Source organism: Carettochelys insculpta, chromosome 9 (assembly GCF_033958435.1).
Source record: "Carettochelys insculpta isolate YL-2023 chromosome 9, ASM3395843v1, whole genome shotgun sequence".
Classification (NCBI taxonomy): domain Eukaryota; kingdom Metazoa; phylum Chordata; order Testudines; family Carettochelyidae; genus Carettochelys; species Carettochelys insculpta.
This window is the reverse complement of record NC_134145.1, coordinates 63,099,476-63,169,346: the sequence shown is the minus strand read 5'-3', so window position 1 is coordinate 63,169,346 and position 69,871 is coordinate 63,099,476. Positions and strand designations below refer to the sequence as shown.

Genomic DNA, 69,871 nt, shown 5'->3' with positions numbered 1-69,871 from the left:
CCCAGCTTGCTCCTGCGTCCTCCCTCCTGGCTGGAACCCACACACCCACCACCAGCCCATAGGGGAGGGGAAGAGAAACCAGGTTCTCCAGGGCTCGCGGTGGGGACTCTGAGGGGTGGGGGGAACTCCGGCTCCAGCCCTGTCCTCCAGCCCCCTCCTGTGCTGAATGGTGGGAGGAGGGGTGGGGCTGAGCTCCCACCGTGTGCCAATTAAAATCAGCTCACATCCCCCTGTTGGCATGTGGGCCGGTGGGTTGCCGACCCCTGCCCTAAAGGACGTGAAATGCTTTAAATGTTTGTACAAGCAAAGAATGGATGAATTCATTCCACTAATGGATTCTTGCTGATTCTCTTTCTCAATGACTGCTGCACCAGAAAAGTTATTTGACTTAATGGGTAGCAGGTTTAAAACAAATAGAAGGAGTTTTTCTTTGCGTACTGCACAGTCAACCCGTGGAACTCCTCGCCAGAGGATGGTGTGAAGACCAGGACTTTAACAAAGTTCAGAAAAGAGCTGGATAAATTCATGGAGGTTTGGTCCATCAATGACTCTTAGCCAGGCTGGGTAGGAACGGTGTCCCTGGCCGCTGTTTGTCAGGAGAGGAATCACTTGATGATTACCTGTTCTATTCACTCCTTCTGGGGCATCAGGGATTGGCCACTGTTGGCAGACGGGAGACTGGGCTGGATGGACCTTTGGTTGGACTCAGTGTGTCCGTTCTTACGACGTGTACAGCACGAGGGAAAAGGCTCTTGAAAGACAAACAATGAATCAGGGTAAAGCTTTGAAATAATAAATGAAACTGCATGACACGCAGGGAGTGGGGGATTCCAGTTAATAGCCAGTATCAGTGAGGTAGCTGTGTTAGTCTGGATCTTCAAAAACAACAAGAAGTCCTGTGGCACCTTATAGACTAACAGATATTTTGGAGCATCAGCGTTCGTGGGTGAAGACCAAGTGGGTCTCTGCCCACGAAAGCTTATTTGCCAGTTAATAGCAGGCATCAGTAGAAAAATGCAGGTATGAAAAGCATTGCAGGCATTCCTTGTGCACCATTATCGGCAAAAGGCACCGAGCGCTGAAATCTGAACAATGCAAACAAGAGGATTGTCCCTCCCCAATGGATGGCACACAGGGCACGTAAACAGAGGTCACTGTGGTGTGGGCCACCGATGGTCTCTTGTCCCATCCAGGGCTCAGAATGCTTTGCTGAAGCCACAAAAGCTGCAGAACTTGGAAATGCCACCATTGGTTGGCAAAAGTTATGGTGGGCCTGAATGTCCAGAGCCTGTACTTCAACCCTCCTCTCCCTGCCCACCTGCCAAAGGCTCTGGAAGAGCATTCAGGGGCGGAGGGGGAGCTTGGTTGCCGGGTGCAGACTCTGGGATGGGGCAGGCGGTTGGGGTGCAGGCTCTGGGTGGGAGTTGGAGTGCAGGAGGGGGGCTGGGGCAGGGGACTGCAGTGCAAGGAGGGAGTGCAGGCTCTGGGAGGGATTTGGCGTACAGGAGGGTGTAAAAATATCCCGGCTAAGAGTTTAAAAATGGGTGCTTGATTTTCAGTTCTGGAATCCATAGTAAGCTACTGAACCAGCTGGGCCGATTATTCATTAAAATCAAGTTATAATTCAAGCTTATGGTGCTCGTAGTAGCTATCAGTTAAGCATCTACGTTATATAATATTTTTGCCTCAGCGGAATCCTGCTCGTCATCGAAATCAACAAAGCTATTCCGGATTTACGTGGGTACACGCCTGCTGCATTTGCACAGAGCTCTAATCGCTGTCCTGTTTATTTTCTGCTTGTTTACTCTGCTGGCTTAGTATTTACACAAAGGGATCTTTACATTTTTAACCTTTCATCCAGTAGGCAGTGTCCTCTGTTGCTTCCATGGCGTGAGCGTGCTCTGTAGGTGCACAAGCAGCTTGGTAGTCTCTCTCTGACGTATTTCAGAAAATCAAAAGGAGGGGCACAAAATCTCAAGTACTCCAGGACTGTGGAACTACGGCGATAGTTTGGATAGCGTCAGGCTTTGGAAAGTCACAGGAGCACAGCATCTCCTTGGCAGCATCACAGGTTGGTAGATATTGGCCATGCTGTCCTCCAAGCGGTCCTGTAGAACACAGTCAAAGCAGAATTCCTTATAACGTCATCAATTTCAAGGCCAGAAGAGGCCACAGTGCTCATGTAATCTGGCTTGTCTAACTCAGCACCTAAATTTCCCACCCAATAGCTCCTTTTGGACTAAAATCTCTCTTACAAAATCCTGTTGTGATTTCCAGTTGGGAATCCACCCGGCCCTTGGCACAGCCTTCCAATAGTTAATCACTTGCCAGGTTCATAACTTACACCTGATTTCCAGTCTGAATGTCTTTCGGTTCAGCTTCTGGGAGCTGCATCGTGCTGTGCCTTTGTCTGCTAGACAGACAGGCCCATTCTCAAACATTTGTGCCCACGTAGGTACCTACAGACCGAGCCAATCTTTGTTCAGTGAAACACCCTGTGCTCCATGAGCCTATTGCTAGGGCTGTGTCTCCATTCTGATTGCGAGTCCCCCGCTTGTGTCCACGTGTGTGAGAGCATTCACCAGGCTCGGGCGAGGGTCAAAAGCAGAGCAGCCGTGGCAGCGGGGGTATGGCTGAGCCATGTGGTGTACCCACCAGCCCACCCGTTTCAGGCATACAGCAGCAACATGGTGTTTAGACCACTACAACAAGGGCTAGAGGGGTATATGAGCTAAACCTCTACGTTATCCTGTAGCAATTTGGTCCCCAGAGCAGAAATTAGTGGGCTGCCAGCTCCCCATTATTGTAATAGGGAGTATATATATAATAATAATAATAGGACTCCTAGTGACTTTAAAAAGCTCAGCTCTGGGCCAGCTCACCCCCCACCTGCCCAGTGGAGCCCCAGGGCACCTCCCTTCCCTTCCCAGGCTCCAACCTGCCTGCTCTGGGGAGAGCCACAGCAACATCTCTCAACTCAGAGGCTTTTGATATGTCACATGCAGGTTCCGGGGCCAACTAACTCCACCCTGGAACCTGCACGGAGAATATCGAAAGCATCTTTGGCTCAAGAGACAATTTCCCCAGAGCAGGCAGAGTGATGCAGTGGCAGCTGGGGCCCCTGGGGCCCGTTACACTGCCCTGGCCCCTGGGCACCTGCCCCACTGGCACGCCTGCTTTAGGCTGTCAGACATGTCCCCGAACTTTTTAATCATTTTCTTGACTTGTCTCTGAGCCCTCCCCAGAACTGGAGGCAGATTCTCAGCATGGTCGCACCAGTGCCCTGTACAGAAGTAACAGAGCCTCCCGCCGCCTCCTGAAGACTCCCCTGGGGATGGAGCCCAGGATCATGGCCCTTTCAGCCTCAGCATCACACGGGTAGATCCTGTCCTGTTGATCTTTCACCAGGGCTCCCAAATCTGTGCCCGAGCTGCTGCTTCCCAGGACCGAGTCCCCCGTCAGGTAAGACAGGCCCGCATTTTTCACCCTAGGTGCACGAATTTCCACATTGCAGTGCTTGGCGTGTGCTTGGACCCAGTTTGCTAACAAATCCAGGTTGCTCTGTCAGTCACCTGTCCTCAGTGGGACCAACAGCCACCGCAGGCCCTGGGGCAAGGTGTGTGTGGGGCAGGGGGGGCTGGGTCCACATCCCTGGAAGGGGCAGGGCCACTTTCTGACAGGCAGTTGTTCTGTTCTTAAACATTGCATGAGACAGGGATGCCTCCACCCCCTCCCCACCCCGCCCAAGGAATCCCCTGTGCACAGCTTAACTCCTCTTAGAAGTTTTCCCAACCTCTAAGCTAAACCTCCCTTGCCAATGAAGCCAATTACTTCTTGTCCAACCCTCTGTGGACACAAAGGCCTGAGCACCACCCCCATCCACACCAGCCTCAACCATATTTGTGGACTTACCTCCCCTTTCGGCCATCTCTTCTCCCAGTTCGGAACTTTCTTGCAGGGATTCTCCCAGTAGGTCCTGGAATAGGTGCCCTCCACAGACCTGGGATAGCCCTGGAGGTCCCATGTGATCACTGAGGCACACAAGACGCCAAGGTGGGGGGCCTGGTACTTCAAGCTCATTTCTGGCCCCAGAAGGGATTTCAGGCTTTTAGGAAGGAGACAGAGGTCATCGGTGCCTGATTGCACTGCCACACTATGGCCAATCCATAGCAACCCTAGGAGAGTCGTTAGCCCAGGTCGAGGGCCATTAACGCTCAGTCGTGCGCCGCTGAAACCAGCGGGGTTCTGTACCCATTCACACTGACTGAGGCTCTGGCCCAGTGAGTTACTCTGCCAATGACTGGCCAAACACGCCCTCTAGTGCGAGGAAAGCACCACAGCTGTGAAGACAAGCCACAGAGCGGGGCCTGGATTTAATCACTGCGCTGGTTTAACCCACTGGCTGTAAACCTGAGCCATGGAGAGACCTCCTGCTCGGGTGGGGCTGGTTGCAGTCACCTAGTTTTTTAGGGTCGCGGGTCACTTTTCTTTGTGCGCGTTTCACACTGGCTGCCCTCACGCTTGCGGTGCAAGGGGAAGAGCTGGGCACGGTTAGGGTGCTAGACAGCAGCTCTGGCATAGCTACAGCGTGAGACGTTAAAGACACAAGACTGCAGATCCTCCCACGGGCAGCAAGAGGCGGCGACAGGATTGAGCAGAGGAACTGGCTCGGGTAAAAGGAGCTGACTAGGGTTGTTGCCTCCAGGGTGCTGCTGCTCCTCCACAGGGGTCTGCATAAACCTCACCTCTAACCCTTGTTTCCCCCATCCCAGAGCTCTCCCACAGCATTTCTCAAATCTTCACACTAACGTGCTTTGTCAGACTGCTCTGTTTTTACACATGGGGAAACTGAGGCACAGGCCAGCATGGCAACATGCCCAAGATCTCATACCAGGCTCTGTGGTGGAGCCAGAGACCAGGTTTCCAGAGGCCTGGGGGTGGGATCAGCAGACATGCGCAGGACCAAGACATAGCAGAACAATTAATTTCTTTGGGCTCATTTAGCAGCTGTTGCTGACACAACTGGGGAATATGGTTTGTGGCAAAGCTCCAGCCACCCACCCTGGATCCTGCATGTCTAGGCAGTAACTGTAGTTCTCAGAGGCTCACTGTGACCCTCCACACACCCTCTAGAGGCCAGGGTCACAGCTCACTGAGCCACCCTCATCATCAGCACAGTCCAAGGAGTGGGGTGAAGCACCCTCATACTCCTGCCTCCCACCACCCAGGGCAGACTTTTCATGGGGTGGGGAGGTTGGAGGAAACCCAGGCCTGCCCACTACTCCAGGTTTCCAGCCCAGGGATCCTAAGTACCTGCAACTGATGAGGTTCCCCCAGCCTTAATACAAACACCTTCTCCATGACACCTGTGGTACTTTTCCTCAGCACCACACATCTTCTTACAGTCCTCCCACTGCCTGGGCTGAGGGGGAGCCTTTTAAAATAGCCCAGCAGGCCTGCCAGGGCCTGATTAGCCTGTTGCCTCAAGCAAGATCTTAATTAGCCACAGGTGCCTGCTTGCCTTGATTACATGGTAGCAGTCATGAGCAGCTTATTCAGGGAACAGAAAACCCTTCACCCAGCTCTGGGCATGGCTGTCCTCTGTCAAACTGTTGTAGCCAGTCACCCTGGGTCTGTCAGAGCTTTGAGAGCATCAGAGAGGTGGAGATGAACTAAACCAGCACAGCTCAGCCTGCAGTACGCCAGGAGCCAAATTAGCAACCACCATTTAGCCCAAAGGGCCACAGCGGTGTGAACTCACTGGGGGCATCTACAATTCCAATTAAGCCTGTTTAGATGTTTGGACGATATGACCAGGCTATGAACAGTATTCCCACAGCAAAATGACTGACCAAGTGTTATGATTTTATCAGCTCCAACTGGTTCACAGCACAGTAAAGGCAGCCTGATTGGTTGATAATTCAATTACACAGTGGCTTAATATCATGTGCCATAAAGAGCATCGAAACGCCACTTGTGGCTCATGAACCTCATTTTGAGCATCACTGGACTAAACTAACAACTGTGGGTATGTTTATAATAAACAGAGCAGGCAGAAATACCCCCGATGGATAAGTTTGCGTTCCATAATCTGCAAAGTGATCGGTCTTTCTATGGAAGAATTATTGGTGTTAGCAATTAGGATAGGTGTCTCTCCAGTGCGTGACAGAGACTGACATTGTGGTGTCACAGAGAACCTTGCCTGCTGCCTCAGGGCGAGGCCAGCACATGCATAGAGCTGTTACCCACCTACCAAAGGAACGTAACTCCACAGGTGGAGTCAAACAATTTATTTTTTTGGAGCCAGAGGACTAGATGAAGTGTTCTCCCCCAGGCGGATGGGCTGGGCTGGGCTGGAGAGGCAAGTGGAAAGCTCTCTGAGGGAATCCCACCAACATCCTACCCCCTTTATGGGGCTCCCAGCACCAGGGCAGAACTGGTTATCAACAGAGTACTCCGCAATGCACAGGCTGGGTCTAGCAGTGGTCAAGTTAATTCCACTGCTTCCTTGGAGAATTATTACTATCCATGTAGATTCCAGCAGTGCCTATCACCATTCATCGTGCTGGGTGCTGTGCAAACCTAGGAGATACGTCTACACTACTGGGAGGGTTGACCCCGCCAGGGTCACTCTTCCGGTGTTTGATTCTGCACGCCTGGTAGAGACGTGTGAAATTGAACTCCGGGGTGGACGGACAACCCCTGTACTCGATGTCATGAGGAGGGTGGGAGACTGACAGGAGAGTTTCTCCCGTTGGCTCCCTTTGGGCTGAGGGCCAGGTAAGTTGATTGCCGATAAGTTGATTCCAGCTACACAACCTCCGTAGCTAGATGTGAGCATCTGCAATTGACTGACCTGCCTCGTGTAGGCCATGCCACAGACGACTGGGTGGTTTCGATCTGCACCAGGCCTTTGCTTTGTTTTGTAGGCGAGCCGCTGGTATGCAGAGAGAGAACCCTTGAGAGACAGGCGGGATTCAGGGGCATGGCAGGGAAGTCCCGGGCACGCTCTGACCCACTTCTAACTCATTACCGAAAAAATAGGTTAGATTTTAAATCGACCCCTTGGTTTTCGCTGAAGGAGCAGGAACAGACGGAGAGGTTCTCTTTCTCTCTGGCGCTGCCTAGGCAGAGCTGGTTACAAACAGCATTCCTCCCACTGTTTCTCATTAGAGGGCGAAGCAGAGAGAAAACCTTTTCCCAACCGGAGTGAGGCTCCTTTGCAGCAGCAGAGAGAGGGGTGGCGGCTGGCTGACAGAAAAGCAAGTGCTGAGAAATAACTCTGCCGAGCAGCTGCAAAAGCTCCGAGCAGAACGGAGCATGGCAACGTAGCCTTTCCCGGGAGGGTTACAAACCCCACACAATGGGTTAGTGCTTCATGCGCACCTCTCTGGCCGGCACTCCATGGGGCTGTTCCCCAGAGGTGCTGTTCTTGGGGAACTGTCCTGCCCGTAGCTGTAACTGGTTTGGGAGGAGGCACAGGAGTCCTTGATATAAGTCGGGAATTGGGACCGTAGAGTTGCCACTTAAATGAAATGATGTATAATGAGGAATTTTTCCCCCACAAGAAATAACGTAACTAGAGGGCGATAGGGCCTGGAAGAGCATAAATTTCAACCTAATGTGCCACTCACTTACTGTACCATGCAGCTGAAGCATTTTAAGTGACATTTAAAGAAATGATCCCAACCCCAAACTCATGTTAAACCATTGTTATCCAACGTGCAGTGTGGGACAGGAGAGCCGCTGAAGGTGCTGGGAGGGAATGCTCATTTCCCATCTGCTAAATGATGTAACAACCCAAGTGTGAGGGATTTCTACGGCACGTTCCTCAAAGTGCCAGCAGTGTAAGAGCGAAACAACAGATATCAGTGTGACGTCTACGGAGGACTGACTGTACGTGGGAGGCGGTTCAGTGATGGGGATATTTCTGAATACACTATTGATTTTTGAACGGATACTGCGGATACATCCCTGGGATGACAAAGGGAGGACTCTGCTGGCCAGGAGGAGTCAGCCTCAGGCCAACGAGCTCTGGCCTTTTTGCAGCTCGGGCCTGACAGGGACCAGTCTCTGGCTGAAGGTAGTCAAGTAGTATGTTGAGTTCACATCAATCACTTGGCCATCTTACTGCATGTGTAATCCACACACCTACAGCTGTGGCCTCCTTTAGTGGCACCTAGGCCACTTACCCAGAGAAAGAATGAGACTCCTTGCCAGCCTTAGCTGAGCGCCAGCTGGCTTTTATCTCAAATTTTAGAGGCTCCTGCGCTAAGCTCCAGAGGCCCCAGGTTCAGGTCCACGTGTGGGTGATTACACATGCACCCCTGAGGCTTTTGATACTGACATCTACAGAACACCAGCAATATACAGGCTTCATGTTCTTGCCAAGGCCTCACTTTCCCTCCTCCTCAGAGAATTTTTATCCAAGAGACTCCATAAAATCCAGCAGGAGCTCCCTTACTCATCGATTGTGCATGGAAGGTACTCAGCTCTTATGGTGATAGACAGAGAGGTGCCAAAAAGAAGGTAGCCCCACATTTAATGGCAAATATTTCATGCAACTCTCCTAACAAAGAACAACATGCTCCATGGCCACAGCAATTCATTTTATTGCTTATCTATTCAGTACATTGGAACAGACCTGGCAGCTTGCAATGGGTCAGATATGCCACCTGATGGGCATTGCTATTAACAGGAACAGTGAATAAGAGAAGCAGGTTTTCCTTTCCTAGCTAAAGCTACCTTGATGAGAAGGTGACAGGCTTTTCACTTCCACCCCCAGCTGAAATCTGTGCATGCTATTAGTGCAATCCCAATAAACTCTTGTTTAACCCGTATTTGAGTAACCAGCACTCCCCAACAACCGCCGTAACTCCTGTGCGCTCTCCATCCCCGTCCTGGCATCAATAATGTCTCATTGGTTTAGACTCTCCGTTTAGGTGGTAACTTACAAACCTCACATGTCTTGGCATCCTGTTCCTCACAGAAACTAAAAAGACAGACTTAGTCTAGCCCTTTTAATCATGTAGTTAGCTGACAATTTAAATAGATAACAGGCACTACCCATCTCCTCTGAGCCTGCTGCCAGATCTGCAGGGAGTGGCCTGTTCTTAAACGGGAAAGCTGGCAGCCAGGGGGGCATGCACTCCAAAGCTAGCTGCAGCTACCTCTGCAGTGTTACCCCTGCCGTGGGGCTCCACCTTGGAGGGCTTTGCAAAGCCCTAGAGAGCTGCAGCGTCCTGCCCAGGCCCATGGCTGTCCTACAACAGAGCAGAGAGCCAGTAAGAAAAGTACAGGGAGCTGGAGCTGGGGTTTGTGTACAGCCCTGCCCCTCTGTGCTGTGTGTGAGTGCAGCTGGCAGGTTCCTCTGCACTCCTACCCAGCCTGAGCAGTGAACTCTCCATTATCCAGAATATTTCATTTTCTGGCACCCTCCCAGTCCCATGGATGCTGGGTAGCAAACCGTTTACTGTCGTATCACATGATCATTTAATGAAACCTGCTCTACTGCATAGCTCCCAGTGGGCAAAGAGAAAGGCCTCATTTACCACAAACTGCAAAGGGCTTAATTAAACTGGTTTTGTGAAACCCTTGCCTCCCCTTATTGAGCTTTAAAAGTGCCTATCTTGGGGTAGCGTCAGCTCGTTAGCTTTTGCCAAATGCACTTAAACTGAGCTAAAATAAGCCACTGGCTCCAGTTTTACTGTCAGGTTAAATTCACAGGGTTAGTTCAAATTTGGTGTAACTTGCTGTGTGGATAAGGCCAAGGTTTCTATGGCAACTGTAGTTCTTAACTTCCTGGATTTGACAGGTTTAAAATCTCAAATGTAGCACTAGGAGTTTTCTTGTTTTTTGCTTTTTTTTTTACACTGAACTCCTCAAACGTGAAGGAAGAAAAAGTCAGTCAAATGTTTTCCTGTTTCATAAGCTCCCACAAGGGCCCAGAAGAAGATGCATAAAATTTATGCAAGTGCCAGAGACGTTATATATTTATAATGTGTTTCCCTCACAAAGGTCTCAGAATATTCTCCCTCTCTCCAAATCTAACAACTTTTCATACCTAATCTCCTTTTTTTTATCTACCTGATAAAAAAACAGCATAAAAAGTTCTGGTCAAAGTGAATGACCATTATATTCAGGATGGTGGTGCCAAGTGTATAATCACGAGGAGCAGCTGCTTGGAAATCAATGTCTTGTTTGCACTGTGAAAATGTTATTGGCAATACCATGAGTACTACAAAAATACATGTACACCGGCCATTAAATGGAGTGAGTCCATTTTAAAGACAATTGGGCCCCCTCCATAACCGCTAACCACATATCCCTTTATCTTTAAAACAAAGTGCTCTCAATTACTCCTCTCTCCAAACACAGAGTGCTACTTGACTGCTTTTTGTTTTGATCTTGAACTCAGAGGAACTTGTTTTATGTTCCTGTAATTAACAAAAGAGAGGCCAAACCGACCCGTCTCGAGCTTGCAGAAAGCATGGTTTCAGACTAAGTCGGGAGTTTGCCAAGTTTCAGCTGGAACCCAATTCATTATGAGCAACACAGACAGAAATTTGCACTGAAATAAACTCCCATCTCAATTACACCATCACTAATGTAATGCTTAAAAAAAATTGCATTTGCCACAGCTTTGGGCTAGATATTCCATTGACTTCATTCAAGCTACACTGTTTATAGCAACTGAGATTCTGACCCTGCACTAACAAGCTAGTCGAAGAGTGCCTCCAGATGCTGTTGCTTTCCTCAGTAAACAAAAAGCAAGTTACCCAGCAGGCCAAGTAGCTGGCAACATTGTGCATGAATCAGGGAAAGGGAAGAATAGATGACAAGAGTTATCCCACCCACCCTGCACTTGGCAGGGTTACTACCCTGTTGTTCTCATGTACGGTTTATCAGCACAGATGGGGCCAGCCCAGTATGTAGGTCAATGAGGTGTTTTATGATGGACAAAGCTAATGGGGGTTAAAGTGGAAGGTGAGGGTTGGTTGGCCCCCCAAAAACTCCCAGGATGTCAGCCCAGGGTTGTGAGGCCTTTGAGAAGCCAGCTGGTGCATAGTGGGAGTTTTAGCCTTGACTTCAGTGGGAAGAGAGTTAGGCGAACCCTAAGCACTGCTGAAAATTCCAGTTGGCCTCTTTTGTGTCTGGGAGTGGTATGGGGGCTGAGATTTCTTACCTGGGGTTGACTGAGGGTTCAGCTCAGGTCCAACCCTAGGAGCAAGCTAAACATGTACAGGTCGAACCTCTTTAGTCCAGCACCCTCAGGACCTGATGGGGGCTGAACCAGAGAATTTGCCGAAAGACAGGAGGTCAATATTGTCTAGCAGCATCACCAACCCTTTCAATGCTCACTGGGCTCTTAGAAGACATTTACGGGTAAATTAGAGCTAAATAACAGCACAGAACTGTGAGAGCCAGGCCTGGTGGCTGGAACCAAACTTTATGGGACCAGAGGAAACTTGGCCACACCTATAAGTGGACATCTGCTACCTAGCCCATGGATGTTACCGGAACAGAGAGTGCCAGATTAGAGATGTTCAACCTGCAGTTAGAAATTTTACAGGGTAGGCTTCACTTTTGCATGTTTGGGGGAGAGTGACACAGCACAATTTACAGCTATTGACAGGGTTGGGTCTAATCACTGGCTCACAGAAACTGTCTGGTCTGCGTTTCTGCCCCCACAGTCTTTCCAGATCTTGCTATCAAACCGGAAATAGGGAGAGTCTGGGAAAGAGAAATGGTCTCCTGGGTTTAGCAATGCAGCTTCCTGCCAGTTGTTTGACCCGAGTTTAGCCCGAGGAAGAGCATCCAACCCTGCGGTCGGACCTCTGGCATAGCCTGCTTTGAAAGAAATCTTAACCCTGAGCTTTGCTCAAGACCTCCCATCAAATGGGCTGATTATCAAAAGTGATCCTGAGCCCCCACAGGGTTCAGAAGCCGTGGGCACTCAGCACCTCTCTGGATCAGGCCCTAGTCCTGTCTATGGCAAGGAGGTTGCTGCATTGAAGGGGAAAAAAGCTCTACAGAACATCCTATCCTGCCTATGAGAACATGACCTATCACGGAGCTCAGACTATTGGGAACGAGCAAAGATTGCAACCCAGAGAACAAGGAGGCCCAGGACTGTAAGCAGATATGGAACCAGGGAGTGGTCTGAGGAACGGCGCACCACTCGTGTCTTGGTAGGTTTGGTGATCCGCGCCCTCTGGGTCAGGATGGCATTTCGGGCTCCGTCCCACTTCCCCGGGCCAGTCAAGCGGAACTGGAAGGGGCTGCAGGGGCCAAAGTAGATGGTCAGGGCCAGTTTGGGATCCTTCAGGAGCAGTGGGAGGATTCTGGGCCTGGCTCCCGCACCCTCGGCGAGCTCATCCAGGTATTCAATGTGATCGGTCTGCAAGGTCTGGCTGTGGCTGGTGCCAAACCTGAGGCCAGAGAAAAGAAAGAAAGAGATGCCCTGCTGCTGTCATAGCTGTGATCCCCATGCCTGGCCTATGATGCTCCTGGTTCATACAGACTAAAGAGGTGTCATGCAGAGTGCTGGCAAACAACACACTAAAGAGATGAGAGCTAGCCCGGGAAGCAGGCAAGACACAAGGAGAAAAAAGGGGCTTCAGAGCACCAGGAGTCATCCCAGGTAGACTTATGGACCTGTGGTCCTTCCAGAACAAGCACAGGCATGACATCTCATTGCCACCAAATACTGGAAGGCATCCCTGGCTATTTTGGAGCCATGTTCATCAGTTACTAATGCCTGCCCAGTGGGTTTGTCAGCTCCTTCATACGGGCAAAGGCAGAAAACGTTAGTTGAGAGAGGAGCTTGGTAGACACTTTTGGTTGTCAGATTACTGTAAGTTTGAATGTTGATGAACTAGTCAAAAAACGAGCAGGCTTACAGATCCTTTCCAGGGGAAGAACTGGTGATATTTGTAAGTGTTAGACTACTCAAGAGACTACACTGGTATAAATTAATGTGGTTCCATAAACCTTTTCCTGGGGGCAGTGGAACTGTGTAAACACATTTAAGGTATTCGATACACAGCCAGCTCTGGCACCCAGAAGAGAAATGCTGAGAACCCAACAACTCAAGCCATGTGTCATAGCTGCCTGCTGGGGACCTAGTCATTGAGCAGGTGGAGTATATTTTAAACACATGGGCTGTGTTTGCACTACAAAAATAACTTTGAAGTTGCTTACTTAGAAGTACAACTTTGAAGTAAGCAACTTCAAAGTTGAGCGTCTACACACGCCCTACTTCGAAGTTAAAAACTTTGAAGCAGGACACTATTCCATGCCTGGGAAAGGAGTAAGAATTTCGAAGTTGGGCTCCCTACTTTGAAGTTAACTTTGAAGTAAGGGAAAATGTGTGTAGACTCTCAGCTGGCAACTTCAAAGTAGTGCCTAACTTCAAAGTTAGTTCCTAACGTGGAGACTCGAATGCCAGCCAAAGCTTTGAGAAGACTTTGGACTGCACGTGCTGAGAGAGCAGGAGAAAGAAATACCATTTCCTCTATATGCATCAATTGTCCCTCTGACGAGTGGAGAATAGTAATACCAATTTGGTGATATTTCATACCACTTGATCCTCTTCTCTCTCCTCTTGATGAAGTCGGTCATCATGATGCTCTCTGAGGGCAGCTTGGTCAGCCCTAGAAAGTTAAATTGGCTGTTACTAATAAGTATTGAGAATTACCGGGGGACCCTAGCTTTGAAGTTCAGATCTGGATTTGAGATGCTTCCTGCCCTGGTCAGTTCTATCAAAGTAGTTTGCATGTTCCACTGCAAATGCTTACAAGTGTTGCTTTACCAAGGCCTCAGCAGCAAAGGGGACTAAATTCTCCATTGGGTTGCTTCAGTTTTGCCAGATGGGCTGTGAAAAGACAAAATTTACTTAATCAGCCCTTGTGGCACCTCACTCCAGTTCAGCCTGGGGACTCTGAGGTATGGCGGATCCTAACTTCCCCTGACTTCAGGAGAAACCCTTGGTAGATCTGGACTTCAGTGTGTTCACAAACACTCATTACCAACATTCACAACAGAGCAGTCCTGTTTGACAAGGATACATAGTGTTACACGTAGGTAGCAAATACTATCTAATGGCTGGATGAAATCCATCATGTAGCAAGATGGGCATTTTTCTAGCTTGCCACCTCAGTGAGGAGTTTAGTTTAAACTATTAAATGCTAAGGAGGGAAAGAAAAGATTTTTCTGCTCCTCTAATCCCACCTTTCCTTTACAATAACATGCCGACAAGGGATATTAAGGAGCCAGCCCCCCACTGAGCAGTAGTCAATAAATATGAAACCTTTGTCTTTAGAACCTGCTTTGGGCTCCTTTCCTGTCCTGCATTCCCATGTATCTTTCTTATCTAAATCAAACATGTTAGCATCTTCCAGCAGAAACCATAAGCCAGACTGACCCCCATGCAAAGGGCATTGCTACCAATGTTCCCACTAATCTTTTCCATCCAGGGCAGAATAAGTTTTGTTATGTGCACCGAGGCACATGCGAATGTGCACCACAATAGAAACGCAGCCTAGCTGCAGGTGCTCTCATCATCTGAGCGGTATTTGAATATCTCCTGAGCGGCCACACAGGGAACGTGGATTACTACAGATTGCAAGGGCCGTTGTGCCCACCTCAGCCTTAATCTGGTCATGTGGTGTCACATGTTCCCCCTGTTGGTGGGTAATATGCATGGACCGTAATGTGCCCATCCACTTACCCTTAAAGACTCTTGTAGCCCAGCGGGCCTGCAGTTCCGCGTTGGGCATGATGGGCCCGAGAGGCTGTATGAGGCCAATGACAGCCAGCGTTGGCTTCTCCAGCTTCGGGGGGAAGACGTGCTTGTACAACGGGGCCTCATTGTTTTCTACTCTGATGATGGATGCCTCCAGGAAGGGGAACGAGAAGCTGTAGCCGGTGGCGAAGATGACCACGTCCACGTTCTCCTCCACCGTCCCGTCTTCAAAGATGGCGTTGGTTTCAGTGAATTCCTTCACGATGGGCTTCACCGTCACACTGCCGCACAGGATGCGGCTCGGGAGGTCGTCGTTGAACACCGGCTCTTTCATCAGGGCTCTGGAAGGAAGCAAGGTGGCGGAGACTGAGGCTGTGCATAGAGCGTGTGGGGTCCGTACAGCCTAGCTCCCCTAAACGGCCTCTGGGGTGCCAGGACGGAGCGCCGAGGATCTCACAGCCACAGCTTGCAGCAGACACGACTTTTGGGGTTTCTAACAACGACCACAGGCCCCGGGGCAAAGTGGGGCCAGGAGCAGTTGCCCTTAGCGCTACCATGGTGCTGGGATCCCCACAGCGGTGCAGAGTAATGGAGCAGCACTGCCAGTGCTTCTAAGGGCCTTGAAGCAGCAGCGGTGGTGGTCAGAGCCCTCGGTGGCCTTGAAAAGCTGGGCCTTGAGGTTACTGCTCCCTTTGCCCCCCCATCAGCGGGCCTGGGGGCAGAAATAACATGTTAGCAATCGCCCTTTTACACCCTCTCATCCCTACTTTCATCGGCTGGCAGGGTCTCACTGAATCCTACCACTGGCCTTCGGGCCAGTTCTCTTCAAGAGTCTCAAGCGCCCACAGATCGGAGGCATCCTCAGCCCGAATACCGGAGTGCGGGGGCAAGCACTCACAGGTCTGAATGAAACCAGCTGGAAGGAGCTGAAGGTCTGAAGGCTGGGCCTAAGGTGGCCCAGGCTGGCCACCGAAAAACTGAGGCCAGCCAAGGGAGAGGTTTTTGACCATTTCTGCTTAAAGGGATGTATTTCCTTGTGCACCAAACGGAGACTAGTAGCATGTAGCCAAGCCTTTGGGCTCCATTCCTGTGACTGCCTCATTCTCACCCTCCTTGAAACTGTTTACTTAACTGTCTTATGAAAAAAAATCAAAGCAAATATTTCCTCTTTCCTGGCAGGACTTAGGTTCCCAAGAGCATTTTCCACATAGTTTTAGAACACAGTTGAGCCCTTGCCAAGGAAAGTGCTGGATTAGGGGAAAAAAAAATACCCCTAACTCCTCCCCCTCACCCCCTACCACTTATTTTACTGGAGGATGCACATGTCTTGACACATTGGAAGCAGAGATGGGCCCAACTCTTCACATCTGCATCAAAATTTCAAGCAATCCCAGTGGATTTTGTGGGAGATTTGGGGAGTTGATTACTGCAAGGTGAAAAAAAGAATGACACGTGTGTGGATAACGTGAACCCCAAGAAGTATAGGATCTAATATATTCAGGGTTGTCAACCCTCATGCTTCAGGGCAGGCTTGTGTTGGAGGTCAGGAAGAAACTTGCCCATGAACACTGTCTTCCATAACTGCTCACTACAGAGTTTCTGGCATCTTCCCCCAGAGCATAAGGTCCTGGCCAGTGTCAGGCAGCCTGGGGCAGAGGGACCCCAGGCCTGATCTAGTCTGGCCAATCCTACATTCAGTTAGACTATGTCTACACTTGCTCCGAACTCCGAAGGCGGCACGGTAATCAGGCTGATGGGAGATTACTAATGAAGTTTTGCGATGACGATGCAGCACTTCATTTGGCTAATTCTCCCCCGCGCCAACTTCGAAGCGTCAAACTTTGAAGTGCCGGCATGCCGTGTAGCCATGGGCACCCCCTACTTCGAGGTGCCTTTACTCCCCAAGCGCTGGCATGCCACACAGCAGCAGGCATTTCAAAGCAGCGGGTGCCCGCAGCTACGTGGCATGCCAGCACTTCGAAGTTGCCACGGGGGAGAATTAGCCTAATGAAGTGCTGCATATTCATTGCAGCACTTCATTAGTAATCTCCCATCAGCCTGATTACCATGCCCCCTTTGAAGTTCGGGGCAAGTGTAGACATAGCCTAAGAGTTTAGCCCAAGTATGGAGCATGTGATGCATGAGGAAGGACAGAGTATGGCCCCGATAATAATTACGTGATTCAGACGTATGTGATTCAGACTCCTCTCTCTTTCCAACCACCTCCCAGATCAGCCGCACAGTAAAACCACGTACCTGTTCAGAGGCACCAAGCCGTAGTTTTCATGGTTAAACCACTGGTTCATCTTCTGTTCGTACACCCGTTGCAGAATGGGCCAAGGCAGGACGCTTCTGATCAAATTGCTGAATCGGGTGTGAAATATAGTGTCCCAAGGATAGCCGTCGTCGTCCACGCGGCTCATTACCCACGAGCCGCTTCTGGTGCTGAGGATCACCTACGGGGCGATAGAGAGTGCCTCTTTAAACACTGACACCGGCGCTGTTTGTGTGGCAAATCCCAGCCTAGGTTTCTCTCCGGACATTGAACATCCTCCACTTGAGGCCAACCAGATCAAGACAGAGAAACAGTTTCTCAAAACAGGGGATCCTCCCCACCGCCCCCGAGCAGCATTTTCTCTAATTTCTTCCATTAATGGGCAGAATAAATTTTGTTCTGCGCACCCAGATATGTGTGGATGTGCACTGCCCATAGAAACATGTGCTGGAGGCTGTGGGCACACTGATAATCAGCTGGGTGGCACTTGACGCTCCCTTGGGTGGCTACCCACGTGCTCAGCTTATGGGGAACACTGCTCCCGAGACGGCGTTTCATTGGTTTGGAGGTGGATTCTAGACAGACCAGCCTCAAAGGAAGGCTCTTGTGTAGCTCAGGCGAGCTGGGTGTGGCTCTATCCTCTGTTTGTGACCATGGGCAGATCCCTTAACCTGTCCCTGCCTCAGTTTACCATTTGTACAATTTCTCTCCCCACGTATTTTGTCCATCTTGTCTTTTTAACCTGTAGACTGGTCAGAGATGCAGGCCCTTTTGGCGTGTGTATGTATTGGGAACAGCGCAATGGAACTGCAGTTGCTGGGGTGAGGTGGGGGCAATAGGGCCCTCTTGAAACACACTAAAAAAAATCATTTGTAATAATCACACCCAATTTTAGAGATTTGGGCTTTCGTGCCTGGGACTTAGCAGGTCCCTGGACCACACCAGGACACATTATGGCTGCACTACATGGACTCCTGCAACCAGACTCGCCCCAGAGCACGAGGGTAGCAGGTGGAGTCCCCTACCCGTTTGGCTCTGTGACAGAGCTCCACAGCTATATCGGCCGCAGAGTTCCCCATTCCGATCACCACCACTGTCTTCCCCTGGAATCCGTCGGGGACCTTGTACTCCCGGCTGTGGAGATACTGGCCCTTGAACTTATTGATGCCTAGGAAGAGAGGAGGAAGATGGAATCCTGTTGCTGAGAGATGGGTTTTCAGCTGCTAACATTGAGGGTATGTGATTGTACCCCAGGTCACAGGCGGTACTTTTTCCCCATTCATGTGCAGAATAATTTTTTCCATGTGCACCAAGGCATCTATGAATGTGCACCAGCAATAGAAGCAAAAAGCCAGGCTGTGGGTGCTCTGCTAACTGGCTGGGCAGCATTTGACTCTTCCCTGAGTGGTTGCACAAGCGAACAGCTTCCAGGGAAGGCTGGTCTCCCAGAGGCTCTTACGCTCATCGGGTCCAGAACTGGGGCAGTGGAAAGATGCCCCCAGCCCCACCCCCTAGCTGCCTGGAGCAGACACTCACTGCTGTAGCTGTCTGAGCCCTTTGCCTGCAGTCCTCGCTCACTCTGAGGGAGTTACTCATGTCGGAATGCCAGCGGGCCCCGGCCAAGTGTTAAGAATGGAGCAACTCTCTGAGTATGCCTGGTATGCTCGACCAGTCCACCCCAAGGTCTAGCTGCCTTCTGAGGGAGGCTTGGGCCAAGCTTTGATTGTGCCAACAATTTTTCTTCTGCGCCAGGAGAAGCCACTTGGTTAGAATAGAAGTGGAACCGACCCAAAGCAAATGGGCCCCTGAGCTGCAGTTTTACCGAACGATCTGAATATCACGGAGCGGGTGAGAATGGGGATGATGGAGGTTGTGCCAAGGCAAAAAAGAGACGGAAGATGCAAGCTAGCAGAAGAGAAGACTCAGGAGGTAAAATACAGCAATGGAGGGGCTAGCATGTATACAGCAATCCCCTGAGTTACGCAAGGGTTGTGTTCCCACACACACTCACGTAACTCGAATTTCGCACACGTCGGGGCAGGGGACAGCTTTTCCCTGGAGGAACGTGCGTTCTGCAGCCGGGGAAGCAGCAGGAGCACCCAGAGCTCCTTTGGAAAGGTAAGTCCCGGGGCTGGGCAGGGGGGCGGGTTAAGCATGGTGGTGGGGTGGGGCTGCAGGGGAGACTGGGGTTTAGAGGTGAGCTGGGGCTGTGCGGCCCTGCGGGGGGTTGAGCCTGACCCAGGGGGTGGAGGTGAGCTGGGGCTGCATGCATGGGGAGGGGTGAGCAAGGCCCACGCAGGGGGGTTTGGTCCAGGGTAGGATTTTAAGTTGTGCTTAACTCGCATTAATGTGCAACTTGAAATCACTTGTTTTATATCCAGTAATCCCCAAAATGCACAACTAGGGAGGTGAGACAAGAGCATCCCCCAGGTAACAGCTCTTTGGCTTGACCCCAGCATTGGTCAGGGCAAGGTATATGCTGGCTGAACCTACAGACTTTCACAACGCTCTTGCTTTAAATTAGTCTCCTATGAGGAAAGCGAATCAGCTTGCTGGGCCCGGTGGGCCAACAGACAGGGCTGTCCTGGAGGCACAGTGTGACCCCTATTCTGCACATGGGGCCCAGGATCCCACCCCACTCCACCTCCTCCCCGAGCAGCCTGGCTGGGGATTACTGGGGGCAGGGAGTAATCCCCCCTGCTTCCGTTCATAGGACAGCTAGGGCAACCACCGCAGGGATCCCAAAAGCACGGGGCCCAGAGCAGCTCCCCCATCTTGTCCGATGGACGGTATGGCTCTGCCGACAGCCACAGTGGACCTTGAGGGCAAGGTGTGTATGAGGCTGGCTCCATGCCCCTGGAAGGGGCGGAGCCTCAGGTAGAAGGGGTGGGGCCAAAGGCAATCCGCTCTTAGCGCCTCCCGGAGCATGGTGCTGCGCCCACCAGTCAGCCTTAGCAATGGCCGGACTGCAGCACTGCCCCCGCCTGCTTCACAGGGGCAGAGCAGCACTGCTGTGGCACTTCAGAGGGGCCACGCCACTGCCAAAGTAGCAGCATCCGGCGTTCCAGGCCCCGATGCATTTACCTCCCTTGCCCCGCCCCTTCGGTGAGCCTGGCTGGGCCCTCTCTAGCACGCCTGGAAGTGACTGGAAAGACAGCCATGGGCTCCGCAGGACATGGGGTCCCTTTGCATGCAGAAGTAATGATTTGGCTCATCCAAGAACTGGACTGCTGAAAGGGGCCAACATCTCATGAGGGGCAGGCAGGAGTAATCAGCTCCAGGGAGTCATTAACCTGGTCACACAGTGAGCCGAAAGCTCCCACTCCAATACAATTGTCACTTGCTCACCCTGTTTTTACAGCCTCTTAGCCTGGACACCCCTCCCCCCCGACTCTCTCTCTCTCTCTCTCTGCAGGAGGCCTTTGGGACCATAGCTCTTACCAGGAAAAGACTGCAGTGGGATATAGGATTCGATATGGTGACCCATGCAAACCATAACGGCATCAAACACGGTGGACTCTTGCTTCCCTTCGCTCTCGGTGACAATGATCCACTGGCCGGTGGTAGGAAAGTCCTGGCATTTTCTTACACTGATGACCGTGGTCTGAAAGTGGACCCAAAAATACACCACTGCTTTTGCGCAAGCGCTGTGTTAGGGGCTGAACAGACCTGTTGTGACTCTCACTCTGGGCGCAGCTCAGGAGCTAGGAAAGACCTAGGCTCCACATTCAGGTTTGGCTTAACACAGGAATGCCAACCATGTACTTAGCAGGCTGGAAATGGGTACATTTATCCAGCCTGCTTGACAGAGCCAAATTTTCCACAAGGCAAAGCTTTCATTGAAGCAAGACTGTAGCCCTTCCACTGCAAACAAAACCTGCCAGCTCTGCATGGAATGTAGCACTGTCCTAGCTTGAAAGAGGGGAATGAATTAATCCAGTTCATCTTAACTGGATGTTAACTCTTATGCCTAATGAGGACAATTTGCCTGTTTGTAAGAAAAAGCTGGGATGCCTGCAGGAGGGATTGAATACAGGACAGTCCCTTCGACACCTGGTCACCCTGGTGCAGAAAACAAAAAAGCAGCGGGTGCCGTCTTAACAGGCCATACCTTGAACTTGATGTATTTCAGCAGGTCGAAGCGCTTTGCATACAGTCGCAAATATTCCAGGAACCTAGTGTTGTGCAGGAAGTTTGGAAAGTGCTCCGGCATTGGAAAGTCACTGAAGCAGGACATCTCCTTGGAGGAGTTGGTGAAGACAGACTGGTAGATACTGGCCCTGCCATCCTCTACCTTTTCCTAGAAAATAAGAGACAAACCAAGGTGCATTTCAAAAGGTTGCTAGGTAGTGCCATACACCAGGTTTTCCATATTGCTGTGACACCCTCGTTGTGTCATTGTGGAGGGCTCTCGCCTCTCAAAACAGAGCCAAAACTTGTTCTTTGTGGCAGGTATTCTCCTTTGTAAAGGTGGCCTTGTAGTTAAGGGTGTGGGCTAGAACTCAGGACACGTGCTCCAGGCTCACATCTTGTGGAGGTCACATAAGCCCAGGGCTAATCAAAGTTAGGAACCTAAATACCTTTAGGTATCTGTCTGGGCCTCTATTTCCCATCTGTGAAATGGGAACAATGCCACTTCCTTTCTCCTGTGCTCATTTGATTCATCTACGTTTTTAAAAAGATTTTTTTAGCTGTTTAAGTTCGATGATGGCTCACTTGGTGTACGTACAGTACTAACCTGGAGCGTTCAGATCCTGCTATCATAAAAATAATATGTATGACAGTTCTGGGAGAATTCTGCAGTTGTTGCACGTGAAACTGCAGAATTCCCCCAGCACTGATAAGAATGGCTGCAGCCGTAGAAATTCTTGTGACTTGTGAGCTGACTGCATGCCTGATCCATTCTTTTGCAGCACTGAAGTTGGGCCAGGTCACGATTTCATGACCATCTAAGTTCATCTACAGCCCTCTCCCATGCTGCAAGACACATTTGTCTTATTCATCCTTTGGCAGATGTACAGGGAAAGTGTTAATTGCTTCAGCTCAGCGGCACAGAATTGCACGCTTCCCCTCGTGTCACTAGCACCATAGTCAGTTACATTATAGTCAGTTACATTATAACTGAGGGAACAGAAGCATGAGCTATAATTTACCATTCATGATGGCTGCCTAATGAGATTACTCTGCTAGGGCAATAATGTTTCTATGGCATTACTTGGTAGACAGTTCCCAACAAACAGCACACTCTACGTGTCATTTATGTGGAAAAAAGCCCCTACTCCACTGCTCGCACAATTTTCTCTCATTTGGGAGAGGATAACAGACCAAGGCTGTGTCTACACTAGCCAAAAACTTCAAAAGGGCCACGCAAATGGCCATTTCGAAGTTTACTAATGAAGTGCTGAAATACACATTCAGCGCCTCATTAGCATGCGGGCGGCCGCAGCACTTCGAAATTGACGCGCCTCGCCGCCGCGCGGCTCGTCCAGACGGGGCTCCTTTTCGAAAGGACCCTGCCTACTTTGAAGTCCCCTTATTCCTATGAGCAGATGGGAATAAGGGGACTTCGAAGTAGGCGGGGTCCTTTCAAAACGGAGCCCCGTCTGGACGAGCCGCATCAATTTCGAAGTGCCGCGGGCATGCTAATGAGGCGCTGAATGTGTATTTCAGCGCTTCATTAGTGAACTTCAAAATGGCCATTTGCGTGGCCATTTCGAAGTTTTTGGCTAGTGTAGACATGGCCCAAAGCACATTGACAAAGCGCAGTCAAGTCACTTAAGACATGACCATAAGGTGCTCAGATAGTTTGGTGCTCAGAATCTCCACAGAATTTGCATGAAGGGCGGATCTGATCCCTCGCGTGAAGTACGAGACGCACCTCTACTTTTGCAGATGCATAACCCTGGGCATGCCGAGGACCCCTCTCACTGGGGTGTCAGGGGAACAGCTTTATAGGTACTCTGCTGGCTAGGTGGCTTCTGGGCACCAACAGGACTGGGGCAATTTGCTCTTGGCAGGCAATTTATTTAAACATCACCAAACGCAGCTCTAATATCTGTGTTACACAGTCACTCTGACCCCGCAGAGAACAACCCAGCCAGGGAGACCCAGCTGCTGTAGAGTTGCCAGTTTTGGGCTTGGCCGTATTCCTGGAGGTTTCATCACTTGACAATCTTCAGTTAATGATGAAGGACTGATCACCCTATCAGCAAGTTCAGACTCATTTCAGAGGGGTCACTTAGCTGCCAAGGGGGCGGGGGGAAGTGGGGTGGGAACCAATCTGCCTTGGTTTGCAGAGGGCACAGCGGCACCTAAGGGTGACGGGGATACACTGGGGTCTGGTATGTAAATTAGCTTGCCCTAGCGCGGTGGTCCCCAAACGTCTCATGTTGTGAGTTCTGCCCCTGGGAGCAGGGAGCTGGTCTGTGGCGCTCAGTGGGAGTGTGTGTGTGGGGATGGGGGTAAGGAGGCCTGAGGCGGGGAGGAGCTATGCCTGGGCTGGGACCCAGGGGCTGAGGCCACGGCTGAGCGTGAGGCTAGGAGTGGAGCTGCAGCCAGGCTGTGGTTGGGGGTCGTGGCTGACTGCAGGGCTGTGGCCAGACCAGGAGCAGAGTGGGGCTCAAGGGTGCTCCCTCCCTGACACCCCCGCCCCCGTGTGCTGGCCCAGGCTCTGTGCGCCTGCCAAAAGTTCCTCTGCTCACGCACAGGATGTGCCCTAGTGATCGGGGCCACAGCCATAGGGTATTATGTAAGTTCCACCAACTGGGCGCCACGTCCCTGTGCCCTTCACGTGTAACGGCTTCTGGGACCTCCCAGACAGCAAAGGGAACCTCTCTAATCTGGCCGCCTGGGGATCTGACCGGTGCCGAATGGGAGAACTTGCTGGGCTGCAGGAGACCAGTACAGGCTCCGTTCCCACGCACCCTCGCGTAACTGGACTTTTGCCTAAGTCGGGGCCGGCTCCTTTCCCTGGAAGAACGCGTGTTGTGCAGCCAGGGAAGCAGCAGGAGCACCTGCAGCTCCTTTGGAAAGATAAGTCCTGGGGCTGGGGGTGGGGCAGCTGGGGAGGGTTAAGCCTAGCGGTGGGGTGGGGCTGCAGGAAGGGGTGGGGGTGGAGCTGAGCTGGAGCTGTGCGGGAGGGGTGGTTGAACCAGGTGGGGCAGGGGGTGGAGCTGAGTCAGAGCCATGCATGGGCGTGGTGAACCGGAGCGGGGGAGTGTTGAACCCAAGCCATGTGCGGGTGGGAGGGGGGTTGAGCCATGCTCGGGCGGTGAGCCAGGCTGCCGGGGGGAGTTGAAGGGTTGAACCGGAGCTGTGTGCACGGGGGGGACGGGGGGGAGCAGTTGAACCGGGGCCGCATGGAGCCAGGCAGGGTTGAGCCAGGGCTGGGGGGAGCAGGGTTGTGAGTTGCGCTTAACTCGTGTTAATGCGAGTTATGCACAACTCGAACTCGCGCTTTTCGAGGGTTTGCTGTATTATCCGGCACATCACCAACACTTCCACTGCTGACTGGGCTCTCAGAAGACCTCTGGGGTAAATTACAGCTAAACAAGAGTCAGAGCAGGGAGAGCCAGGACTGGGGGCTGGAAACAGACTTTATGGAGCCGTGGGAGACTTGGCCACACCCATGATGTGCTCGTCCGACTAACTACATCCTGCCAGACTATGGATATTGCCAGAGGAGAGTTCTGGATTAGAGGGGTTCAGTCTGTACCTCCCTCTTCCCCCTCCCTTCTGGATCCCTTCTTTGCTTGTGGCCAGGCCTGAGAGCACGGGGGAGCCAGGCCCTTTAGCAAGGGCAGAACAGAGGAGGCCCCATTGACAAGCAGCCAACGTGCCAACCAGCAACAAACCTGCCACTCACTTTGAACCTCCAGAGGCCCCCGATGTCGTCGCTTCTCTCGAAGCAGGTGGGCTGGAGCCCCTCGTCCAGGCAGCACTTGATGGAAGTCAGCCCGCTCACGCCGGAGCCGATCACAGCAACGCTCTTGGCCATGGCGGTGGGTATCTGGGATGCTCGCACGGGGAATCCCCTTCGCAGCTTCAGCAGAGCAGCTGGGGGAGTCGAGGCAGAGGGTCCTTGGCTCTGCTCTGCGGGAAAGGGCAGGAGGACAGAACAGAGCCTTGAGCATTCAGGCAAGCGCTGAGGATGGGCTGTGGGGCTGTGAGCTTTCTGGCAGTGCCAGGCTCCTCAGCTGCCCCAAGCATCCTTTCAGATTGCCAAAGTGCCCCTTGTGGTGGGATGATGCCGAGAATGAACTAAGCCTTGCGGGGTTAAATGTGGGGACTCTGGAGCACTCGCTCCCTGGAAGGACGGGGGCTGGGGAGGGGTAAGAGAAAGAGCCTCAGGCTGTGCCTGTAAAGGGGCAGGAGGTCGGGGAAGAGTGTGGGTGATTTGGGAGGTACTTGGAGCACAGGAGATACCGCGTGGGAGAGGCAGGCTAGGAAAGGGGGTGTCTATAACAACTCATATGTCCTCCAGGTGCATCACAAACACAAGTGACTGACCCGCCCACAAGAACAGCTTAAGGCTAGAGATGGGGAAACTGAGGCAGGCCAAATGAGTGGCCCCAGAGCTCAGTGCAAGGGGGGCACCAGAGGATTCTGCAGTTAGTGGTGAGCAGGAGAGGGACGTGAGCCAGGGCGTGAGATCTGGCACACAAGGGAAGAAAGAGGCCCACTGGGAATGGAGAAAGCAGGGAAGAGGTGGGGGAATGAAACGTGTGTAGTTTGACGTCTGTGTTGGGCCGGGGGACAGCATCAGCCGGGGAGGGAGGGAACGCATACCACGCTGACGGCGGCTTGCAGTTTGGGCCCCCCCCCAGCCTCCCTCCCCCCACAACTGCCTCCCCTTTGCTGTGAGGCAGGAAAGATGCGGGCAGGTAGATGGAACGGGAGAATGATCACAAAACCCACACAAACGCTGTTGGAGCTGTACGGTGTGTGCTTTGGCGGCCCCGGCCCCTGTTCAGGAACCCACCCGACAGCTCCCACCCCAGTGGCTTGGGCTTTTATCCCCTGCCCCACCCCACAACTTTCAGAGGTCTCCGGGCTGTACAGGAATCCCTCAAAATGTGCAATTTCGAGTTGCGCTTAACTTGCATTAATGCAAGTTAAGTACAAGTCAAAATCCTGCTCCCCCAGCCCTGGCTCAATGCCCCTGGCCCCACAGGGCCCTGGTTCAACACTCCCCCGCCCCAGTTCAACCTCCCCCACGTGGCTCCAGCTCAGCCCAGCCCCCCCACACCCACCTCAGCTCCATCCCCCTGTGCAGCTCCAGCTCACCCCCTCTTCCCCACAGGGCCACTCGGCCCTGGCATAACACCACCCCCTCTGCCCTCCCCGCAGCCCTAACCCACCCAGGCTTAACCCCCTGCCCTCCTCCCCTGGCTCCAGCCTGCTGCCAGGTTTAACCCACCCCCAACCCCAGGACTTACCTTTCCATGGAGCTCCAGGTGCTCCTGCTGCTCCCCCGGCTGCAGAACGCGCATTCCGCCGGGGAAAAGGCCCCCCCCCCCGACTTAGGTGAAATTCGAGTTATGTGAGGGAGCAGAACCCTCCCGTAACTCGAGGGACAGCTGCAGCGGGAGTCCCTCTCCCTCTCTGCTTAGGAAGCGACTCCGATGTGGAAATTGTCGCTTGTAGGTAAGCCCTGGGATTGGAATCCTGCTCCCGCCACCCCATTCCTCCTCCTCCTCTTCCCATTGCTTTCCTACCTGGCTTTTCCCCTTCCCGTCCGCAGCCAGCAAGCTGCCTCCTCCTCCCAGGCTGTCTGCTAGGCAGAGTCCCACACCCGAACCAAGCAAGGGGCTTTGTACATGGGAGGAGCATTTATCTCACTGTCTCAGACATGTGCCCTCCTGGGGAGTTTGTCCTGTAAAACCAAACTCAAAAGCAAACAAGGAGCCTGGAGGAACAGGAGCAGATAGGCTTGTCTACACCGACAGGAATAATTTCTGTCCATGGACACAAACCTTTCCAGCCCATCAGTAAGGTGCTGTCCTGACTCCTGCCAGCTCTGGGACCCGCACGCCTGCATTTTGATTAATCTGAATGGATTTAGAATTAAATTCTAGAGACAACTAAAAAGGGAGGATGTGCCACTGAGGCTGCTGTGTTGCCAACTCTTCTGAGTCTTCCAAGACCTCCCAGAATCTCCAGCTCCCGGAATCAAGGGATTATGTGAGAAAGCTCATTTTTCTGGGCCAGTGCAACATTTTCCTGCCCTTGGGGTGACAGAATTAAAGAATCATAGAATCCTGGCACTGGAAGGGACCTCAGGAGGTCATTGAGTCCTGCCCCTCACCCAAAGCAGGATCAACCCCAACTAAATCATCCCAGCCAGGACTACATCAAGCTGGGCCTTAAAAAACCTCTAAGGATGGAGATTCCACCACCTCTCTCGGTAACATACAGTGCTTCACCACTTTATGGGGCTTCAGAAAACTTGGCCACACCCATGATAATTGGTCATTCAGCTAACTAGAATCATGCTGGGTTACGTAGGTTGCTGGTATGAGAGTTCTGGATTAGAGAGGTTCAGTCTGTACCACCCTCTTCCCTTCGGTTTCCCTTCTTTGCAGTTGGAGGACACTGTGAAACGTGCCCTCCCGGCTTGCAGAACCAGGGGGTGAATACAAAGCACACACCAAAGAGCCCCCTTGGACTTTGGGGGCTGGAAGTGCTGAACTGAGAGCATTCACTCCGCCAGCACATGTGGTTTGGCTGACAGTTGGCCAGCTCATTTCAGGCATCCGTTAGCACCAGTGAAGCAACTCTCAGCAGTGACAGAAATACATAACTAACCCTCCCCCTTCTCCCACCAATCAGATTTCAGAGCTGCTGGACTTGCACTAGAGTTATAACCTTTGGATCCAGATTCCAAATCCACCCACCAGTGTCTGGCACTATTCGTTCCCGTCCTGCACCTAACACAGAGCAATACAGCCTGGGTCACCCAAGCTGTACCTATATTGCATAATGAATGCAATCCCCGCATTCCTTACATACCCACGTACACTGGAGCAAAGCCTCCGCCTAGCTAGCCTTTGAAGTACAGTCCTGTCATCTGCTGCAGCTTGCTTGAGAGGCTAGAATCCAGGAAGCTCCTGGGTGCTGATCTTTGCTCTGCCCTCCACCTGCCTTGGATATTGGGGGAACATATTTCCCCAAGGGAAACCAGGACGCTATGGGGGAGTGGCCTGAGTTCTGCCCTCCCCACCCTCAGGGCTGGCTGAGCACCCCTGCCTGTGGAGCGGGCAAGCAGAGCTCAGACTGTGAGCAGCTGAGCACTATTCCCAAAGGCTGCAAGGGACGTCACGGCTCCCTAGAGCCCTGCCGCATCCCTTTCACAGGGCTTGTGTCACTGCCCTTCCCTGCCCATTCCTCTGCACCCCACTTTTTTGACAAATGCCCACGTTCATCCAACAGCTCAGACGGCTGGGACAGAGCTTAAAAAGGGGCTGTGCCAGCGGAAAGGGGATGTATGATCTCCCTACGTGGGCATGCTGCGTGACCACTGCTTCCCCCGAGACGGGCCGAGAACTCTGACCTACCAGGTGAACACACACGAGCTCCTGAGTTACAGTCCGAGTTTTTAAAAGAAGATAGAAGCTGTGGTACCTTGCAAGAGCTCTGTGTTCTTTTAGGGCTTCCCAAGCGGACAGCTGGGGATCTCTTGCTCATGCTTAAAAGTCTTTGCTGTCTGAGTTCAAGCAGCAATTTCTTCTTGATGGGAATTTTTATTCCCTTCTCCTATTTGTCCCCATCCTAAAGGGCCTCCTCAAGGATAGAGCTCACAACCCCAAGTTTAGCAGGCTAATGCTCAAACCACTGAGATATCCCTCCTCCTAAAATACATACACGCACATACACAATTGAGATACACATCTCCTAGAACTAGAAGGGACCTTGAGGTCATCTAGTCCAGTCCCCTGCCCTTACAGCAGGGCCAGCCAGCATCTACACCATTCCTGTCAGGTGTTCACCCAAACTTCTTAAATTTCTCCAGTGATGGGGACTAGGCAACCTCCCCACGCAATTGATTCCAGCGTTTGACCACCCTGACAGTGAGGAAGATTTTCCTAATGTCCAACCGAACCCTCCCTTGCTGCAGTTTGACACTGCTGGTGGTAAGCTTGTTTCTCCTCATGGGGGCTGGCTGGTGCAAAGCAAACACTTAAATATCACCTTGCAGCATGGCATCCAGACATTCCAGGTGAGAATAATGCAAGCGGCAGCATCCCAGCATTTCAGAGTCTCCACACCAAGGACCTTATAATTCTGACACTTCTCTAAGCAATACTAACACAGCCAGGGCAGACTGGCTCCCAGCTGTGCATTTGTCAGTGTCCAGTGAGGCCTCAAGGCCTTGGCATGAGTCAGCACCTGGTCTGCCAGCACCAAGTGTCTGAACAGCACTTTGCTAAAATAATGCACCACGTCAGCGTCCAATCCTTTTTAACTTCCTATGTGCCCTTTGCATATTACAACGTGCCATTAGGGGCCAGGGTTCCCTGTAAGCTGAGCACGTGGGTGGCCACCCAGGAGAGACCCAGGTGCTGCCCAGCTGATGTGCAGAGTGCCCACAGCCAGCAGCCCGTGTTGCTATTGCTGGTGTTCACCTGCACATGGCTTGGCACACAACAAAATTTATTCCACCCACAGACGGAAAAAAATTGAGGGAACATTGCTGGGGATGTGTACTCCCTTGCTCTAATTCCATAGCTCGGAAGCACGTGGATAACAGTACAATTCCACTCTCCCAGGGCAGTAACTCACAACCTGGGATTTTAAAGCGGACAGTTTATGAGGAGAAGGATCGCTTCCCTCTGTGACATCCCTGCAGTGGCTGGCAACCCACAGACAAATAGAAAGGCCTGGCTCTTATCTCCCCTATAGGGAAGCGTGCCCAATGAATTGCTGGGGCAAGAATCCCTTTGGTGGGAGGGAAGGTGGCACGTTAAAGAGACACACACTCAGCAACAGGAGATACCCAGCCTTGGAAAACGCTGGGATTCTCTTCCTCATTCTCTTTCCTAGAAGCACAAGCCCGGGGCTGGCCTGGCCGCGGGGTGGCTGCCCAGGGGTGCCATGGACAAGAGGCATGGAACAGGGCAGCCCTGGCGTGCGAGGCTGTAGAAAGAAGGTTGAAGCAATGGGGGTGGGGAGACAACAGGAGTAGGGAGTGGTGGGGGTGGCCCAGGGAAGCAGCAGGGGCCAGATGAGGAGGGATGGGTGGCCAGGGGACATCAGGGCATAGGGGGGGGGGGTGAGTAGGTATAACTTATACTAGAGAGCCAGTCCCTGTATTTGGGAGCAGGGAGAATTCATGTCTGGTGCAGGCCAGCACAGAAGGGGGCTGCCACACACGCTCCCCAGTGGGTGACCTGAATGGTATATTTGGCTAAGCAAGTGCTTCCTCCACCCTCTGCTCACTCCCCCACTCCTCCTCGCTGGTTAGGTGCTGGCAGAGGAAGCACAGAAGAGACGGTGTCCACCCCATACTCTTCCAAAACTCAGGGTCAAGCAGCTGCTGGCAGCCCTGGGCGCACTCAGTGCAGGTGGAACCTTCTGAAGTTTAGCTGCTCAAAGGCAACATGTCTTTACTGAGCACGTGCTGATGCTGAGATGTTTTTCAAAGGCTTAAAGCTTGGCCCTGTTCTGGGTGGTTTTATTCAGATCTTTTTGCTGGGACACCAACAGGACCTTCCCCTCCTGCCAAATCTCAAATCCTGGTTCCAACACACCAGGGCGCAAGGTCTGCTTAGGGTTACTGTATCTGAACTTTCAGAAAAAGAAGGCACCCTTGAGAGGGAGTGTATCTGTATCAGAATCTCCCAACTCGCCTTGTAGTAATGTGTTATAGTATATCTAGTACATTAATACTAGATGAGGTGGTAGACACTGATACAGACCCAGTCCCTCTAGGGGCGTCCTCTTTTTTCAAAGCTCAGATACGGTAACCCTAAATTTGCTCCACATAACAGTTGTGAGAAGATTTTAAACAACGTATTTTTCACCAGCCTCATTGTGAGAAACCGCTGGCCAGTTTTGGCTGAAATTGTCTGGGAATGATTCAACCCAAGACAGACACTCAAAGTGGAAAATATCGGTCCCAATATTTAAAAGGTTGCCAAAGCAGGAAGCAACTGAAAAAGAGTATCCCATAAAGGAAGGCATCAGGCAGCTGTGAGGACAGGCCATTTCTAGCCTTCATTCTTGTAGAGAAAAGTTTGACAAAGCAACACCGGTACATTCTGAAGTCCTGTGATGGGGCCTCCTGCCCTGCCTTGTTCCCAAGGGCTCCTGCATTGCCCTCAGGGCTCCACAGCTCCAGTTGGGTCTCAGCAGCCTAAGCCCTCCCTGCCTTAGGCTCACAGAGAGGTTGGGGTAGGGGAACTTGGGCGCTCCTGCTCCACCAAGCTCCAGCCCAGGGCCCTGTTGGCAGTGGGGCTGTGACCCCAGCCACCAGGTCAGTGGGGATCCTCACTGCAACATGCTGAACCTTCCCAGTTCCCCACCTTGGGCTACTCCCTACCCTGTTCCCAGTGCAGTCCACTGTCCCCGCTCTGGCTGCCCTTCCTCCAGCCACTCCTGCTGTGGACAGCTCCTCTGGCGGCAGCTGCTGCTTCTCCCAGGCTCCAGCAGGAGCTCCTGCCCTCCAGCTGGCAAACTCCAACTACCAGGCTTCCCCAGCCTTTATACCTGGGCTACAGCAGGGCCTCGGGGGCGGGGCCTTTTCTACCCAATAGGCCTGGCCCTCACCCCCTGCTCAGTGTGGGGTTGGTACATGCCATCACCCCCCTGCTCAGTGCAGGGTTGGTACACCCCATCACGAGTCCCAAGAAACAGAAGGCCAATGAAGTGAATCCCAAATTTATCATGGAAAAAAACCCCTCAAGATGTTTAAGACACTCTCATGATTTTTGGTGGTGGGGCAATTACCATTTTTGAACCTCTGGGTTTGGGGATGCTGAGGTTAGTCCCAGACGCCGTTGTCCAAAGGTGAATACGAAATAATAGTTATCTCTAGTCTTTATCCCCAGCAATGCTCTCTCCGGTCAGCTTGGCTGACACATTTGGGGGCCTAGCACACAGAGCCGGGGGTGATGACGAACGAGCAAGTCTCTGTTTTGACCGTTACACGTGCCTGACTATTGCATCTTATGGTAACGAGCTGGTCGTAGGTGACCGCCCAGCGCACTGTGGCTGGAGGGGAGGGACACCGAGACAGGCCTAGGGTGTAAAGGACACAGGGAGCTTGGGCCAATGGTGGGGAGCCATTATTCAACATCTTTATTAATGACCTGGATGGGGGACTGGATTGCACCCTCAGCAAGTTTGCGGATGACACAAAACTAGGGGGAGAGGTAGATTCATTAGAGGGTAGAATCCAGAGGAACCTGGATAAATTGGAGGACTGGGCCAAAAGAAATCTGATGCGGTTCAATAAGGAGAAGTGTAGAGTCCTGCACCTGGGGCGGAAGAATCCCAAGCATTGTTATAGGCTGGGGACCGACTGGCTCAGCAGCAGTACCATGGAAAGGGACCTAGGGGTTATGGTGGATGAAAAGCTGGATATGAGTAAACAGTGTGCCCTTGTAGCCAAGAAGGCTAACGGCATACTGGGGTGCATAAGGACGAGCATTTCCAGCAGATCTAGAGAAGTAGTTATTCATCTTTATTTGGCACTGGTGTGGCCACATCTGGAATATTGCGTCCAGTTTTGGGCCCTCCAATATAAAAAGGATGTGGATTTGCTGGAGCAGGTTCAGCGAAGAGCAACAAAAATGATTAAGGCTCTGGAGCACAAGACCTATGAGGACAGGCTGAGGGATTTGGGCTTGTTTAGTTTACAGAAGAGAAGACTTAGAGGTGATTTAATAGCAGCCTTTAACTTCCTGAAGGGGAGCTCTAAAACGGAGGGTGAGAAACTGTTCTCAGTGGTGTCAGATGGCAGAACAAGGAGTAATGGTCTGAAGTTGAAGAGGGAGAGGTGTAGGTAAGATATTAGGAAAAACTACTTCCCCAGGTGGGTGGTGAAGCATGGGAATGCGTTGTCTAGAGAGGTGGTGGATTCTCCATTCCTTGAGGTTTTTAAGTCTCAGCTGGACGAGGTCCTGGCTGGGATGACTTAGTGGGGGTTGATCCTGCTTGAAGCAGGGGGCTGGACTAGATGACCTCCTGAGGTCCCTTCCAGCCCTGTGATTCTGTGCCTAATGAGGGTTGGGGCGATGGGGCTGGGGAGTCAAGGAAGGCAGCCGAGGCCAGGGATGATGGAGGGAGGCGGGGGAACCAGAGATGCCAAAATACAAATTTGCCCAGGGTGCCATTTCCCCTGGGGCTAGCCCTGGTAGCCAGGGTCATTTGCGGGGGAACGGGAGGAACCAACAGATTTTTTATTTCGGCCTTGCTGCCAAATGGCTTAAATAAAATCAACAGGGAAACCTGCCAGTTCAAACAGGTCCGGGGGCTCGGGTTAGGCCTTCCCCATTGCCAGGGCTACCATAGCAACAAGGCCCACAAGCTGCGGGTTAACCAGCCTTATAAAACTGGCACTGGGTAAAAGACAAGCAATCTAACCTGCAAGAGAGGCCTTTGCCCGTGTAAGGAATGTGCCAGCAGGAACTCAATGCTGCTGAAGGAATATGTCTCCCAGAGACCATTTGCATGAGAATACAAAGGGGTGCATATGTGATACCTTGCAAACAAAGACTGATGGGTAGCAAGGAAGCAATAAGATTTTGTCTATTGTAAACACATTGTTGTAAAATCACAATTTATGCTAACACTCAGTATAAAAATTGTGAAATCTCACCAATGCTCCAAGGCACTGTGGGGGACAGGGCAGTTGATATAACTGCATAACACATGGATTACACAAGGCTCTCTGGTTTAAAGCATTGTAAAGGAGATGTGGAGGGACTCCCAGTCTCTGTTTAAGGCTCGCAGCTTACAAAAGCAGCTTCTCTGCTCTGGGTGCCAATATCTCCCCATTAGACTCTGACAATGGCTCATATCCTCCTGTCTGATGTGACTTGTTCTTCCCTCTTTTGATACCTACTATTGATAACGGGCCATTTTTGAGACAAAGGTATGCAGGACAATGTCATCTCCTTCCAGACTGAATAGTACCAGAGAGGTTGCTGTGTTAGTCTGTACGCCAACAAAACAAAACAGCAGAAATGTAGCACTTCAAAGACTAACAAAATGATTTATTCGGTGGCAAGCTATTGTGAGACAGACCCACTTCATCAGATCAGTCTCATTTCCAATGCAGATTGACATTTATAAGTACAGAGGACCAAAAAAGTTTTTATTGCAATTTTTTCTGAAGCAGCGGGTTTGTCCCACGAAAGCTCTTCACTGAATAAATCATTTTGTTTGTCTTTAAAGTGCTACATTTCTACTGTTTTGTTTCCTCCCAGAGTGTTATAGGCTGATGGGCCCCTTCTGGTTATAGGGTCACTAGTACTAGAATACAGGCTGGCAAATTTTTGCCAGGGCTAGTGAATTAGGTGACATTTACTTCCATTTACTCAGAACTAGGTACTGGGACCGTCTCCCAAAATGCAGCTAGGAGCAGGAGAAGGAAAAGATAAATCACCCTTGATAAGTGGCGCCCGTCTGACAGCCAGAGCAGGGTTTAACTGCCCAAAGCAGGAAGATGAGATATTTAACCAACAGCATATGGATTTTAGCCATGACTTAGTTCATGGTCCAAATGTATCCCCGGTACAAAATGCCTGAGTGGAGGCCGAGCGGGAACAGATATAGCCCATAAGCCGACACACACACACCAATGAACTGCGGCAATGATTTGCCTTCTATGCAGGGCAAGAAGCACCCATGATGTGTAACCCCTGTTAGCACAGCACGTCTCTTGAGAGGCTGGTGCGCAGGAGAGGCTCTTGTAGCTACTCATGAATGGCTATATTCCTGTCAGCCAGGCAGTCGAGACCTGCGGCTTTGGTTTGAGCTGTACTGGGCCTGTTCCCCACCAATGACCCGTCCATGGCATTCAAAAGATTTGCATGGAAATAGACGCCTGCAATGGGCAATTGGGCCTCCCCCAGCTGGGTAACACCAAGGTTTGCTTGAATTGACGTGGACGTTGCTAAAGTAACCACCCGTCATTAGGCTCAGACGAGGAACTTCTGGCACTTAGTGCAGGAGCCCTGGAGTTGGAAGTAAAAGCCAGCTGGCTCTCAGCTAAGACTGCACAGGAGATTTCTTCTCTCTGTATGTGAGTGGTCTGGGTGCCCCTACGTGGGACAGGGAACCACACCCAGTGGGAGTGTGGGTTACACTGACAATTACGTGGCACCGGAAAGCCAACCCATCACAAGGTCCTGCTCCAAAGCTGAGTAAATCCATGGGAAACTTTCCAATGACTTCCGCTAGGGTTGCCATGTTTGGCTGGGTGTATTTCTGGCAATTTCATTGCCTGATCTAGTCTTTAATAAGGATTAATCTTTAATTCCTGGAGACTCCAAGGTGACCCAGGCAGGTTAGCAAGCCTAACTTCAACAACCCCAGGGTCAGACCCTCACTGCACAGTCAAGAACAGGCTACGGTGTCCCTACAAATGAAGGGTGCATTGACATTTCTAGTGTCAACTGTTCGGAGGCTTCACGCAACACTTAGCTGCAAGGATTTGACCATACATCGACAGAGCGTGGAATTGGCCTTCTTTTTAAGGGATGGATGAGATTCTGCTACAACTGCAAAGTGGAGGAATCAAGAAAAGTTTCCCACTGATTCTTGGGCCTGGAGTAATACGCTGTAACCTCACCCTGCAGCTAGATTGCTGCAGCTGGCATTTCTCCATTGAGACAGTTGGGTCCTCGAAGCCCATAAGGCTGATTTTCAGCTGGGGCAAAATCACTCCATTAACTTCAGTGAAGCTAAACCAGTTTCCACCCCCTGAGGATGTGGCCCAATAACCAGGCTGTGTCCTTGAGCAAACAAGTTGTGGGGTTTGTGACACCGTACCCTCAGTGGCCATTGTAAAAGCTGGCCAAGGGTGAAGAGAGCCTGAGCCAGGGCCAGAGGGCGTGTGATGCAAACAAGGGTCAGGCGGCCAGGAGCCATCAGTAAAGTACAGATAAGCCTTTGTAGCCTTGAGGTGGTTGGCAGTGCTATAAGCTGAACAAACACAGCAAAACGTACGCTCATGCCTGTGAAGTATGAATCCGGCCTTACATGGGTAGTTTACCTGTGCTGGGATGGTAATGGAGATCTCCTATCAGTGCCTCCCCTCCGCTTATCGGTGAAATCTGCGGCAGAGGAGAAGGGTTTCCTGGGACAAGGTAGTTACCTTTCTGATAGGAAACTCAGTGGCCAGACACAGCTCAGCTTCTTAGGTACAACTCAACATCCTCTTTCTCTAGAGCCGACCCCACCAATCAGCACCCAAGTCCCTCACTTGACACAATACTGTGAAGAACCCCCCTCCACCCCCCCCAGGAGAGACAAGTAGCGCGTGGTTGCCCATTTGGGAAAGAACCAGGGGAAGGTGCCTACACATTTCTATTTGAATATGGTCATTCACTTAAAAACCCAAAACCCTGACATGGGTGATGGAGAGCGGGCTGGGAAAGATTCCGTAGTGATTAGCTCAGGTGGGAAGGGAAGGGAAGGGAAGGGAGAACAGATGCAGTGAATGGATTCCACACATGGACAAGCTGCTTTGGCTTAAACCTTCCTCTGCTGTGCCCGGGAAGGAGGCTGTGCCCATGGCATTCTGCCACAAGCAGGAAATACAGGATAATAATGTTATTTGGTGCTTATATGGTGTCTTAAAGGCTGCAGAGCCCCGGCCCGAGGCCAGCAGCCCCTCCTTTACAGATCAAACCCAAGACACACACAAGTAGCAATTTGGTTGAAATCATTTTTTGTTCTTTTTTAATTTGTAATTGATGGCTGGTTGGTGAGGGGAAGGCAGCTCACACCCCTGTCCCACCCAAGTCTGCAGAACAGGTTCTCACAAAACACTGCTGCTGGGTTTTAAAACCCAAAGGTTTACTGAAAACTAAACACATTTTGAGTTGCTTTGAAGACTGAAGAATGTTCACTTTCAGTGTTTCCACAAGAGACCAAAAGTTTCATTGGGGAAACTTAAAACAATAAAACCAATTAAAAAAAAAAGTCCTGTGGAAAAATAATGGTCACTTTTAACCAGTTCTAGTTATCATGCTATTGAATACTCAAGATAAGGCAGCCTCGGGGCTACAGAACATATGGAGAGAACATCTTATTTATTTCCTACGATAAAAACAGACCAGCACAAATCAGTTAATGCTAATTTACACCAAATGCCAAACTAGCATGGAGGAGTATGGAGCAATGTTAGTTTACACAGCCGAGGATCTGGCCCACTGGGCTCACACATACAGGTGTAGCTTATCTATCCATCTATCTGTCTATCTATCTGCACCCGTGGGAGGTCAGAGAGGCTATGAAGTGGTAGCATTCTCTCCTCTCCTCTCTCAGGAACAATTTTTCTTTGGACTTGTTAATTTCACTGTGAGAGCCTTACAATGGTGGCTTAGTTAAAGCTCAGAAAAGCAGCAAGCAGGAGAAAAGGAAGGACAAACACGCTAAGCAAACTCCAGAAGGGGAAGTGCTGTTGAAAACCAGGTACGACTCGGGTCCGTGTCGCCCTCAGCGTCCGGTTCCACTGGGTCAGGATGGCACTTCTGGCTCCATCCCACTTCCCTGGTCCTGTCAGACGAAACTGGTATGGACTGCATGGGCCAAAGAACACTTCCAGGGCCAGCCTGGGATCCATCAGGAGAAGCAGCAGAAAATTGGGCTTCACGCCTATAGCAGAGGCAAGTTCATCCATGTAGGAAATATAATCTGTCTGCAAGGTGTTGCTCTGCCCGTACCTACAGAGGGAGGGGAGAAGGCAGAATTACCTTGGTGATGACAGGGTGCAAGAAAGATGTAGGGAAAAAAAAAAAAAAAGCTTTGGTTAATGGACACGTGGTTAACTCCAAACTTCTGTAGAAGAGACATAGAGACACCAGGGAGTAGCTACTGATGTAGGACCCTGTTACTGCACAGAAATACTGCAGCAAACACATTGAACTCACCGCAATCTTCCTTCTCACTGGCCTCAGGGGGACTTTTGCTGAGCAAGGGCTGCAGGGCCAGGGAGCTGCCTCTGAGGCCAGTTCAGAAGGGGTGATGTCCTGGGCTTTGACACCTGCTATTGGGCTGGGAATGGATTACGTCCGAAAAGGGCCAGTCAGACCCTGCAGGAGAGTGAAGTCTTGTATCTGTCAACAGACGATGTGCAGCATAGATAACTCCAGGGCAGGTTTCTCCCCACTGGAGAGCCTCCTCAGAGAGCTGGTGGGCTCTGCTCCAGGGATGAAAAGGTATCCTGTTCTTATCCTCTGCTGCAGGTGTCACTAAAGCAGCCAGCATACCTGGCCTACTACAGGGGGTGGGGGTTCAGCATCCGAGCAGTGAAAATGTAGAGGCAATTTAGAGTCCAAATTGTGTTTTAGCTCTGTCATCTGGGGAAAAGCCGAATTCAGCTAAGTGGGGAACAATCATGGGCCTTACCCACAAAAGCTCATGACCTAATACATTGGTGAGAAGATGGCTGTAATAACAGTCTGTCCCCTAACAGACCTAACCCAGCTGGTTTGGAAGTAAATTTCCATTTTCCGGGGAACTGCATAATTTAGAACAAAACAATTCATTCTGAATTGGGCCAACATAGCCATTTTCCAAATCTGCTGTAAAAGGAGGGGTTTTTAGCTTCAGGTCAAAGTTGTGTTTTGATTTTGATGCTATTTTGTTTTCTGCTGCCATTTATAAAATAACGGAAAAAGGTCAACAATTGAAAACGTAACACAGCAAAACTAAATACATTTCCAAACAAAAAGCAAAGTTGATTTCCAAACTGAAATCTCAGGAAGTCCCATTCCAACGAGGTTGATTTCCAATGGTCAGAGAGGATCCACTCCCACCCAAGATTTGACGTGTGACAGAGCCACATTTGCCAACAGAAGGTTTTTCACCAGATGTCTACCTAGCCGCCAAAGTAAAGGGAAATGCTTTAACAAGGGCTGTGAACAAGATTCTCCACCATTCTGGGCGCAGCTATACACTCAGCAAGGTGAAGGAGGTGCAGAACAACTGGAAACAGGGGTGCTGAGTGCTTTTTCAGCAGACCACAGAGGTTTTAATGATCCTGAGCCTGGTGCTGCAGAAGTTTCCCCTGTCATATTTGTTCAGTGGACCAAATCCAGAAGACCCCTAGTTCCCAGGCTGAGGAGCCTTGAGTATGCAGACAGCATGTGATATCCCATACTGGGGATGTGCACGGGGGTAGGAGTTTAAAAGAGTGGCTGCTTGGAGAAAGCAAATTGTTTACTGGGTAGCAAGATGTCACAATGGCATCTGACCAAGCTTATGTATTAACACAGATCTGACCGTAACTTTATGTGGAGCTGATACAGAAAAGACAGGCCGTAGTAGCCTTTTTCATGTGCGCTTGAGAACTGCACCTTGTACGTACCATTTGAACTTTTTCCCCATTTTTTCATCAATATCTTCCATCATGTCCTTCACTGGGGGAAGCTTACATAACCCTAGAAAAGAACACCGATCAGGTCACTAGTTTATACTGTCTCTTAACTAATAACACATTCTTCCAGCCCCTTGTTCATTCACTCCATTAAACCAGCCGGGTCCCTATGAGCCACTGAGCTACAACTTCTGGGCTGAGAAGGCCAAGTAAATCTCATGAGATGCACAAATGTACACCTGCTTCTCTTTTTGTGCCACATTCCTAGCTTGAATCTGCAAAGAAACTATCAGTTGCATAGCCATGCTAGTTCCCACAGGCAAGCTCTCCTGGGAGGATTCCCCCCTTCCATCTAATTTACCTTCACCCACCCTTAAACACTCTTATTGCCCAGCGAGCTTGGAGATCTGATGTTGGAATAATTGCACCAAGCGACTGGACCAGACCAATGACTGCCAGGGTTGGCTTCTCCAGCCGAGGAGGAAGGATGCCCTTGTACAAGGTGACCTCGTTGTCTCGGCATTTGATGATGGTGTCGTCTTCCATGAAAGGGTAGGAGTAGCTGTAGCCTGTTGCAAAGATGACAAAATCAACATTTTCCTGCACGGTCCCATCCTGAAATACAGCAGAGGTTTCTGTGAATTCCTTCACATTGGGTTTCACCACCACGGTTCCCCGCGTGATACAGCTTGGGAGGTCATCGTTGAAGACTGGCTCCTTACGGCTGGTCCTAGTAATAAAGTAAAGAACAAGAGGCCTGTCATATAAAGTGATGCCTGCCTCCTGACGAAGCTAAGCAATCATCAGGAAAAGGAGGCTAAGACATTACATATGCACACCGTTGCATTTTCATGCAAGTGATCTCTCAAGGATACATTCCTTAAAGTCCTTCAGCGGGGTTGAGCTCTTGCTGACACATTCCTTACATCTGCCTTTGCCCCATGACACCGACAGCCACCGGGACCTGGGGCGAGGTGGGAGGGGGGCCTGGAAGAAGCGTAAGATCTAGAGAACATGACCTATGAAGAAAGGCTGAAAGAATTGGGCTTGTTTAGTTTGGAAAAGAGAAGATTGAGGGGTGACATGATAGCAGTTTTCAGGTATCTAAAAGGGTGTCATAAGGCAGAGGGAGGGAACTTGTTCTTCCTTGCCTCTGAGGATAGAAGAAGAGGCAATGGACTTAAATTGCAGCAGGGGAGGTTCAGGTTGGACATTAGGAAGAAGTTCCTACCTGTCAGGGTGATCAAACACTGGAATGAATTGCCAAGGGAGGTGGTAGAATCTCCATCACTGGAGACATTTAAGAAGAGGTTAGATAGATGGCTTTCAGGGATGGTCTAGAAAGTGCTTGGTCCTGCCGTGGGGGCAGGGGGGCTGGACTCGATGGCCTCTCAAGGTCCCTTCCAGTCCTACTCTTCTATGATTCTATGAAACAGAGCCTGATGGGTAGCAGATGAAGCAAAGGGGTTTCATCTATGGTAACAATATGTTGTCATGTCACAGTTTATGCAAATCTTAGTGTAAGAATCGGGGAATCTCACCAATGCTTAAAGTTGTTGTGGGGGCATAGGGCGGTCATCGTAGCTGTGTGGATTGCACAGGGCTCCCCTCACCTGAGCACTCTGAGGTGGGGGAGTGGGGTTACTGGTTGAACCGGCTGGCTGGGAGCCTTTGGCCAAACTGAGCCTTGGCTCTGTAGTCAGAAGCCTGGTTTGACTAGTCCTTCTCCCCCACTGTTCAAAGATAGAACTAACAGCTGGATGCTGGAGTCTGTATTCTTTGGTGTGAGAATCCACCTAAGGGAGATACCAAGATTGAGAGCTAAGATCACAGTGTGGCAGCTGAACCTACTGACAGCTGAAATCAGAGGGTTTTGCCTCGAGCCAAACCCACAATGTGGTGGCCAGGTGGCCAGCAGGGAGGCTGGCTGGCAGGAGCAAGCGGACCTCAGGACCAGCACAAAGGTGGCATTGTTCAAGCTCAATGAGGGAAGTCATCAGAAGGGTACATTGGGGTCTGCACAGACTAGACAGAGCTGTGAGTGGGGCATTTGAAGGGGGGCACAGAAAAAGTTTGGGTACGTGAATGCAACCTTTACGGTATTGGATTGGTGAGCTTGAGAGGCAATGGACACTGCTCAGTCCATTCAAACTGGGACAGTTACTTGAGGGTTGGTTCTCAACTCTGGGTTTGGTGTTTTCCCAAGCTAATGCCAGGTGACTTCTCTGCCTCTTTCATGAAAAGTTTCTTTTCTGCACTCAGACTCTGTGCTTGCAAGTGGGGAAGCATTGCCTCTCCGAGGTGCCCAGGGGTATCTGAATTTCCCAAGCTACTGGGTGGGGGCTCGAGCTGGTTCTGAGTGAGATGGATGAGAAGGAACTCTTAGATATTGAACTCGGCCCTGGCTGCTGCCGACTGCTACCGGCAGAAGGTTTATACAAGTAATCTGCCTGGATCCTGAGGCATGAGCTGTCAGTCACTTATCCTTAAGTTAACCTGCCCTAAACCAGTGACCTGATGAGAAGAAAGTACATTGATGCTACGAATATTAGGGTGCAACCTGGATACCGCTGCGCTGCCTTGCCAAAGCTGAACACGGCTTGGCCTTCCTCCTCACAGGCCTGGCAGGGAGAGGGGCAGAAAATTACCCATTCAAAGGCATCAGGCCATAGTTCTCGTGCTTAAACCAGCTGTTCATCTGCCGCACATACAGCCAGTTGCTGATGGAGGTAGGAAGGATGTCCCGGAGAAACGTTTTAAAGCGAGTCACAACCAGCATATCCCAGGGGTAGCCCTCGTCCCACACGCGACTCATCACCCAGGAGCCGCTTCTGGAGCTGAGATAAACCTGAAAACATAGAAGGGCCAGAGCAGGGCTTGGCCATTACCACCCTTGGAAGGCAACTACAGCAGACTGGTAGTAGAGGCCTCTCTCAGGAGTAGGTCTGACTCACCACTGCAGTCCCACCTCAGAGTCCCCTCAGTGGGCTCGCATCGAGGTGGAACTGGAGAAAGCAGTGGGAAATCAGGCCCTCTTTGCATTCCCCCAGCTCCCAATGTTGGGGAAGCGACACCCACGATGCCCTGCGTTTGGCCTGCTCTTGATTTCACTCTGTGCCACGAACCTTGTTCCGCCGCCACGCAACGCACCTGTGAGGCTGTGTGACTGAGCTCGACGGCGATGTCCGAGCCGGAGTTGCCCAGGCCAATCACGAGCACTCTCTTCCCCTTGAATTTTTCCGGGTCCTTGTACTCCCTGCTGTGGAAGTAGCTCCCTTTAAACTTGCTTAACCCTGAGAGGTAAAACGGGAAGGAAAAGGAGTTCACCTGGTGATACAAGGGGAGAGATTTTGTCCCCTTCTAGTGCGCTGGTGTGGGTTGGCCTTTATTCTCTGGTCTCTAGGGCAGATTAGCTCATGTCTCAAGAAGGAGTGTTCAAACTACACATGCTGCAAACGGCTCCTAGCATCTGGTCATTCAACGGGGGGAGGAGGGAGGCTTCTTGCAACAGAAACAGTTTAAGGCCTGCACCCAGGAGCCAGCAGTGTTGGGTTCTGTTTCCAGCTGTTCCACTTTGTCTCATTTTGCTGCTTTTTGAAGTGCGAAATGGCTGCTGGTGGAATTAGGGGGCGTGGAGGGAGAGGGGGGTCTTGGCAGCTGTGCAAGCCAGACCCATTACTCCTCTGGGATTCAGACTTCCCAGCTGTAAAATCCCGCGTGCTGAATTCACTGACATTTGCAAAGACTTTTGAGCGGCTTGGACAGACAGTGCTGCACAGATGCAAAATGTCATCGTTGTCCCCGGCATCTGACTCTATGGCCACATTGTGAAGCCAATTATGCTAATGAAACAGAGGCAGCAGAACTCTTCACAGGTAACTGAGAGCAGAATCTGGCCCTGCATGTCGTGCCAGGCTTTTGTAGTGAGACTCCCAAGCCAGAAACTAGAGAACACTTACTTAGCTAAAAATACTGCATTTGAAAATAGGCCTTGATCATTTGAGAGGACGTGGATTGTTAACATGAACAAAGGACAGAACAAAATCTCTAGAAACCACCTCTCCTCGCTGTCATAACGCGTTTGATGCTGTGCTTCGGTAATACCCAGCCAAACAGTGCTATCTGATGACTGCCTCCTTGCATACTGTTCCTCTTAACAAAAAGCTGGGTAATTGCTAACATTGTACTCGATGGCTGTGCAGTTGTGACTTTTAATGCTGCTTACACTTCCAAACTAAACCATTATTATGAAAGTCTGTAAAGCTATTATTTAACCAAGTTGAAAAATGCTCGTTTCTTCTTGCAGCCCCCGTGGGGGAGGCGATATCTTTTACTGGACCCACTTCTACTGGTGAGAGAGAAAACCTTTTGAGACACACAGAGGTCTTCTTCAGGTCAGTGTGGCTCGGAAGCGTGTCTCTCTCAGAACAGAAATTGGCCCAATAAAACAAATGATCTCACCCCACCGTGTCGCTCTAATGCCTTGGGACTGACACAGCTCCAACTCTACGTACACAGTGTATTTTTGTGTGAAGTTTTAAAAGCATTTCGCACTGTTTTCTGCATTTTTGATTTGAGCTTTCTGAAAGAGAGAGGAAACCAGAGTTCCCCATAAGCAGAGCACTGGGGCGGCTGCTGGGGAGAGAGTCAGATGCCACCCAGCAGATTAGCCAAGTATGTGTTTCTATTGGTTTTGCACATCTGCACGATCCTCAGTGCATACAACAAGATTTATTCCACCCATAGCTGGAGAAAATTAGAGGGAACCCTGGAGGAAACTGAACTTACGTGGTTTGCAAAAAATCATTTTTCGGTTTGGTGAAGTTTTGAATTTCTTTTTCCCGTTTACAGGCTGCCCCCGTGTGCTGATGAAAACATTTAGCCCGACCCTCACTGGAATGCATGCTTTGTGCACCCCTAACTCACCTGGGAAGCTATCAACTGGGAAATTCGGATACACGTGATGCCCTGAACAAACCATAATGGCATCAAATACAGCAGACTCCTCCTTCCCGTCCCGTGTTGTAACAACATCCCACTGGCCAGTGACGGAGAAATTGGTGCATTTTTTTATATGGCTGACCATAGTCTTTGAAGAAACAAACAAAGACGTGCATCATTTTGCTTTCATCTGCACACTGTTCTACAGGCAAATAGCTTTGTAAGCGTCATCTGTGTTCTGGGCCATCCCTACCAGTTTTGAACCTGTACCCACCCACCTCCCCCAGGTTTCCACATGGAAGGGGGCTGTGTTCATGTGCTTTAGGGCCACTGGGGCAGAAGTTGTGGGAGATGGGAACAAGGCAGCGTGGCTGACCTGATGATGGGGGTGGGAGGTAGGTGGGAGGTGCGGGTGGCAGCACCTGTCCAGCAAAAGGGGAAATAGCTGGTGAGCAGCAGGTGGGCGCAGCCGGGAGATCGGACTGGCTGCTGGAGCCAGCTGTTTCGTGCACTATGAAATCTGGGGCAATTTGTCACTCTGGAGCACATATCAGAGCAACTGAGCAGGCTTTAAACTCCAAAACAACATGGTGAATTGTTTTCATTCTCCTCCCTAGCATTCTCTGAGTGTTTTGTAACACCTTGCAATGATTGAAGCCTGTTTTCAGTGATGTACCATGCTGAGATGGTAGGCAGTGGGGGCAAGAACTGCCTTTCTGTACAGCACCTACCACACTGGGGTCATGGTCCATTCCTGGACTCCTAGGTGCTATTTCAATAAAGAGAAATAAAAACTGCCCTCCTTTAAGCTGGATGATGTTTTGGAAACATAGAACACTAGGACTGGAAGGCACCTGTAGAGGTCACCGAGTCCAGTCCCCTGCCCTCTTGGCAGGACCAAGCACCATTTAGACCATCCCTGATAGATGTCTATCTAACCTGCTCTTGTATCTCCAGTGATGAAGATTCTACAAGCTACCGAGGTAATTTATTCCAGTGTTTAACCACCCTGACAGTTAGGAATTCTTTCCTAATGCCCAACCTAAACTTCCCTTGCTGCAGTTTAATCCACAGCAGCTTCTCCTATCCTCAGAGGCCAAAGAGAATATTTTTTCTCTCGTCTCCTTGCAACGCTCTTTCAGGTATTTGTAAACTGCTATCATGTCCTCTCTTTTCTAAATGAAACAAGCCTAATTCTTTCAATCTTCCCTCATAGCTCATGTTCCCTAGACGGTTAATCATTCTTGCTGCTCCTCTCTGGACCTTCTCCAATTTCTCCACATCTTTCTTGAAATGTGGTGCCTAAAACTGGACACAATACTCCAGCTGAGGCCTAATCAACGCAGAGTAGAGCAGAAGAATGACTTCTCGTGTCTTGCTCACAGCACTCCTGTTAATGCAGCACAGAACCATGTTTGCTTTTTTTCACAACAGTATCACACTGTTGACTCATATTTAGTTTGTGGTCCCCTATGGCCCCTTGACCTCTTTCTGCAGTAGGTCATACTAGACAGTTACTTCCCATTCTGTACTTATGAAACTTTGTTCCTTCCTAAGTGGAATACTTTGCATTTGTCCTTATTAAACTTCATCCTATTTACCTCAGACCATTTCTCCAGAATTAGAGCTGGACAAACGTAGCCTTTTTGATTGTATGATTTTCCCAGTAGCAGACCTGGATTTTCACAAGTGTGTTTGTTGTGAAAACTCATTCCATTAATACTTCAAGCAAATTTCAGCCTGTGGATGGACTTCGAGGGACCCGTTCCTTCCTATTCCCATTTCACTGTTCTCACTGTGTGATGTCTCATAAGCCACATGGGATAGTTTTGAATGGATGACGGAAACCCTTATTTTATGAACAGGAGGAAGGCTTAACTCCTACGTAATCCCTGGGCATTGCCTGTCAAGTACACAACTACCAAAGCATTGTGTAGGTAAAAGACAGACTCGGGGGCGGTTTTGAGATGTGCACTGCGACCTATTTGCCATTTTGGTGAATTACCGACAAACAGATTGTGACATTTGTTGGTTACTCAGAATTAGCCAGCCAAGGCCTGATTGTGCCCAGGTAAGGAGGCCAGCAAGGATAGAACTCCCTTCTACAGCCTCTGTCCTCAGAGGAATGAGGGGCTGGGAGTGGGTTACTCCTTCCCTGGGAGACAGGAAGTAGGGGACAGAAAGTAGGTAAAGCCATGGCTCCAGCCCTCCATATACTGGCCTTTGCAGCTCTGTCTTACCTTGAACTTTATGTATTTTACAAGAGCAAAGTGCTTGGCATACATCCTGATGTACTCTTGGAGCTTTGAATTGTGCATATAATTTGGAAAATCATCAGGGAAAGGAAAGTCAGGGAAACACATCATTTCTTTGCAGGAGTTGGTGAACACAGAGCGGTAAATGCTGGCTCTGCCTTCCTCTGCTTGCTCCTACAGGGAACAACAGTGACAGTAATTAACAAAACAGTATAAACGTCCTCACAGGAGGTGGCTCAAAGACTCACTGCGATGTCGTGGCGATTCACCCGCTAACGGGTCAGCTATGAAGACGCAATTTGCAGCTCACCCGGGATTCTCTGTCCAGCATTTACATGGACAAGGCAAGAAGCAGGAGCTGATGCTGATGCTGATGCTGATGATGAACTACAGTGGAGCTGTGGCATGTCAGCCCAAACGAAAGAGACAAAAGCTGGAGGAGGGGTACCAGGATACGATGGAAGGTGGGCTGCTGGAAAGGAATTGGTTGGGTCTCGGCAGGACGGAGCCTCAGGGTTCTGGGCTCTGGGTCTCCCCCGCGATGGACTTTGCTGAATGTCTCTAGTTTGTGTGCCAACGAGAACTGTTCTACGTTGCATCCCTGTTTGACACTCTGGCTGGGAGTCACTGCTGACTGGGAAGCGGGAGGCACCTGGCCTCTTTGGGGGTTTCCCCAGCTGTCCCATTCAAGTCTGCGGGTGCAAACGACTACAGAAGCCAGGGAGGCTGGCCACTCAGAGTGCACCCCGAGGGGACTCGCGTTACAGGAGCAGCTCCAGAACTCTGAGCCTGTGGCCCCGGGACCCCTGGCACACCTATATCCCAGCTCCAGCCTTGCATGGCTACCTCACCCTGGGGAGGGGTTGGGCTCCCTGTCCAGGTGTTTCCTACAGTTGTGCTGTGTGGCTGGCAGCTTGGGGTGGTCCTTCCTGTGAGTCTGAGGCCTGCGCTGGGGAGGGAAGGAGCCTAGATGGGTGCGGGGAGGACACATCTCCCTCGACTGTCCCCACAAAGAACCCTCAGAAAAGGGAAGAGAGATCCAGCCTGCATTGTCTTCCCTGCGGCATTAGGGGCCGGGTGTTCCTCGCAGGGTGGGGGCAATGCAGGCCCTCTGGCAGAGACAAGGAGGCCAGAGGAGTGCAAAGAGTCGGCAAGCTTTATCGGCAGGGCCATCGCTTGCAGGGATCTCCATGAGGAAACTCTCTCCATGGTTCCACGTGGGGTGGGATGGAGGGGAGTTGACCCTCTCAGCACGTCTTCACAGCAATACGCAAGCATTAGCCCTGCCAGCATTCCATTTCACAGATGGGGAGACTGAGGCAGCAAAGTCCAGCCCTGTACCTAGGGTTAGCTGGCCTCTGTGGAAGGGCTGTAACTCTGCAGGTGTGGCTTCTTGCTAGCCTGCCCTGCCTCACAATGTTTCCCCTCAGAGTCACAGCTTTATCTGTGCTGCCCCGAGGATGAGGTTGCAGGAGCAGAGCAGCAAGAGCCAAGTTGGTGTCATCTTCGGTCCTGTAGGCTGCGTCTCTTTATAACGTAGCCTTGGACCGAGCCTAGACCCCTTCCCCTGCTGGGGCTCCTTTAAAGTCAGCAATTGCAACAGAGGAAAAAGGTGCTCCAGTGCCTATAGAGGCCAGAACTCAACGAAAGCCTGCAGCAGCCATCGTAAGAGCCTGTGTGAGCCTGCTGAACATGCAGGCAGGAGGGTCGCTGTGGTGGGGGAAGGATGCTGCAGGGTTCTGAGTGGAGCAACCCAGCCAGGAGCAGAGCTTTCAGCACCACAGGAAAGCAGATGCAGACTCAGTCCCTGCACGCGCAGGGTGGGCAGCTAGAACAAGTGCACGGCCTGGTCTCGAAAGGACAGCGCACGGCCCCGCCATCTGGCCAGAAGCTGCCCCCACCCACTCCCTGCCAAAGGAACCACGTAAGAGTTGAGTTGGTCAGGCTCAGGCTCAGGCCCCCTGCCCAAAGTGTGCACTCGGCCTTGCTCCTGAAAGGACCAAGCCCGCCCCAGCGTGGGCTTTAGTTTTAAGAGCTCTCCTTAACTCTGAAGCAGTGAAATCTCAAAACCAGCCTGCACAGGGGCTGGCGTATTCAGCTGCTCTAACTGGTGGCTGTGGCTGGGTAACCTCTTGTGATGAACATGCAGGGACTTTCCTGGGACATGCAGAGTACCCGCAGCTCCTGTTTGCTTACATCAAAGTGGGTGGTGCTCAGCTTCCCCTGCTAGCAACCCCAAGTGTCTGTGGCCTGTTTTCATGGGTGCCTGGGGTTGGTACAGTGACTCTGAGCACCACGAGGCCTGGGGCTGGAAAGCGAGCAAACAGTTAACAGGGGATTTTACCGATGTGCCAGACAGGGTGGATATGTAACCTACTAGGAGTGGTTCACTGGTCCATGGTGGGGCACCTGAGCCACCTGGCTTTAAGTAGCGGCTCCTGCACTAAGCTCCAAGAGGACGTAGGTTTGAGGCTGCCTGTTGGCAGTTACCTATGCAGAGAAGAGTGAGAGCTGGGATGGTCCAAGAGCAACCCCCTTCCAAAACGGGAGCGTATCACCCCCAGCTGCTGAGCTCTCCACTTACCGTGAATTTCCACAGCCCCCCGATGTCGTCACCTCTCTCGAAGCAGGTGGGCTCCAACCCCTCATCCAGGCAGCACTTGATGCAGGCCAGCCCGCTCACGCCGGCGCCGATGATCGCCACTTTCCGGACCATGGTCTCCTGCAGCAGAGAAGGACCAAACCTCTTTGTGGGGAGAGCTGTGACCGCAGCACTTCAGCAGGGGGGGTTTAGAACCAGGTTGGGGGTCACCTTCCTGGCCAGAAACAGCTCCCGTCCTCACACTATTAATACTGCGGTGGCTTGTCTGAGACCTAGCTGTGCGGTGGGATGGACACCAGCCGTGGGAATGGAATGGAGCTATTGACTGCCCCAGAGAGGCAGGACAGTGAATCTCAAAGGTCCCACTGCTGTTCAGTTTCACAATCACCCACACTCCATTAGCCCCATCTTCTCGTTAGCCTGCCCCACTCTCCCTGTTACCTTTGCTCCCTCTCAGCCCCAGCCAGGTCCCTGGTGCCTGCGTGTGGATTTCAGGCAGGCAGAGGGGAAAGCAAATGTCTTTCCTGGTACCTCTTATTTCCAGGAAAGCAAAGGACATGTGGGAGGAGTTTCCCATAGAGAGCAAGGTGCTTTCACGCCCCCGTCCCTGCCAGAGGCAGGACTGTGGGAGGCTGTGTCTGTGCAAGGACTGGGGGGAGGGTTGGAGCTTGGCAGTTCTGGAGTGGAAACTGGGGAAGGGCTGGGAGATTTGTGCTTCCTGCTTAGGAACTAAGTTGTCTAATGTGCTGCTCTTCCCAGGCAATGGGTCAGTGGGCAGCAGTGACCAACCCTGATTCCTGCCTGGACCTTGTGTTGCAGAGGACTTCCCCGAATGCCCTCCCACCTCGGTTCTAATGCTACTTCCTGCCCCATGCAGAGGGGTCTCTAGAAGCTGCAGGCCCGGTGAAGCACTGGGATGTGTTACCAAGACAGGTGGTGGAATCTCCATCCCTAGTGGCTTTTAAGTCCAGACTTGACAAAGTCCTGGCTGGGATGATTTAATTGGGGTTGATCCTGCTTTAGGCAGAGGGCTGGACTCAATGACCTCCTGAGGTCCCTTCCAGCACTAAAATCTAGGATTCTGAGATTCAAAGCCCCAGAGTGGCCATAAGGGCTGGGAGGAGATGACATGAGCTGGGAAGGTTGGGAAAGACGTGGACATGTGTGTGTGGGGGGGTAACGTTCTGGGAGGATGGGGATTAGCATCTCTAACTCCTCAGAAGGCTCTGGGGAACCTACAGCACCCACTCACCCCAGGTCTATTCTTACACACTGGCTGTCTGGGCCCCACTGTCCTTCCAGCTACCATTTCCTCCCAGAATGGCAGTTACAACACCTTGGTTAGTTCTTGCCTTGCCATCAAAATGAAGCAGGCGTCAGGAGGGTGCTGGTTATGGGAGGGCACAGAAAGAGCCCAGTAATAGCTCAAGTGCCAGGAGAGCCGTTCCATCAGGTCTGAAAGGAGGAGTAGCTGGATAGGGATTAAGGGACACAGGTGATGGTGAGGCAGATGGTGGTTCTAGTTCCACCTTGTACATAGCACAAAACCCACCAGGAGACTGCAGTGTCCCTGGGCTCCCACCTGCTGCCCGGCACAACCAGGAATCTGCTGGAGAGCAGAGCACCCAGGCCAGTGGGGGCTGATTTGTCCTGGGTCCAACACCGCACTGGGAATGGCCTTGGATGTGCTCAGTATTATTCTCCGTGGGCCTGAAGGTAACTCCAAAAATGAGGGGCATCGCTGTTTGTCATCTGGCCTGGGGAAGTGGCTTCACAATTCACCTGGAACACCAGGGGTTTCTTGGCCATCTATTCATCCACTACCACATTAGCAGAGGATCCAACCAAGACTGCTCCTATTGCTGTACAACTCCAAAGGGAGAGGCAACCTCTATGCCAAAGAGAATATGGTCTCTGCAGCTCAGGCAGACAAAGGGCAGGAGGCGAAACAGAAGCATGGGGAAGGGGAAAGGTTTTGCCTGAAGTCCTACAGCAGGCTGATGGAAGAGTGTGGAGTGAAAACTCAGGTCCCCTGACTCCCAGTCCGGTGCCCTATCTCCTAGAGCAATGTTTCTTAAACAACGTTTCACAAACCACTCACCAGTGTTCTGCCAGCCTTTGGAAAACCAACTCCAAGTGTGTATTTCCTGTTATCGAAACCAGGCACAAAGTGCCTTCTTCGTCGCTGTGATGCCTGATTAAATTACTTCATTTTGTTATTGCTGTAGATGTTGCTGTTTGTTGCTCGGGTTTTGTTTTGTTTTGTTTTGTTTTTTTGTCTGATAATTCTTTTTTGAAAAAAATTTCACAGGTGTTCCGCACAATAGATATGATCGTTTGGTGTTCTGTCGGCTCCAGAAGCTTGGGAATCGCTGCCCTGGAGCGCTACTTTCGAGAAGATTTTTCGTTTGACTGGTTTTTTGATCAAAGAGCGATTTCAAACAAACTGGGTTGTGTATCTGCAAATTTTGCCACTAGAAAAGGCAGTGGGAAGGGGGGGTGGGGGTGGGGGAGATCTGACATTCTCCCAAATGGAAAGAAAATGGAGTGAAATTTCAGCATTTTTAAAATTTTCCCCTGGAAAAGTACAAAACCAAACACAAGCAAACAAAAAAAACCACTTTTTCCATCCACTGTAGAAAACAGCAAGGTCAGCTCAGCAACGAGGGGCCCCAGAGCCAGAAACACAGGTTGGCAGAATGGCTTCCTGCCTCCTCCGGTCCAGAAAGTGACCCTGGAGCGAAGACTGTCCGATCAGTGACCGTGGCTGGTCAGCAAAGAGGGGACTGACCTGTGGGTGCATGGCACCCTTAGCTCCAGCACTCATGACATTAATGTTTGACGCAGAGGAGGTAGAGAATTAGAACACACTATGGCAGCCTGCCCCTGTCGCAGCTGCCTGATCTCATTTGGATAATTTGGTAGCCAGACCTGCGTTTTAACTGAGCTAGTAGAAGAGCTGTGGAAAGTGGGGGTTGAGCTTGGATGGGGGAAGGTTTGTGGTAGAGTTTCTGGCAATGGAGGTCTTGAAGGCTGGTTCTAATATGATGGCCAACAGCTTGACCTACACAGCAAGCTGCATATGTCACTGCAGTAGAGACATATGCACTGTTACTGATTATGCTAAAGCTTCCTCGCTAAGGCTTTAAGACTCACCCTCTGTAGAGCAGGTGCAGTGGGGGATCTGCCAGACTCCGCCCCAGGGGACCATTATGTCTTTATGCCGTTAGCCTTCTTTGCCACAAGGGCACATGGTTGGCTCATCTCCAGCCTCTCCTTCACTGTAATCCCCGGTCATTTTCTGCAGAACTGTTGCTCAGCTAGTTGGGCCCCAGCCTGTAGCAGTGCTTGGGATTCTTCTATCCCAAGTTTAAGGATCCGCACTTGTCCTTGTTGAACCTCAACAGGCTTCTTTTGGTGCCAGGTGCATCCAATTTGTCCGAGTCAATTTGCACTCTATCCCAACTCTCCAGCGTATCTACCTCTCCCCCGCAACTTAGTGTCATCCACAAACCCGCTGAGGGTGAAATCCATCCCCTCCTCCAGATTGTTAAAAAAAGATGTTGAACAAAACCAGCCCTAGAACAGACCCTTGGGGCATTCTGTCTGTCAATTAGACATCCAGCCATTGACCATTACCCATTGAGCATGATGGTCTAGCCAGATTTTCGTCCACCTCGTAGGCCATTTGTCCGAGCTTTGCTTCTTCTAATTTGCTGACAAGGATACTGTGGGAGACCGTATCAAAAGGTTTGCCTAAATCAAGGTGTTTCACATCCACCATCTTCCTCATATCCACAGAGTCACTGATCCCATCATAGAAGACAATCAAGATGGTCAGGCGTGACTTGCCCTTGATGGAACCACGTTGATGTTTCCTGGTTGCCTTCTTCTCCTCCAATTAATTAAAAATGTGGCTCTTAGGCTACATTTCCCTACTTTGCCTAGCAGGCTTGCCCACTTCTTCTTCTGAGGAGCGCTGGGGTTGAAGCTGAGATGGGGTGGAGTGCCCTGGTCCTAACCCAGTGCTGCAGGCCTGGGTCAGGGCCTAACCATCCAATTCATCTTCAGCTGGAGCTGTGCAATACATGGACTATATTGGTCTGAAGTTTAAAGGCTGAGGTGGCCGCCTTCTGCGCTGAATTTACGGAGCAAGGAGCACACTGTTTGAAAGGGCTGGCTCTGGGCAAACTATGCCAACATCACACACGCCACATGCATCAAAGGACTCAACTTTGGACACCCACGTTGGAAAGTCTTTGGCACGACCTTTTGTCCTTTGAACTTCTCCCATACCTGGGTATTCCCGGTCTACAAAGTGGGATAGAGAGACCGGTCTGCTTTGTAAAACCCTTTGACGTCGACGGGTGAAAAGTGAGCAATATTACTATTGGAAGAGTGAGAGCATCGTGTGAAAAGTCACCCTTAGTACAGATGGGATTGTCTTCTTCTGCCCCTACCTTGAAAGGAAACATGAGACATACTTACATAGACAGATCCAGAAAAGATGGGCTGACTGAGGCTGACTCTACACTAGGCAGGTCAGTTGATTATAGATATGCAATTCTAGCTATGGCAATTGTGTAGCTGGAATCGACTTATCGACAATCGACTTACCTGGCCGTCTTCACAGAGGAGGTTGACAGGAGAAAAATCTCCCATCAGCCTCCCTTACGCCTCACAATACGGAGGAGTTCAGGGGTTGACTGCCAACCCCAGATAGTTCGATTGTGTACATCTCTATCAGGTGTGCAAAACTGAACTCTAGAAGATCAACCCTGACAGGGTTGATTTTCCGCATAGACTACACATAACTTCAGCCTGGGTTATTCTAATGCACAGGGGGGCAAACACGTGCCTACGAGAACTCCCTACCCACTGGATGAGTTTGCTCCATTTTACCAAAGTGACTTGGCCTTCTTGGATGGATGCCATCCAAGGGCGTACAAGCTCCGCAGGAGATTAACTCTGGAAACCTGAGACTCATCCCAGCAGGCCAAGCGTCTCCTGTTCAGACCAATCCCAGGCCCCTGGCACACCGGCAAGCATCCTGCTGAAAAGGGGTGCCAAACACAAGGATTGCATAAGTGTTTGCTGAGGTCTCAAAGAAAGAGAAACCACTGGTCAAAATAACACGCCTGCGAAACAATAGAGAGAGGAGCTGCAAACAAATGACATACTGGTCCTGGCTAGCCCAGATGCCAGGGTGGGGGGAAGCCCCTCCAGCAGAAGACACTGGAAGACTCCGTTTGGACATACAAGATCGGGGAGCCATAGGCCCTATGCCCCTTTTTCAGCAGAGACCGAAATCTGGTGCTTCCTAGAAAACCAGTGTCCCACACTCCATGACAGAGAGAGGCTCTATGCTATGTACTACAAAAGGGGCCTGGCCCCTACAGGGACAAGCGTGTGAAGCCTGAGATAATCTGTTACTGCTTCCCTGCTTACATAAAACTACTTATGCCGACCCCCACTCCCCAGGTAACATGGATCTCTCTCAAGCCCAAAGCCTGTCTGTAGCCTGCAAGCTCTGTGTGGGCCTCAAGTCCTTATGCACGAGGGTCATGCCTGACACAGGTAGACGCTGAGGGTCGTCATTGCATAGGTGCAGACCGTTCTGTGGGACCCACGCTTCAGTCCATTCATGCACCCCAACTGGCGAGGGGCCCCTCCGAGCCACCCGCAATGCAAAGCTGGATTTCAGCCCCCACGCCCCGTTGCTCCCTCCTGTGGCTATTCTCTCCCATTCTCCCATTGCCCCCATGAGGCTAACCACAGCCCACCTGTGCACCCAAGAGACAGGCCATCCTGCTGGGCCAGAAGTCTGGGGATCCGTTCCACTGGGGGGGCGGGTGGCAAAGCTGGAAAGCATCAACAACCACATTGTCTTTCTGTTTGGAAGGACGTCTTATCCCAGTTCTGAATTTGTCTGAGCGCCAGATGAGGCTCTGAAGCAGCCGGTCTGCAAGTTAGAATTACAGGCGTGTAAAGAATTCTCTTATGAAACCAAGGGGGATTTTTTTTTCCCTAATGCAAACAAAGCAGAGTGTTTACCCTGGCCTGGCCTCTGCCCGGCCTTCCCCACCCCACGGGAGAAACCAGCCAGGTCAGAGGCATGGGCCTGGCTCTCAGGCCTCACGTCTGTGTCAGAGGCCTCCGTTACACCGCAGCAAAGCAACCGTCTGGTTTGTAATACACAAGGAGCATCAGCGGAGGCCTTGACTGCAGTAACGCCTGGGACCGCTGGTGGTACAGGGAGCAAGAGCTGCAGCTGATGCCAACTGGCGTGGCCCTACGGAAGCCAGAGGTGTGACATCAACTTACACCAGTTGAGGAACTGGCCTAGAATGCTTTAAAACAAACCCTAAGTTACGTACATTGTGACCTAGTGTGTACGGGGCTGGACTGGGTTTCCAGCAGGTCTGGTGCCTACTCTCAGCTCTACCACTGGCCTGCCGGATCAGTGCAGGTCTGTGCCTCAGTTTCCCTTCCTGCACACTGTCTGTCTTGGCTACTTGGACTGTAAGCTCATTATGTGTCTGGGTAAGATCCAGTACCATGTGGCACCAGGTTCATTCCAGCATCAGGTTTATGCAAAGGAGCAAAGGGCAGAGCGGGGGCAGAACACAGGAGGGGCAGGGCCTGGGGCATGCAGAGCCGGTTGCCCCAGTCCCCCTCTCCATTGAGGACGGCCCTGTGGGTCGGAAGAGAGACCAGGTAGGATTCCCTACCCACCTGCATTCCCAGAGCGCTGGGGTGGCCACCCAGAGAGGGTCAAGGGCTGCCCAGCTGGTTAGCAATGCGCCCGCAGCCGGCAGCTTGTGTTTCCATTGGTGGTGCACATCCCTACATGCCTTGCTGCACATAACAAATGTTATTCTGCCCATGGATGGAAAAAAAGTTAGAGGGAACGCTGCCCCTGTCCCCCAGCCCTCATTCCATCCCTTCACACGCAGGGGAAAGGGGTGGAGGACTGTCATGGGACCCCCCTCCTCCAGGCCTGGTGGCGTCAGGGGGAGCATCCCTGGGGGCAGGCCCTAGAGAAGACAGCTGACAACTCTCCCACAAGGCCTGGCATGAGGACAGTGCTGCAGTTAGCTGGGGCTGGGCTGGGCTGGCTGGGCCAGAAGGCTTTTGTCTTATTTTTTCAGGCCTCTCCAGCCCCAGCTGGAAAGGACAAATTAATGTCCCCTGGTGTTTCCAGCGCACCCGGGAGCTGCATTGCAATATGTCTGGTGATGTTTTGTGGCCTCTTGTTGCCCGGTGCTCCCAGACCCTCTCCCCTGGGCAGACTGGGGCCCTGACATTCAGTTGGTTTTACAAAGCGGCTGCTGGCTCGCGGACCAGCCGGCGTGCAGCCCCTGAGCGGGACTGGCGACTGGATGAGAACTGAGTTTCCTTCTTGCAGGTCATCGTCGCCACCTAGTGGGGGAAGGTGTTCAGTGGCATCTTCCTAGTCTGGGACAGCAAAAATCGCAGGGGGCGAGAGGGCTGATGTTTTTAAGGGCAGAGAGGCGAGAGTTGCAGGCAATGTTCCTGCTAGCTTGTTTCCATCCACGTGCAGAATAAATTTTGTTATGTGCACCAAGGCACGTGCAGATGCGCACCACCAACAGAAACGCATGTTGCTGGCTGTGGGCCCTCTGCTAATCAGCTGGGCGGCACCTGAAGCTTTCCTAGGCTACGTCTACACCTGAAGTCTACATCGAAGTAGCCTATTTCAATGTGGAGATATCGAAATAGGCTATTTCGATGAATAACATCTACACGTCCTCCAGGGCTGGCAACGTCGATGTTCAACATCGACGTTGTGCAGCACCACATCGAAATATGCGCAGCGAGGGAACGTCTACACGCCAAAGTAGCACACATCGAAATAAGGGTGCCAGGCACAGCTGCAGACAGGGTCACGGGGCGGACTCAACAGCAAGCCGCTCCCTTAAAGGGCCCCTCCCAGACACACTTGCACTAAACAGCACAAGATCCACAGAGCCGACAACTGGTTGCAGACCCTGTGCATGCAGCACGGACCCTCAGCTGCAGCAGCAGCAGCCAGAAGCCCTGGGCTAAGGGCTGCTGCACATGGTGACCATAGATCCCCGCAGGGGCTGGAGAGAGAGCGTCTCTGAACCCCTCAGCTGATGGCTGCCATGGAGGACCCCGCAATTTCGATGTTGCGGGACGCGCAACGACTACACATTCCCTATTTCGACGTTGAACGTCGATGTAGGACGCTATTCCCATCCCCGCATGGGGTTAGCGACTTCGACGTCTCGCCGCCTAACGTCGATGTTAACTTTGAAATAGCGCCCAACACGTGTAGCCATGACGGGCGCTATTTTGAAGTTAGTGCCGCTACTTCGAAGTAGCGTGCACATGTAGACACAGCTCTAGGTGGCTGCCAGTGTTCCCAATAGGCTTGGCCCTTGGGTAGTTCCGGTGCAGCATCTGCTTGATAATGTGGTTCCTTCCATACATTTTGTATCTCCTCTGGGCCAATGCAAAGCCTGATGGCAAGTGGCTTAGGTCTGCTCCCTTCGGGAGCTGCTGAGCACCTCGTGACCCTGATTCAGTGGCTTTAGCAGGGGTGGAGGAAGCCCCAGAGTCTAAAAAGCACCTGGCCGTGCCTTCTCCTGCCCTGACGTGCTCCGAGCCTGCAAGATAGTGGAGACGGCCTCTTCTCTCTACACAGTTCATGTAGAGAAGTGCCCGCTGTTTGGCCTGCAGCGGCATGGGCAGTGAGTAACACGGGCAAGGCATTGCCTTCCCAAAGCTGCCCAACTTCTCTGGCTGCCTGGGCAGGCTGGGGCGCAGCCTGGCTGCGGTCTTGAGGTCTCTTCCCAGTTCTAGGGCTTGTAGTCGTAAATCATTATCAGCAAAGACTTGTTTATTCTTCAGGGGACTCTGAAAAGACACTTGGATTTGCTGACTTCTCCTCTTACTCATTCTGTACTTAGACAGGGGGTAAAAAGCAATTTCTGAAAAGGACACGTTTGTTTGGGAGACATTTATTTTCAGAAAAACAACGCAAGCTTGAGGCCAGCTTAGTACAGCTATTCTTTGGTACGGATGCCCCAGGAGGTTGGTATGGACAAAACGGGACGTCAGTAATGGTTGGCCACACGTGGATTTGTATGTTGTTCAGAATTGCCTGCAGATCAGTAGTTACTTTTGTAACCTTTTAAATGCTGATTCCCTGCCTGGGACAGGTGTTAGTCAGGAATACAAACAGCAGAGTTATAAAGAACTGAGATTTTTACTTATGATCACAAAGTGCCCAGAAGCTCATAAGCAGCTACTGAGCCCATATAGAAAACCTGGGAGAAAAATCGCTTTGCAAACAGTTCTGCCCTTGTAAGCTATTGCCTCCTGGTTTACAAGCATTACTTTGAGACTGGATGGTGAGGTTATGCTGTAGGAAACGTTCTGAGAAGTAATGCTTGTAAACAGGTGGGAAAGTCCTGCCCCCAGAGGATCACCTCACTGACATCTATAGGCTTGCATGTTTGTAAACAGAAACAGAATTTCTGTCCACATCCAGCCTGTTCTGCTGCTTATTCTCCATCTGCTGTCATGATCGTTTGTGGCATCACAACAGTTTCCAAGCAATGGCAAAGACCCAGAGTTCTAAGGCTGAAGAGACCACCAGGTTATCCAGTCAGACTTCTTGTGGCTCACATGCTATTGATACCACCCAACACCCTTTCTCTAAACCCAACAGCTGAAATCAGACTGTGGTATTATTCTCACCCACACCAGTCTGCCCGTGGAAGTTCTGTCCCAATAAGGGGTGCCAGGATGGGATTCAGGTGTGGCAGATTAACTGTCCTCGATACCAAAGCCATGCCAGCAGACCAAAGAGCAAACAGCTAAGAGAATAATTCACAGTGTAGAGACCTAACTAGGCGATTAGGCAGAAAATTGGACCCCTTTGTGTTAATTAAAGCCAAAAGCCAAGGGTACTTAATTATCCAGACAGATTTAAATGGTTGAGAATAAGAAATCTCCAGACTGTGCACAGGCATGTGGTGGGCGTAGGGACCGGAGATCCCACAGCCCTCCAAGGTAAGGGAACAAGGGAGCAGAATTGAAAGCCCAGGGTCCTGTCCCAGCTATTTGTCTGATGCGTTCTCTAAAAGGAACTTTATTGTCAGCCCGAGGGTGGATCCCACCAGGGTTTTGTGAAAAGTTCCCAGCCTCTGCGCTTAAGGGTGAAAGACAGTTCCTTCTAGTCTCCTTTCCTTCTGCAACAAGGCCATGATTGTGAGAGAAGCAAGCTAGCTGAGGTCACCTGCCTTTGCCTCATCATCTGTCTTTGTCTCAGTGATAGCCCAGAATGGACATTGTTCTACCACCACTATCAGTCATGCTAGCTGCACCTACTGGCATAGCCCCTGGAACGCTGGTGTCCAGCTGGAAGACTGAACGTTCTATTTCAAGAGGGTGAAGGAACCACAATCAGCACCTGGGGGGCAGATGCGTTGGCTTCCTCTGCTCCCTTTCAGCCATCCCAGTGAGTGAAAACCACCCATGAGCCCCTTGCCAAGGGGTTCTCTTGGCCCTCGGGAGTCTAGGCTGCATGGCAAACCTCCTATAGCTGCCTCTTCCCCCCAGGCATGGGTGGAAAGCAGGATGTTGATGCGCCCTGCGTGCTCTGGGGTGAGCCTTTCAGACGGGATCGGTAGCTGGCATAGCAACTGGATCTACACTGGAGAGTCACCAGCCAAGTTGACTGCAGAGGAGAGAAGGTAGGGACCATTTCCCAAGTCCAGGTGTACTGAGAACAAGACCAGGATAATAGGGCACCTAGTGGTCAGGCCAGCAGCGCCGGCCTCCCTAGGATGGATGCAGTGAATCTTGCAAAGCTCCTTACAATAGCATACTTGCCTGTGATGTTACTGTGACAATCCCATGCAGGGTGGCTTTGAGCAGGAAGCCAACAAAGAGCCACGGAGCGCAAGCATAACAGTGGTGCAAAGCAAAGGCCAGTTTAACATCATGGTTCTTCTCATTCTGTAGCCATGCAGTGGCCCAGGGGACCCACACATGGCTACTTACAAATAAGCAAAAACGGCAGCCAAAAGAACGAGCAGCCCCATTACTTTAAGGCACAGAGATGAGGCCAGGCTGGTGTCATTGTCAGAGCAGGTTTTCAGAGCCCGTGTTTTTGTGGCCCTCACAATGCGCTGTCTCTGGGTCAGGATGCTCTTTCTGGCACCATCCCACTTCCCTGGTCCAGTCAGCCGGAACTGAGCTGGTGTGCATGGGCCGAAGAACACTTCCAGGGCCAGCTTTGGATCCGTTAGGAAGAGGAATGGCAGGTTGGGTTTCACGCCTGACAGGGAGGCAAGTTCGTCCACGTGATCGATGTACTGCACCTGTAGGGTAATATGCTGGCTGGGGACGTACCTTGGGACAAAAGAGACAAGTCATATGAACCTAATTGGTTTGAGATTGAATGGTTACCCAGACGTGTCTGAGACTACTAGGATGAGATTCAGATCTGACCTTCCCCAGAGATAAAGATGTTGAGACCTCTGGCATAGCAAAAACTATGATCTACCACTTTACATTTAAAGGGTCATCTCCTGGTTCTGCTTGCAAGCAGAAGGGTTTGAGGGAAGTATGTGATCTAGATGCATCTGCAAAGATCCCAACCAGGACAAGGTAAGTGAGTAGTGCCTCTCTGCCTTTGGGAGCAGCCTGCTTTGTTTCACACTGCTTTTGGGTTCATGTGCTATGGTCCTAAATTCTTAAAAAGAAAGCTGCTACCGTGCTACCCTACCAGCAAGAATATTGATGTTTGTATCTAATTTTTCTGTGTTGTGAAACATAACAAGATCCAAAGCTGTCTTGGCAATTCTCTAGTTCCAGTCAAAAATAATCCAAGCATTTTGCAAGCATCTGATTGGCTATATTATGGGCTTGATATAAAGCCCACTGAAATGAATGGAAAGATACTTATAGGGTGCGTCTATACTAGCTGGCTACTTCGAAGTAGCTGGCACAACGTCGAAATAGCACGTGTCACGTCTACACACGCCGTGCGCTACTGCAACATTGAAATCGACGTTAGGCAGTGAGACGTCAAAATCGCTATTCCTATCTGAAGATGGGAATAGCGCCCTACTTCAATGTTGAACGTCGAAGTAGGGCATGTGTAGATGATCCGCGTCCCACTACATCGAAATAGCAGGGTCCTCCATGGCGGCCATCAGCTGAGGGGTTGAGAGACGCTCTGTCCAGCCCCTGCAGGGCTCTATGGTCACCGTGTGCAGCAGCCCTTAGCCCAGGGCTTCTGGCTGCTGCTGCTGCAGCTGGGGGTCCATGCTGTGTGCACGGGGTCTGCAACCGGTTGTCGGCTCTGTGGACCTCGTGCTGTGCGTGTCTGGGAGGGGCCCTTTTAAAGGAGTGGCTTGCTCTTGCCCCAGAAGGGCTAGTCCAGCCTGTGACCCGCTCCGCAGGCTTTGCTGGCCCCTTATTTCGACGGAGAGTGCTTGTGTGTGTGGACGCTCTGCATTTCCTTCTGGGGTGTCTCCTTTCAATGTTCCCCATCACTACTTCGATGTTGAACGTCGACGGCACCAGCCCTGGAGGACGTGTAGACAATACACATCGAAGTAGCCTATTTTGATGTTCTTACTTCAAAATAGGCTACTTCGACGTAGTGTGCTAATGTAGACATAGCCATACTGATTCAGCGGGCTTTGGGTCAGACCTTATCCTACAGGAAATCTTACCCAGTTGGGTTCCTTTAATTCAAGGCAATCAAACCCTTAGCAAAAACAATATTAAACAACTGAGTTATTTGGAACAACCAACTTCCAAATGACTAGCCAGCCATAGAGCAGGTATCGTCCAGCATACATCACATAAGCAAGACCTAATCTGTTATCACGTCTAAAATAAACACATTGGTCGGTACTCACACCTGCTGCACTCCACTGACATTTAGCTGCTTCTCAATTAAAGAAGCAAAATAGGATATCCTTGGTTTAAGTTTGAGCAGGATTCCCAGATTCTGCTATGGTTTTGAAAAGTGCTGGGTGATTTTAATGGCTAGAGAGGGACCTCCTTTTTCCATCTCAGCCCAAATGTGGCTGTCATATATGCACAATAAGCAGCAAGCTATTAACTAAGTAACTAGTTAGAAAGACCAAACTGCCTATGGAAATGCCGAGCATCTTGTAGGCATTTTCTTTTTAAGGAGCTCAGTTATCTGGTGTTGTTAGGAGAAGGGAACATTTGGGATGCTTGCATTTCCAGCCCATTGAATGGATCAGAGGAGATGCTGGCATGGTTGAGAGATAGGCTACAGCCACAGACAGTTGAGTAGTAGGGCTGGCTGGCACTCAATTTCCTTCTCCTGGAACCCAGACTCTGAGACTGTGCAGAAATTGTCAGGATTCTGCATGGATACTGGAAAAGACCAGTACTAGTGACTGATATGCACACAATACAGTTGGGCAAGTCTGTCTGTAGGGACTGGGTCAGGGAACCTACAACTCCATGGGACAAAGGACCACATGCTTTAGGCTGAAGGCAGGAAGAAATTCAGACCTTCTTAGATGGGTCTTAGACTGTGCTTATTTAATTTACAGAAGAAAAGTGTGGGGCACGATTTGATAGCAGCCTTCAGCTTCCTGAAGTGGGGCTCTAAAGAGGATGGAGAGGCTGTTCTCAGTGGTGTCTGATGGCAGAACAAGAAGCAATGGCCTGAAGTTACAGGGGGGAGGTGTAGGTTGTATATTAGGAAAAACTATTTCCCGAGGACGGGGGTGAAGCACTGGAATGTGCTATCGAGAGAGGTGGTGGAATCTCCATCCCTGGAGGTTTTTAAGTCCTGGCTTGACAAGGTCCTGGCTGGGATGACTTAGTAGGGGTTGATCCTGCTTGAGGCAGGGGGCTGGACTCAATGACCTTCTTAGGTCCCTTCCAGCCCTAGGACTCTATGATTATAGTCCAGCCACAAGGGGGAGGCAGAGACACACTATTGTGTTAAGATTGCATTGGTCACCCTTGCTCATCACAATCAACACTTTACCATTCTATCAAGCAGTCTCCTACCGTTTCTCATTCTCCTTTATCTTCTTGGTAATGTCAGCCATCATGTCATCTGGTGAAGGTAACTTAAGCAGACCTGAGGAAGCAGAATATTTTGTACTGAGAGAGGGCGACTCTTGTGGGGATCACCAAGAGTTTTACCGTCTCTGATAAAGGATGTTTCACAACACTATTTTGTCTGTTTTTATGGGCCCTTTAAAGCCGGGGAAAATGAAGTGGAGAACAGGTAAAGGCAATGTTCACTGAACCGTGTGCCAATGTGCACCATTAGTAGAAAAAAACCTAGCTGCAGGCACTCTCTTAATCAGGCTGGTGGCATCTGAGTCCCTTCCGAGCAGGCACACAAGCCCCCAGCTTACCGGGAACACTGGTTAGGGACTGTTACAAGGTCACACAGCTTAGCAGTACTACAGGTGTCACTAGACTGAGCTTTCTATAAACTAAACAAGTCAATGAACCAGAGGCACTGACTAGGAACTGTGCTACGGCCCATGTATTTTATGAGGCTGCAGCTCAGCTTGGCAGGCAGCACAAAAATGTAAGTTACAGGCCGCTGGAGTTGGGCTGACAGAGGATGAGGAAGGAAGCGATACAAGGAGCAGGAATAGCAGTGGCCTCCCCGGAGGGAGGTTGCCTGAGTGATGAAAGTGGCAATAAGCTACTGAGGATAAAGACACCTCTGGCGGGTCTACTCTAGGCAGGTAAGCTGATTACAGATACGCAGTTCTAGCTACAATCGTGTTGCTAGAATCGACTTTTCTGCAATTGACTTACCTGGCCATCTTCACAGAGGGAGCACAATGGGAGAAACTCCCCCATCAATCTCCTTTGCTCCTTGTGATACTGAGGAGTATGGGGGACGACTGCTGACCCCAGATAGTTAAATTTTGTGTCTCTACACCAGGGTTGCTCTTCCGCATAGTATAGACAAGCCCTCAGTAAAGGCTGAGTTCAACCCTGGAGGACCTCTCACTGATATCTGTAAAGGCCACATTTCATTTTACAAAGAGGGATGTTCACCCCAAAGAGATGAAATGACCCACCCCAGATCACTGGCAGGGTTTGGAGGGAGCCCAGCCTTCTCGAGTCCCCAGACCACCACTCTAGCCACTAGGCAACACTATCTCTCTATTTGATGCCCTGCTCCTTGGCTTGCCATCAAGCATGGCTTTCAGCCCTCTCCTGCACCTCCACCTCCAGTCCCTGCCCTAGCACTTGGGTGTGGTCCATCCTGTTCTCTACAGGTTCTCAGGCTGAGCTTGCCCCCATCTGGATCGGAGATGCAGAGAAATGTGTGGAATCCGGATGGGCAGTGCTAGTGGAGGGGGCAAGTACAGAACCTCCAGTGCCCATTTTCCTTACCCTTAAAGACCCTTGTGGCCCAGCGGGTTTGAAGCTCCGCGATGGGCATGATGGCGCCCAATGGTTGGAGGAGGCCAATGACAGCCAGCGTGGGCTTCTCCAGGTGTGGCGGGAAGACGAACTTATAGAGGGGGACGCGGCTGTTGTTGATTTTGAGGACATTCTCTTCCAAGAAGGGGAAGGAGAAGGTGTATCCTGTGGCAAAGAGCATGACGTCGACATCCTCCTCCCGGCTCCCATCCTCAAAAATCACCGCTGTCTCAGTGAGCTCCTTCACGTTGGGCTTCATCAGCACGCGGCCAGAAACAATGGCATTGGGCAGGTCATCTCCCACGACTGGGTACTTGTTGAGAAACCTGCATGGTCAGGAGGGAGGAGGAGAGAACTGAGTGCCCAAGAAGTGGTGCTCGGGGAGATCTGTGAAGACTCAAGTCAAGGTAGGACTGCAGTGTGGGCAATTCGACCCAGCCTAGCTTGATTTGAGGGGTATGTCTGCACTGCCAGTGGGACGTGTGACTGCAGAGCGCGGCGAGACACCTGGCTGAGCTTTGCTCTCGTAGTACTGGGGAAGCTGCAGCAATGGGGGGTAGCAGTACAAGCAAACCACCCCAGCACTGCAGGAAAGGCTCACCCCTGCTGTCATGGCAACATGGCTCTTGCTACTCATCCCTTTTCCACCTTCTTCTTTCCCATTGTTCGTGGTGATGGAGATACAACTAAGCTAGCTACACAAAAGAATGGCCACACTGGGTCAGACCAAAGGACCATCCAGCCCAGTCTCCTGTTTTCTGAGGGTAGGAAATGCCAGGTGTCCCAGAGGGAATGAACAGAACAGGTAACCATCAAGTGACCCCCATTCCCAGCTTCTCACCAGCAGGTGAGGGAAACCATCCCTGCCCATCACAGCTAATGGCCATTGATGGACCTAACCTCCATGAATGTATCTAGTTCTTTTTGGAACTCTGTTGAAGCCCTGGTCTTCGCAACATGGTCCCTCAAGTAGCTCCACAGGTTGGCTGTTTTGTATGAAGAAATACTTCCTTTTCTTTGTTTTAAACCTGCTATCTATTAATTTAGTTTGGTGACCACTAGTTCTTGTGTTAAGGGAACAAGTAAATAACTTTTAGACTAACAGGTAATAAGACACACTTCTCACAGAGGTGGAAGGGACCTCAAGAGGTCATCAAGTCCAGTCCCCTGCCCAGCAGGGCCAAGCACCCCCCCGCCACAACACATGCTTTTTTTTTTTTTTTAAATCTATTTCTATGTGGCCCTCTCAAGGGCTGAGCTCACAACTGTAGGCTTAGCAGGTCAAAGCTCAAACCATTGAGCTATCCCTCCCCTACTTCACCTTATTCATTTTTGTGTACTATCAAAACAGAAAGCAGTCAAGTAGCACTTTAAAGACTAGCAAAATAGTTTATTAGGTGAGCTTTCGTGGGACAGACCCACTTCTTCAGACCAACACTTGGTCTGAAGAAGTGGGTCTGTCCCACGAAAGCTCACCTAATAAACTATTTTGCTAGTCTTTAAAGTGCTGCTTGACTGCTTTCTGTTTTGTTAGTGTATAGACTAGCACGGCTCCCTCTCTGTTACTATTTTCGTGTACTGGTTGTGTAGAATGCCTACCCACCCCTCCCCCGGAGGGCTTTAAACTTCCCTACCCAAGTCCTTGTAGACATGCCAGTTGTCTAGTGCTTAGTGTGGGGAATTCAGGGAGAGGACACTGGTTCTTTATTTCTGGAAACACAAGCACTGGGCCACCTCCCAGACCTGCCTAAGCTGCAGTCACACCTCCCAATGGCCATGTAGAGGTAGCACAAGTAACAAGAGCAGCAAAAGAACGGTGGGGCAGGCTGCCCTCAGGTTTACCTTGGGGGCTCATTCAGGTTGCCAGCTAACCCCTGCAGAAGTCTTTGCTGCCCCATCTTCACTACTGTGGAACAGCTGCCCTTGAGCATCTGAGTGCTGGTTGATGGACCTGCCACTTGCTCCTCTGACCCCCCTTTTAGCACTGTGAGCCCCCATGTGTGGGTTTATTTACCAGTTTTCCAAACAACTGCTGGCAATCTTCAAGCAAATCTGTAGTATCCCATCTCTGTGCCCTGAGTGCTTCAGGGGCTCAACTCCATCTTTGCAGTCAAAGGCCTCAGTGTTCCCTGACCGGTGAAACAGCCGCCCCAAACAACAGCCCATATTTGCCCTTCCTTGGTGCTACCTCCTGTCCAATGGGTTGCGCGAATCTGCCTCCTGCTACTTCAGGGTCTTTATTTCCAGAGACACAAGTCTTGGCCACCTCACTGGGCACTGGCCTTGTCACAGGGCCTCTCCTAGCCACTCTTTGGGGCGCCTCCTTTGCCACATTTCTCCCTCTCTGCCACTTCCTTCTTGCCTTTGAATCCCAGTATCACCATGCGCCTCATTAGGACTGAGTCTCAGTCATCCAGGGAGTGAACCCACTCCACTTACGGAGGCCAGCCGCTCTGTGCCACACCCACATCCCACTGAGATTCAGAGGTGGTGTGCCTGACCTCCGGGGGACTTTAAAAATTTCTCTGCCCAAGCTCTTGTAGACATGTCAGATGTCTCATGCTTAGTGCCAGGAACTTAGCAGGAAGCCTCCCGCTTTCTGTTTGTGGCTCAGTCAGTGACTTGCTTCATGATCTTGGCTGAGTGGTTTAGAAGTCTGTTAGGGGTGGGCTTTAGCCCTGGATTCCAAGCTTGCAAGGGCTCCCATCTCAGGCTGCGGCTCTTTGCTGTTTGGGCCTCACTTTACTGGCCTGTGAAATGGGAACACCACCACTTACCTCTCTCAGAAGTAGCTTGTGAAGCTTCCTTCAACCATGCCAAGTGGAAATCCACTAAGCACATATTCAGATGACCAGCCCCTCCCACCGTTGCTGAAGCAAAACACCATTTTTAATTTGATCAGAGCTGGACCCTGTACGTCTACGTCAATGGGAAACTACCTCCCCAGCTTGAAATGCACATACTACCTCATGATTTTATTGTGAGTCTCCAATATTAGACTAACTGCATTTCCACTCCTGCATCTGAAGAAGTGGGTCTTTGCCCACGAAAGCTTATGTTCATACATTTCTGTTAGTCTATAAGGTGCCACAGGACCCATCGTTGCTTTTCCAATATTAGAGGTTTTTCTACAAGCTCAAGTGGCAAGAGTTGAGCGACCAGGTGAGAACCTCATCTTCCCTTAAGGAAACTAACATTGTAACCCCTGTGGTTGTGAGGAAAAGCTGGGAAATGTGACCCAACGGCATCCTGGAATCCACTGATTCTCAGTCAGACCAAAGTACCTAAGTCAGCTTTGAAAATGGGACTTAATTTCCTAAGTGGCTGAGGTGGTTTTTGAAAATTTTACACCTAAACCACCCAGGGCTGTGGGAGTCTGGAAACAGAGACTTTACCTGAATTTCGGTTTCAGCCCAAAGTTTTCATGGTTAAACCTCGCATTCAGTTTGTTTTCCCCCCACCGGTTCTGCATGAATAAAGGAAGGACATGGCGCAGCACATTTCTGAAGCGCGTGAAGTGTGTCACATCGAGGGGGAAGCCGTTGTCAGAGACGCGGTTCACCACCCAGGCACCTGTCCTGGTGCTGAGAAACACCTGCCGGAAGAAATGCAGAAATGGAACTGGTGAGGCCGGCTGTTCCTTGTTGTGTGCCCAGACCTGCCCACTTGCAAGACGCAGGCTACTTGGGGTTCATTTCATTGCTAAGCAAGTGGTATCATGTCGGAATATCGTGCTGGGATGGGTTGGTCTCTCCTTGTATTTGAATCAAAATAAATACATTTTACATAAAAAAGAGACAGTGGATCTGATCCTACAGTCCTTCCTCAGGCAAAAATCCCACTGAATTATCATCATGATTTGTGTTCCAGAGCTGCCTCCGGACTCATTTCAAGGACCTTGTCTATCTTGTGCAGGGTGAAGATCATTTTTGCTCCAGAGAGCTTGCAGTTTCAAATGAGGACAACACACCATGTGTGACTATAAGAGACACATGGAAGTGTTTATTTTGGGCAGGGGGAAGTGCGATAAGGTAACATGAATGCTAAATTGCTGGAAGGTGATAGCCAGCGATACCTGTTTGGCTGTGTGACTGAGATCCAAGCTAATATCCACTCCAGAATTTCCCAACCCGACCACCAGAATTCTCATGTCCCGAAACTCTTCTGGGTACTTGTATTCTCGGCTGTGCATTATTTTTCCTTTGAATTTCTCTATACCTGCAGAGGAGAAGAAACCAGAAGGTGACACATCAGCCAGGAAGTCTGATATAAGAAGAGTGCTTTTGCGCCAGACTGAAACATCTACAGGGCCTGGAGAGGGTGTGATGAAGTCCACAGAGAGGCTTTGGCTCGGGGAACTTCCGGCCTGTGGGATGACCATGTCTGTAGGGGGGCTTAAGATCCACATGAAGCAGGTCTACCTCCTCTAAGGGGGAAGAGCAGCCAGATATCACTGGAACTCTCCTCGGGACCTAACAGTAGCTGACTGTTGCTCAGACACGGGCATCCCAAGTTTTGCTTCTGGTTCAAGCCCTGGGAACCCACCCTCCCAGCGCCCTCACTTCCCAGAAGCAGGCCCTTCCACGTGGACGTTGCTTTTGGGCTGAGGACTCCAAATGACACTGCATGGGACAAGACTGAGGGAACAACAACATAGGTGAGCAGGGTGTGCGTCTGCCCACGCTACCTCCCTCTACAGCTCGACCAGGCTCAGAATGAGGTGGAGGTGTCTAACCCTTCAGGAGAAGCATTCTGGAACAGCCTCCCAAGCAGAGCAGTGGAGGCAAAATAATCCAACAGGCTTCACGTTTGAGCTTGTAAGTTTCTGGAGGAGCTGGGATGAGAAGATTGCCTAGAATGGCAGGTGGCCCATCAACAAATGCCTGTAGCAAAAACCCCCCATGGCTGGAGATGGGACCCTGGATGGGGAAAGCACCGAGCTACCACAGAGACTTGTTTCCCGGGTATCAGCCTGCGGGGGTGAGGGGGTGTTGCCCACATACTCAAGGTCTCACAAATCACCATATTTGGGGTTGGAATTGGCAGA

General features: G+C 51.0%; 3 protein-coding genes across 5 annotated transcripts in view; all 3 read right to left on the bottom strand.

Annotated features, from left to right (window-relative positions):
- Positions 1–8,596: 8,596 nt before the first annotated feature.
- LOC142017978 (dimethylaniline monooxygenase [N-oxide-forming] 2-like) lies at positions 8,597–26,805 on the bottom strand. Of its 3 annotated transcripts, none has more exons than XM_075003348.1 (9): positions 26,738–26,805; positions 24,886–25,112; positions 21,133–21,321; positions 20,463–20,625; positions 18,047–18,189; positions 17,003–17,202; positions 14,732–15,087; positions 13,583–13,655; positions 8,597–12,431 (listed from the first exon to the last, which is right to left on the bottom strand). In XM_075003348.1, exons 2-9 carry the CDS (start codon positions 25,015–25,017, stop codon positions 12,083–12,085), a joined length of 1,605 nt encoding a protein of 534 aa, XP_074859449.1. In that variant the 5' UTR covers positions 25,018–25,112; positions 26,738–26,805; the 3' UTR covers positions 8,597–12,082. The 3 variants fall into 3 exon arrangements, with proteins under 3 accessions (XP_074859449.1, XP_074859451.1, XP_074859450.1); XM_075003350.1 differs by having other exon boundaries at positions 24,886–25,076; positions 26,738–26,771; XM_075003349.1 differs by having other exon boundaries at positions 24,886–25,107; positions 26,738–26,766.
- Positions 26,806–36,966: 10,161 nt separating this feature from the next.
- Positions 36,967–49,482, bottom strand: LOC142017979 (flavin-containing monooxygenase 3-like). Its single transcript, XM_075003352.1, has 8 exons — positions 49,351–49,482; positions 46,752–46,940; positions 44,497–44,659; positions 42,721–42,863; positions 42,219–42,418; positions 39,942–40,300; positions 39,562–39,634; positions 36,967–37,915 (listed from the first exon to the last, which is right to left on the bottom strand). Exons 1-8 carry the CDS (start codon positions 49,480–49,482, stop codon positions 37,573–37,575), a joined length of 1,602 nt encoding a protein of 533 aa, XP_074859453.1. The 3' UTR covers positions 36,967–37,572.
- An 18,733-nt stretch (positions 49,483–68,215) lies between these two features.
- Positions 68,216–69,871, bottom strand: part of LOC142017449 (flavin-containing monooxygenase 5-like) — a 9,427-nt gene continuing 7,771 nt past the window's right edge. The window contains exons 4-5 of the mRNA XM_075002305.1: positions 68,900–69,042; positions 68,216–68,419 (exon numbers count right to left, since the gene is read on the bottom strand). Of these exons, the coding sequence (XP_074858406.1) occupies positions 68,216–68,419; positions 68,900–69,042 (347 nt within the window). The remainder of the gene's footprint in view (positions 68,420–68,899; positions 69,043–69,871) is intronic.

What these genes read in the sequence shown, in the direction of transcription:
- LOC142017979 (XM_075003352.1), bottom strand. Translation starts at nt 49,482, where the DNA reads ATGGTCCGGAAAGTGGCGATCATCGGCGCCGGCGTGAGCGGGCTGGCC. An exon ending in GGGGGCTGTGGAAATTCACG is followed by an intron (nt 46,941 to 49,350) that starts GTAAGTGGAGAG and finishes TGTTCCCTGTAG; the next exon opens with GAGCAAGCAGAGGAAGGCAG. An exon ending in CCCAGTTGATAGCTTCCCAG is followed by an intron (nt 42,864 to 44,496) that starts GTGAGTTAGGGG and finishes TTTACCTCTCAG; the next exon opens with GGTTAAGCAAGTTTAAAGGG.
- LOC142017978 (XM_075003348.1), bottom strand. Translation starts at nt 25,017, where the DNA reads ATGGCCAAGAGCGTTGCTGTGATCGGCTCCGGCGTGAGCGGGCTGACT. An exon ending in TGAAATACATCAAGTTCAAG is followed by an intron (nt 20,626 to 21,132) that starts GTATGGCCTGTT and finishes GTCCACTTTCAG; the next exon opens with ACCACGGTCATCAGTGTAAG. An exon ending in GGCTTGGTGCCTCTGAACAG is followed by an intron (nt 15,088 to 17,002) that starts GTACGTGGTTTT and finishes GCTTCCTTCCAG; the next exon opens with AGCCCTGATGAAAGAGCCGG.